The sequence below is a fragment of the Cricetulus griseus genome, chromosome 5, assembly GCF_003668045.3.
Source record: "Cricetulus griseus strain 17A/GY chromosome 5, alternate assembly CriGri-PICRH-1.0, whole genome shotgun sequence".
NCBI lineage: Eukaryota > Metazoa > Chordata > Mammalia > Rodentia > Cricetidae > Cricetulus > Cricetulus griseus.
The window spans coordinates 23,223,119-23,295,207 of NC_048598.1; the positions used below are offsets into that span (position 1 = coordinate 23,223,119).

General features: G+C 40.7%; 1 protein-coding gene across 3 annotated transcripts; it reads left to right on the forward strand.

Moving 5' to 3' along the window:
* Positions 1–16,021: 16,021 nt before the first annotated feature.
* On the forward strand, positions 16,022–41,834 carry Nuf2 (NUF2 component of NDC80 kinetochore complex). Of its 3 annotated transcripts, none has more exons than XM_027417089.2 (15): positions 16,058–16,178; positions 16,274–16,305; positions 20,968–21,105; positions 22,377–22,451; positions 23,395–23,471; positions 23,938–23,999; positions 26,227–26,324; positions 27,865–27,938; positions 29,757–29,853; positions 30,997–31,059; positions 32,400–32,537; positions 35,442–35,582; positions 36,454–36,629; positions 37,526–37,661; positions 41,366–41,834. In XM_027417089.2, the coding sequence occupies exons 3-15, from the start codon at positions 20,983–20,985 to the stop codon at positions 41,516–41,518; spliced, it is 1,413 nt and encodes a 470-aa protein (XP_027272890.1). In that variant the 5' UTR covers positions 16,058–16,178; positions 16,274–16,305; positions 20,968–20,982; the 3' UTR covers positions 41,519–41,834. The 3 variants fall into 3 exon arrangements, with proteins under 3 accessions (XP_027272889.1, XP_027272890.1, XP_027272891.1); XM_027417090.2 differs by having other exon boundaries at positions 16,059–16,178; positions 16,271–16,305; XM_027417088.2 differs by lacking the exon at positions 16,274–16,305 and having other exon boundaries at positions 16,022–16,178.
* The last annotated feature ends 30,255 nt before the right edge of the window (positions 41,835–72,089 follow it).

The following is a 72,089-nucleotide window of genomic DNA, read 5'->3' on the forward strand; positions in this document are numbered from 1 at the left end:
TATGTGAAGTTCAGAGGTCAAAGACACAGACACACTAATGTAATTTTACGTATTTCTCACACCCATGGAAGGATTTTGAGACTTTGAAACAGTTATCATTGGACTCATTTCAGAATGTATTCGTTATTATTCTAGATAAATGGGAATTGTCCTTTAGTTCAACACAGAATAATCACTGGGGACAGGAACAGCAGGAAAGAGAGAGAAAGATGGGAGGTGGGCAGGGCCTGTTTAAAATGGAACATAGTGAATATGCACAGGTGGTGCTCTTAGTGGCTGCAGCTGAGGGCGTATCCTGTCAGAACCCCAAAGACAGGCAAGTACAAATGCCTCAATACTAACAAGGGGAGCAAATATGATCAAAATACAAAATACATATAAAGAGCTAATAAAAGAAGACATTGACCCCTCACCTGGCCCAATCCACAAGGCAGCTGAAAGTAGGCACAAGTTTGACATCTCTTCTCTGCCTTGGATTTCCAGAAAAACAAACAAGGGTCATTACTCATGAAGGCAAGGCTGCACTCTGGAGCAGAATTTCTCTTGTGGGAGCTAAACTGTCCCCTCCAGCACAGAAGGACTTCTTCAGATCACCTTGTGGAAGCAGAGCTAGGACAGTGCTCAAGCTGACCATCCCTTGGCCAGTACTGCTTAGTTATCCAAACCTGTTAACCTCTGCCCCAAGTCTTCCTCTGTTTAAAGCCACCCATTTATGCATTCTTCTCAATGCGACCATATTAAGTCTCCTTTCTCTGCTTTTCACCATTCATGAACTAGGAGTGGCCAAGCTTCACCTACCGATATTGCATTTGCCCTCAAGTTCTTGAGTCTCTCCTTTTATTTGGAGTGGCAGAGTGGTAGGACATGCTTGAACATAAATACAAAGATAACTATACAAAAGAATGGCTAAATTCCAAATTATTGCTTTGCCTGGTTAGGTGGGTAATTACTTGCCTGGCTGCTTGCAGGGAGAAATGAATCTGTGATAGAGACACACAGCTGTGAAGATGGCCAGTTGTTTTCTTATTTCTGCTCTGGAACTCAAGAGTCAGTAAGCCAAGAAACAGTGTTTTCTCTTTTGTTTCTGTGCTAAGCACTGGAAGGGTGCAAAAATGAACTACACGGTGTGGACTTTTGAACCAAACATCTCAGTAGAAATTTAAGTTGAGCAACATCAGAACCATCAGATATAAGGGAAGGGTGAACTTTTATTGAGTGTCAATCCAATGTCTAAAATGCCAGCCTTTTTCTTTAATTGGTAAGACTACAGAGAAGCTATCTCAGAAAAGGCTACCTAAGTGGCCCCATCTTTGCACATCTTTTGTAAATTTGGAGGGCGTGTTCTCTGTTTTCCCCCGGCTAGTACTATGGAACCAGACTAAAAATCACCATGCTATCATTTTAAGTAGAAGCAACTCTTCCTTGCAAGAAAGGTAGGAAAACACAGTTCCTTCCCATTGTTGATATGTTCGGTATTTTAATTGTGGAACTTACTATTGCTATTTTCAGAAATGCTAGAAATTGACCTTTCTAAAAATGACTCATGATTTTTTTTAATATCATAGATTCTTTTATAATATTAGGTTCTACTTCCAAGTTTTTTAGCTTTCAATGTTCTTTGTCTTCCATTACCTTGTTTCAACCAATGAAAATTTCCCTTTTCTATAAGGGCAGAAATGTGCACAAGAGGGAGAGGGTCATTGACTGCCCACTCCCTCCAACAATGCAACTTAAGTTTATTGTTCCATGGCATTCTAAGGCTTTGAGACACATTGAGAGGCATGGCCTTGTCGTTCTCATCTGGTAAGATAAAGTCCTCGTTCATGTAGTAGAGGCCACTCATGAATGACAGCCACATTCTGGTGCAGTCATCTTCTCACTGACTCCAGACCTGGAGCCTTAGGTGTTCCTGATCAGAACTCCAGGTTCTGAGAGTGTGCATCCTTCAGCTGTTCCATTGTACTTGCTGGTCAAAATGTCTCTGGATGCTCAGACCCCAGCCAGATCTTGGTGTTAAAGCCTAAGGCAAACTGCTGGATAAAAATGGCAGGTGTTGTGCTTGAGTGGTCTGTTCCTCCTCTGAGTGACAGTCTTCCTATTCTAGCAGTTGTTGTAAGACTGAAGATGCTTTACTCATTACCAAGTGACAGCCGAGATTGGCCTTAACAGGATTCATGAGCTTCAAACAGATTCATAGTGGCAGAGGGGAAGGCTACCTGTATTTGACTGGTAATCTATTTAGAACCCCTACAGACACAAATACAGAGTTGACAAGATAAAGGAAGAAGCAGTTCAAAAAATGATATGCAAGCAGATGACTGAAGTCTTCTGGGACGGATAGAATCATACATCGGCTTCATAGCACTAAGAAAACTACTGGGTGTGCTCCAACCACGTCTGCTGATCCTGATCCCAAAGTGTAAGGATAAGGCAAGGACACTGCTCAAGTTTCTGTGCATGAGAATAATCAAACTGCAAGCCTGGTGGGAAAGGCAAGGCAAAGGCAACTTCTTCCTTAGCTGCCAACCTGTTCTATACATTCATCAAAACATGCCAAGGAAAAAAGATGAATAAAGAGGGGTACTAGCAATTTATTTTTGAATGAAAAATGCCAAAGTAGGGGAGCATTGTCTATAAACACATAATTTAAGACATGGTGATTTCCAACTTTGACTGGGCACAGAACATTCTGGATAACTAGACAACATTTTTACTTGTTGTAGCTTATTTTGTATAAACGGGGGTGGATGTGGTGGAGTTTGGGACAGGAGTAAAACCAAAAACACTTGCAGTTATCCAGAATGAGTCTTCAAATGATTTAAGATTTATTTTATGTATATGAGTGTTTTGTCTTTGCATATGTATGTGCACCATGTGTGTGCCCAGTGCCTGCAGAGGCCAGAAGAGGGTACCAGATACCCTAGGACTGAAGTTATAGATGCCTGGGAATCACAATGTGGATGCTGGGTACTGAACTTGGCTATTCTGGAAGAGAAACACATTCTCTTCATCACTGAGCCAGCTCTTCAGCTCCCAGAATGAGTCTTTACAAAGAATAATTTACTCTATGACAATGTGCCTATTGTCATTCTGCCTTTCCCAGGTCTCAAGTCTAAGTGTTTCTGCTAAGTTCATGAAATACTCACCATGTGAGACCCTGATTCACGCACTGGCTACTGCATTCAGATGGTTTAGTCAGATGATAGATAACCTAGTTTCAGTTCTAAATTTCCCTTCAGAATGAAGTAAAGGCACAAGATCCTCTTGGGACTTCTAGTCTGACTGTGATGGTTTCCAATTAGGAAGGAAGTCTAGAAGTATTTGGCATTGAGGAAATCAATTTAAGGCAATTATCTGGACCAAATATTTCAAATATTTCCTTCTATTTTCTGGTTTTATTTTGTTTTTAGTCCAACTATGTATGCTATTCTTCACTCAAACTTCCTCTCTCTTCCTCTCTCCACCCACCTCTTTCTTTTTATCTGTTTTTTTGTCATTATGGTATTGAGATTTAACCCAGGCCTGAGGCATGATGAACACACACCCACTACTGAGCTACACCCACCTCCTAAACACCATTTCTTTATAAATATGGAAGTGACTATTTTTGAAACAAAGTTTTCTACCTGTTAAGAGTATGTCATATAAAGTAAGATTCTTCAGTGGTTAAAAGGAACTGAGTAGTAAGTAAAATGGTAAGTCACTTGGTAGTGTAGTGAGTCTCCACCAAATGCCAAGGAAGTTACTCATAGTTTCTAGACATAGCAAGAGCATTCTTAGTCACTTTTATATCTGAGGTTAACTGAGTTGCAGAGGCAGGAAATAACATCATGAAAAGATGGTGGTATGTAATTTGAATTCATGCTCTCTTTACATCTAAGTTTGTGCTTTTCTTACTTCATCCTATTTCCTTTCTATTTAATACATTTCTTAGGATATATATTAAAGACAGCACTAAAGTCTGCGGTTTCCTTAGAAGGGATCTTGATGCTCACCCTTTGTATACTGGTGTGCAGTTACATCATCGATCAAAAAAGCACCAGGCCAACTCCTCCTCCTATCTGGACTTCCACGTCCACCCTTTGTACCTCTGGCCTGGCTCTCTTGGTTAGGGCCCTTCTTAGCTTTCAAATCTAGGTTTCTGTTCCTTTCCCTGACCCACACAGGCCATAGTGAAACTGAACACTAGCTGCCCTCTGACTTTACCTTCCCACCTCCACTCTCACTGAAGACATGCACTGTCCAGAGCCGCCTTCCCTTCCACATTATGTCTTAACCTGGCTATCTTTCTCAGCCCAGGGAGCTGTCCCTCTTCCTTTTGTGGCTGTTAATGGCTTCCTGTGAAGTTACCGAGCATGCTCTCAGTATATTTCTTACAAAGGAATCGCTTTCACCCTGTGAAATCATTATTTGTATGTGAGTTTCATTTGGTTCTGGAGACCTATGGCTAACTCACTGTTTGATTGTTCCAGTACCTACCATCCAAAGGAAACTTGACATGGAAGTAAGGATACCGGACTTACAAAATTTTAGGAATACAAAGTCAAATTTTAATTTAAAACACAAAACACTGAAGTACAATATCTGGATATTTCACAATTCAAATACCACATTGAACATACTCATACTGAAAATCTTCTCACCTTATCTGCAATTGAATTTTACTAGTCCAGTATTTTATCTGGCAACACATCTATAGTATCTTAAATAATGCCTTTCAAGTGTGGACTTCCAATCTGGGACACTAGTATTACAATCTGAAACAATCATTAATTATAGATGGGACAACAAATGGGAATCCATTCCAACTTCTAGTTTTAGGACTGTTTTTTTTCCTTTGGTTTTTCAAGACAGTTTCTCATTAGCTATGGAGCCAGTCTTGGAAATTGCTCTGTAGAGCAGGCTGGCCTCGAACTCACAGAGATCCACCTGCCTCTGTCTCTCGAGTGGTGGGATTAAAGATGTGCATCACCACTGCTGGGCCAGGACTGATTTCTTTTTCTTTCTTTTTTTTTTAATATCTCCAGAGACTTTCTTCAAACCTTACAACTAACCGCTGTTCAACTACACATCTCATCACCACAACAACTGTTAAAAACGTCAGCATGTGGGTAGAGCTCTAGAAGCTGGAATGAAAGAATTTATACATGTTGTACTTCTGTGTGCCCATGTGCTCACCTTGAGGCCAGCATCACCAGTTCTGCCAAACCTTTGCCTACTGACCTGCAGCTCTCTCTACATGATTGCAAATGTTGTTTCAAACGGTAAAGTCTTAAGAGCCAGTGACTGATGTGTTTGGTCCCTGCTGAATGCTTCCCGCTAAGTGCAACACAGACATTAAAAGGCCTGGGCTATGTTGATGAGCAGGGAGGGAAGATTTGTCAAAGGGACATTGATCTCTGTCTTGATTCTCCACTTCCAGCAGTGCTTCTCTCCCAGGATCCTGGCGACTTTCCCAGGATGCTCAGCGAAGGTCTTTTCTCCAAACTTTTCCTTTCATAAGTAACTGTATGAACTGGACTGAACAGAAGTTTGAAGGCTGACATGTTTTCAACAGCCCTCCTTTAAAGACTAGCTTAAATGTCATTTGTGTTTTCTGTGAAGACTCTACTGACTTCCTGAATCAGTCACTTCCTCCTGTGGGAGACCACACTTCGTTGACACTCTAGCATAGTACAATGATGCAGCTGTTTATAATTGCACACATACACAAACTGCCTATTTGTATATGTATACTGCTAACGCCATTGGAAGGTCTGCCTAACAGGATATAAGTATAAATTATAACAAATGTTTCTGTTAGTTTTATTTAAATAGGAGGATTCCTGGATATTTAACAGCTCATGCAGTAGTAGTTTAGGAATTAGAGAGTCAAACATTGGGAATACCAATTAAGAATATTTTAGATAACAAGCAGCTTTCAAGTCTGATAACACTGGGTGTGGTGACTCTAGAGCAGTTCATCCCAGCCATTGGAATGTTGAAGCAGGAGGGATGCTCTGAGTGGAGGCCAGCCTGAGCTACATAGTGAGCTCCAGGCCTGCCTGAGATACAGAGTCAGACTGAGAACTCTGCTTCTGGCATTTCACTCTGCTATCTCTCCTGAGAACTGGACGATCAGTTTTGGGTATGTTCACAATGCACAGAACATTACCAACCTTCCATTTTTGTTTCTTCTAATTAGTCTCCGACTGTGCTACCTTACACCCCTGACTCTCATTTCTGCCCTGATACCGTAAATACCGTGACATTCTAGTCATTTTAATTGTGAAACACAGGCATGTCTATTTTTAAAGAGATGAGGGAAGTAGAGCACAGCACCCATTGCTCTTTTTCAGTCTTCTTATTGTAAAATTGGGGGCAGGGAAGAGAGGCACTCATCAGAGTTTGTCATATGAAAACATCCATGCTGGTCTGAGGTATGAATGACACTTTCATCTTTCAGTACTTCATTCATTTCTGATGGTTCGTTCCTATGCGGTTGGTCTCTATAAAAACAGAGAGCTCAGTTTCTTGGAGAGATGTTCACTTCTCAAAGTGGTCTCACTCCAGCCCTGCCTTCCCCACAGTCCTACTGCAGTGCTTTTCCAGGTGGGGGAATCCCTCTCTTGGCCCTGTGGCTTCATGAACTGCTCTAGAGATTTTGCACCCTGCCCTAAACATTGCATGCATTCCCAGGGAGCCTTAGAAATGATTACTTCTCTTCAAAGTGTTCTCCTTTTTCCCAATAAGCTTCATTGCATATTTAAAGGTAGATAACACAAAGTGTTGATGACTTGAAGCCCTAAAAGGGAGCTATGCTAGTGAGTTCCTGCATTCAGAATATCTAAACCAGGTATCTGAAACCATGCCGACAATCTTGCCTTCTCCTGCATCTGTTGTGAAGCCCTCCTAAGAATCTCTTACTGTGTTCCATCCGGAGCTCTGCAGTGAGCCTGGAGATCTTAAAGATGAACAGTGAGTAAGAAGACAGAGGCACCTTTTGTTGGCATCCCTACCTGCTAAGATTCTCTTGAGTACACTCCTTGACTTGGCTTTCAGCCATATGTGCGTGTCTGTAGACACTGGTTCTCCTTCTATCAGTCCATGATGCTCAAGAACTGAATGACAAGGGGCCCTTCTAGTCATGGCATGTAAGTAACTCCGTAACCTAAGTGATTAAGAGCTGCTTATACATCTCAGATACAGTTAACCATAAGATAACTCTTACATTATCAGCAGTTTGAGACTTGGGCACATATATTTTTTTAACTGTTTCTTAACTTTTATGCTGGTTCCAACCTTATCTTCGTATGTTATCTGTACAGTTTTTGAATTCGCAGGCAGGGCTGATTAAGTAAGTTAGGAAGAGCCTCCATCTCTGTTGAAACCTTTAATGTACAAGGGCTGGAGTGCCACTAATTCAGTTAATTTCTGTTTGTTCTCTTTGAACATATCCAGCCAGTGTTTTCAAAGAGCCATTTCTAAGAAACATAAAATGAATAACATGTACTCAGCATGTCAATAAGTAATTAGTACTTAATTAAAGAAGGAAAGCTTTTGCTCTGAGGGAGGCTGGTACATTTGTCCTGGTTTGAACCATCAGGCTATTTAGTGATTCAGCCCAAGAAGACTTTTGTCTTAGGGTGCTGAGAATCGTCTTTATGGGTTGAACTGTGCCCTCCTTCCAGGGATGTGTGGGAGTTCTAAACTCCAAACTTCAGCATGTGATAATACTTGGAATTTCGGTCTTTCTACATAAAGAAAAATGAGGTCATTAGGATGGTTTATATCTAATATGATGTCTTTATAAACAGAGAAATTTGGACACAGGCACACATAATGAGAGATCACCATATGGAGATGAAGGCAGAAATTGAGGTGGTTATCTACCAACAAAGGGATGTCAAAGATTGCTAGAAAATTACAAAATGAAAAATAGGGGAAAAGATTCATTCATATAGTTCTCAGGAGTGACTGATCTTCTGATACTGTGAGTTGGTACTTCAGCCACACAGAAGATTCTAGGCCAGCCTTGAACTTTCCACAAGCCCCTCTCCATTTCTCAAGTGTTGGGATTGCAGGCATGCATCACCATGCTTGGTCCTGCATATTTTCCAGTTCCCTTGCAAGGAAGAATGAGAGAAACAAACACCTTAAGAAATTTCTAGAATTTAATGGAAGGTGAGATGACTTGGGTAGCATATTCAGTATATATTCAGTATTGAGACCTAGCCAGGAGCTGTGTTTAGCACAGTTTCAGAAGTTCTGTATATGGAACTACAGAAGCAGCTTAGTTGGTAGAACACTCACCACATGAGCATGAAGGCATGGCATCCACACCCAGTACCCACGTAAAAAGCCAGGTGTGGTGACACATGCTTTTAGTTCTGGTGCTGGGGAGGTGAAGACACACAGACCCCCGAGTTTTGTTTTTTTGTTTTTTGTTTTTTTGTCTGGCCAGCCTCACCTAATCAGCCACTAGATTTACCTTGCAAATTCTTTGTGATATCTACCATTTCCGGTTGGCTAGAGTGTGAGTTTGAAGAACTCAGCTTGGCCTTCCCTCTATGTGGTTTGCTATCATGATTTCCACCATTTCTAAAATGACAGCATAAGAGGGGGAAAATATACTCATGCATACATATGCCTGCTGTGGCCAGGTAGGAAAAGTGATTTGAGATAACTAACCCATTGTCAGAGTAGGGACATTTGTAGCATGACAGGCTTATTCCAGTGAAGCTGGATCAACATTACTGTGACTAAGATCCCTCAGGCAGGGACTAGAGGGATGCTTGGCAGTGAAGAGCACATGCTGCTCTTGAAGGCCCCAGCCCCCAGCCCAGTCAGGCAGCTCACAGCTGCTTTTAACTACATCCCTAGGGGATCTGGCATCCTCTTCTGGACACACACATACACACAGAGCAACAGACACATAAAGAAAAGTGGAATAAAACAAGCAAGCATAAAGACAATTTCCTAAAGCTAAAAAAAAAATTAAAGAATTCCTCAGTCAAAGAAAAATGGTTTTCATAAGGACATTAACTTTCAAGGTAGAATAAGTGTGTTATATGTTTTTGTTCACATACTTTCAGAGAAAAGCTTTGGAGGGACTGTTGTCAATGAACAGAGCCAGAAGCAAATACAATCAACAACCAGCTAAAGGTGTAATGAGTTTAAAACGAAAGAAGAAAGTGAGGGAGCCCATAATTTCATCCTGTCCCTCTGGAATGATGGTGTGTCCTAGAATAGGGGATGCTTTATATGACAGTCACGGGGATTTTAGGTCATGCATTGAGGTGGACAATGAATGGCTATTAAGGGCATTTAGGATAAACCAGAAAAATTTGGCTGAGTCTAAAATATCCCAGCCCTGCACAACCAAGAAGTTCTGAGACTGGTGGAGGTCAGGTCTGTCAGCAGCTAAAGGTCAACCTCTGGTGCACAGCATGTTTGAGGCACCCACCCCAGAGAAAACAGAACATGGAAGTTAGTAATAACTAATACAGGAAGTCATACATAAAACACTTCAGAGGGCACAGGAGAGCCTTGTGAGATGGCAGTCACCTGAGAGCCGGTAGAACCTCACCCCAGACTGTAAAGTTCCCAGAATAATCCTCACCTGAGCTCAAGATTCGACGAGGCTGATTTAACTGAATGGACATCTCTTTATCTTTTAATGTATTTTTTAAAGACATAGACTCATGCAGCTCAGAAGGGCCTCAAACCTGCTGGGTACCAGAGGTTGACCATAAGCTGCCAGTCCTCCCGCTGTCTCATCCCAAGCGCTGGAATGATAGGTGTGAGCTCCACATCCACCCTAGAACTTTGTGATTGTGCAGAGATGGAGATGGGTCCTTTGAAATACAATCACCTCCTGAGGGGAAAGCCTTCATTGTTGAGATGGCTGGCAAGACTTCCGTCATGTGAGCACATCCCTACCAAGAGCCAACTATGAATCAGGAAGAAGCCCACTCCACACACTGGATTTCCTGGCATGTTGACCTTAGACTGTCTAGCCTCCAGGAGTAAGAGGCTACACTAACAGTAAGAAATAAATTACTGTTGCTTATGAGTACACAATTTATAGGTATATATTGTACTCTAGCTCTAAAAGTCGAGATAAGGCACACTTGTGAAATTTATGTTATAATTGATTCCTTTATTGTTGTTACTTTGAGACAAGAGCTCCTGGCACTTGATGTTGAGCAGGTTAACCCCAAACTTGTAATGATCCCCCTGCTTCTGCCTTCTGGGTGCTAGGATTGTGGACATGAACAACTACTTCTGACATAAATAATTAACTTTAAAATTATAACATTAAATTTTTATTCTTTTTTTGTTTTGAAAATGAATCTAACTGTATAAGCTCTGGTTGGTTTGGAGCTCACTATGTAGAACAGGCTGGCACTATGCAGACCAGGCTAGCCACAAAGTCACAGAGATTTGCCCGTCTCTCCCTGTGGAGTATTGAAATTAAAGGCAAGCACCACCACAGCTGGAGGAATACATTAATTTTAACATATTTCTCAGAAATCCTTGTCAGCTTCCTTGAAATACTGAAAACCATAGGCTATCATAAAGTCAAAATGGGAAGTTTATCAAAATAGAAAGCTCGAATTAATAATCACATTGAGAAAATATTTCTCACTGTATCAAATCTGTCTGACTGTTGATTCAGAAGGGTTCCTACATTAACTACATTAACAAAATATGACTTCGTGTGAACGTGGAAGCAAGTACTCTAGGGGGTTAGAGCACAGTGCCAGATCTGTGCCTCCTTGCATTTATTTAGAGTTCACCAAAAGCAGCAAAGGTTAAGTATTTTACGGCTACAGACTACATAGTCCTTAAAACAAATATTGCTTAAAGTATTTCCAATGAATAACTGAACTTCCAAAGCCTCCAATATAGACGAACATGGCTGAGGAGGCAAGCAGATCAATAAGCCTGGACTGATTAAAGAGAAATAAAATGCAGGTGACTACTTTGAATTCAATGCTGTTTTACTTCTTGAGCCAGGACTGTAAACATGCACTTTGAAGACCATAAATTTGGAATCTATTTTGCTAAATCCAGAACATGGTGTCCGATGTTTAGCACAGTAGTTCCAGTTGCTTATGTAAAATGAACCGGAATGGAAGTCTCAGTAAGGATAAAATAGGTACAGCAGCGCCACCCAGTGAATATGCTGAACACAATGCTGAACACAAATATGTTACTGGAATTTTCCATGTTAAATTGTACTGTATTTTCAGTGTGGCTATGCTTCAGCTATTTATATGAAATTACGTTATAATACTAGCTCAAGAAGATAACAAAACTTTATATATCTTACCTATTTATTCAAAATCAACTAGGAAATCTACTCAAAGTATATTATGACACGTGTAATGGGAGCACGCCCCAACGTGGGGCTACTACAGATAGATGGCAACTACAGATGTCACTGCAGCGTGGACCTGAGCATGGGGGACAGAAGTGATGGACGCCACAAATGGACACCATGTGTGTAAAGTGTGAAGTGAGCGCTCAGATAAAAGTGAAGCAAAATGAGTCGGCTTAACCTTGGGAGTAAAAATGTACATGATTGTAGAGAGGCAACAGAAAAATCTTAGTCAGATGATTGCATGCTCATTGGGTGTATTTTAATAGCCAGGAGAACTGGAGTAAAACAGAAGCAAGTACAGAAATTTTTAGACTTTACACATCATGTAATTATCCCTTCCCCACACCAAAGTCACGGATGCAGCTGTCTCAGAGCTGTGCTGGGGCTCAATGAAGTAAACTGCACATGCTCTAGGTCATTAGGACCTGCAGGTACCAGGGTCTCCAAGCTGCCAAAATGGTGGCTTGTTGACTTTACAAGCAGCCCCAGCCACTGATGATACACATACACACAGAGCAACAGACACATAAAGAAAAGTGGAATAAAACAAGCAAGCATAAAGACAATTTCCTAAAGCTAAAAAAAAAATTAAAGAATTCCTCAGTCAAAGAAAAATGGTTTTCATAAGGACATTAACTTTCAAGGTAGAATAAGTGTGTTATATGTTTTTGTTCACATACTAAACCCCCTGTGGCAGGCAGGGCCCCCAAGCCCAGAGCGCAAAGGTGAGCAGAGGTGTCCTGGGTCCCCTAGTCCCTGGGAGGACCCAGCCAGGAAGCCTTCGGCCCAGCAGCTGCTGCCTTGGCCCCTGGCAGCCACCAGGCCAAGTGTATGTGAAAATGCTAATTATTGCAGCCTGTCAGAAACTGCTTTAAGGCCTTATAGAAAGAAAGTCAACATCTCTAAATTTATTCTAATTTGTTCAGATATTGGACCCTCATACACTCAGGGGTTAACTATGGCTGCTATATTACAAGGGATTTCAGTTAAGGATGTTTTATTTCAACAAACTAATCATAGCCTAGGGAAAAGAAGGGCCAAATGACCTCCTTGGAATTTCTTTGGATGTAGTCAAAGGGCATCAGGTCAAACAGTTTCTTAATAGATAAATTCATTGAGCTGCACCTCCCACGGCTGGCTCCCAGAGCCGAGTGATAGGGAGTGGCTGAGGCCAACATGGCCTGAGAGCCTAAGGAGTCTGTAATGGGCAGTTCTTAGCCTTTAGCAGAGGAGAGGAAATGGTAAATATCCTATTTAGAATAGACATTCTCCTATTTTCGTGGTTAAAAAGAAATCTCTAGAATGGAGGTTAATACAAGAGAATTTTATGAGACATAGCCTCAAGGGACTGTATGTCACTCAGTTCCATTCAGCAAAGGTCTGTGAAAACGCAAATGAGACCATGTCAGCTAATGAAAGCTTTACAGCTTGGATTAGAAAAGACTACTTACAAACTTTAAATAATTTTTGAGAATATTTACCATTTATTTCTCCTGTCAGAGGCATGTTTTAAAAAGTGGCTCTAGGGCTGACAAGATGGCTTAATGGGTAAAGGCACTTAACTAGGCCATATGACTTCAATTTCTTCCCTGGAACCCACACAGTGGAGAGAACCAACTCTTCAAAACCATCATCTGACCCCCACCCCACACACACACAGCTCAAATGAAAGAAAGAAAGGAAAAAAAGGAAGGAAGAAAGTTTTGCTGTTGTTTTTAAGAGAATTTCAGTTCAACAACAAACACTGGGTATCAGTGTGTAGAAGGTATGGCATTAGGTGCTGGGGAGCCAGGAAAATTAGGAATGAACCTGGAGGAGGAATGGAGACAGACACAAAACAAATCATGATGATATGAAGTGGGTTTTGTTGTTTGTTTAGTATAGAAAAACTCCACCTCTGATGTCCCTTGAATTCCACAACATTTAGCTGATTGTCATTATCTGGATATTATCAGGTGTGTTTCACAGCCATCCAGAGGTAGATCTGTTTACAGAATGAAACCACCAGTCACCTCCCATTTGAAGGAGGTGCTTAGTCAAGAAAACTCATTCACTTATTAGGTATCTATTAAATATCTGTAATGTACAGGGTCTTGAACCAAGCTATGGACAACTGATAGCAAACTGGGCAGTGGGCTCCATCCTTGATTTCTCCAACGTTGAGTTTATGTTCACAATTTAATCATCAAGTTCATCCAAATCCACTCCCTAAGTTTGTCTGGATCTGTTCCTGGCCATGTTGGCAGTGCCTTGTTACTGCAGGCTGCCATCTTCATTTACCCGGGTCACTACAATGATCCCCTAACTGGTTTTCCTCTTGCTATTCTTGCCACATGATTTGGAACTCAATTAGTATTTTCACCTGAATAGTGAAAGTCATGAAGAGGAGGGGAGAAGTCGATCGACTAATTCAGAGTAAAAGCCCAGGAAGGGCTACATGAAGATCTCTCAAGAATAAGCAAGAATGAAGAGGAGCTTGGCAGTCAACAAGAATGAGAAAAAGTCTCAGAGTATATTAAAAACAGGGTCATAAATAGGTGGGCAGAATGGAAAAGAGTGAACAGGTAAACAGTGTCAAGATCATGGAGATCCTATCATATCTGGCTATAGAGTTGGACTTTATGTTGGAGGTGATTTGGGGGTAGGGTGTTGTGTACAAAGGTAATGGCAGGAAAAAAGGCTCAGGTGGAAAATGAATGAGTAGACAGGGTATGTATGTGGACATAGAGGAAGAGAAAAAATGTCATGCCAGTCTCAGATATAAGGCTTTCACTTATGACTTTTCAGTTGTATAATACCAAAAAATCCATTCGATAGAAATGACTTCAAATGTCAAAGGGCACCAATAAGCATGAGAATATTTTCTCTCAGTGCTGGGGTGTGACAGCAAGCCACTGCTCCTGATCATCCATATGATCAAATGGACAACAACTGATGTTGTGTGGATGGTGGGCTCCCAGATTATGATGCTTGGTATGTTATACCGAATCCTTTCTATTTATAATGTGTTTATCGAGATGCAATTCCAACATTTTCTGAGAGTCACCTCGGTGCTGGAATTTAACTCTTCACCATAGTTAGTATCTCTATGGTGAAAACTGAACCCTAGAAAGGTATTATGAGAATTCCTGCTGTTCCATCTTTTGCCTCAAAAAGACAACTTTGGTCTACAGATAGTAAAGTGAATAGGGCTTGCTTCACAAGCATGAGGCCTGCACTAGTTCCCCAGCACTGAGTCATGGTGGTATGCACTTATAATCCCACCAATGGGGAGGAGGAGGAGGAAGGCATCCCTAGAACTCACTGGTGGCTCAGTTTAGTCTGATGGGTGAGCAACAGGCCAATTAGAGAAGCCATCTCCAAGAAAGTAGGTGTTGTTTCCAAGGATGTCACTCAAGGTTTACTTCTGCCCTACATATGCACATGTACACGTGCCTGCACACAGTCATTAGTGCGCGCTCGCACTAACTTTTGAAGAAAATCAGTTTTATCCTTGTAATTAAGAAATTTGAATAAACTATTAGTTTATTTTATAAACAATTCAAATTCTAACACACTTCTAGCTGTTAAATTTATAGCAAAAACCACACCTCAAATAGCTTTGATTACACATTCATCTCAACTTTTCTTCAGAGAAAGACCATATAGTCTCTATACTCTTGGTCTTCATGTAATTCACTTGTTTGGACGCTCAACGTTTTAGTTTTGGTTTTTGTTTTTGTTTTTTAGCACTTACTAGTTGTGATTTAAAAAAAAAACTACAAACCATTTACAAATAAATCAAAATATAGATAATACTTATTGGGGATTCACAATTTTGCCAGTCACTTTATTTAGCACACTATATGAACTAATTCCCCGAATCTTAATGATACTGTATGGAGCAGACAGGACTATTTACCTTAATCTGTAGAAAGCACTTGTGGTGCCTGGCTCCAGGGGAGGGATTTTAGGAGACAGGAAGAGACTAAGATTCAGAGATTTAGTTTTACTCCAGATCATTCCAAATTACTTCTCTCAGAGCAGCATTCTTGAATGTGAGAGAGGCCCTGATCAAATGAACTATTAGGTACCTCCCATCTCTCCAAGTCTTGCTTACAGGGGACTTAGGTCCTCTTTACCCAGATTCTGGCTAGACTACTTTTGAAATGCTACGGGCGGCTTTGGGTCACTCGCGCAATCTCTTTAACGCAGGGCATTCTTTCTAAGGCAAATTAACAATGTCTAGCCATCCGCTCGCGTTCCCGTCCCAAGCGTTCATGAACTTTAAGTGAAATGAAGTGTACAAATATCCACGGCAGAACCTGACCTCATCAATGCTCATCAGACAGCGACACTGTCATTATTACGCCAGGATTCTCTACAATGCTTTTGATTCAGTGGAGAACCCTTTATCCACTGTCACTCTCTGAGCCTAATGGATGGGACCAGCAAACCTTCTGCTCGCTAACTCGGACGCCGGCGACACAGCTCCGGAGAAAGTCACCGACAACCTAGTAAACACCTCCCGGAACTCCGCCCCCTAGCAGCTGCGCTCTCCTGTCCAGTGGATTTGCAGTTCCGAATAGAAGCCGAGGCTCGGAATAATGGTTCCGCCCGCCTGGGGCCAGGCTTGTTGCAATGCACATCAAGCCCCACCCATCGTGGGTCTATTGAGCCCTTCCGGCACCCGTCGCGCCGGAAGAGCACTCTGCGGAAAAGGGCGGGTTCCGCATGAGAAGGCGGCTGATTTGAAAAGTGACAGCGGTTGGTGTTTTTTGGTTGATTGCTTGGCTACTATCTGCTCTTCCCGGAGCTTCTGGGACCGCAGGTGAGTGCGAGCGGGCGCCGGAGGGCGGGGAGGAGGCCTAGGGTTGGGGCGCCTGGGTTCGCTGACTTAAGCTTATGTGTTTTGATTTGAAGCAGGGTCTAAAGAATCCAAGTTGGCCTAGAACCCAGTAAGTACCCGAAGCTAGTCTTGAATTCCTAATCCTATTACTTCCAGCTCCCAAGTGCTAAAATTACAGGTGTGAGCCACAAGGGTGGTGTCAGTGGGATATGTTTCCTTGTGAATGCTTGTCAGTTTTCTACGTATCTCCGTTGTTCCACCATCTCTTTATTACACCCAGAACCACGAATCAAAAGGCGAAAATGTTGTATTTAATTAAAAAATCAGGGACCTGAGCGTATATGGCTCTACTCCTGTACAACACATGACCCTTCTCATGATTTTTTTCTCCTCCTCCTCCTCCTCCTCCTCCTCCTCCTCCTCCTCCTCCTCCTCCTCCTCCTTCTCCTCCTCTTTCTTTTGATTTTCAAGACAGGGTTTCTCTGTGTAACAGTCCTGGCTGCCTTGGAACTAGCTTTGTAGACCAGTCTGGCTTCGAACTCACAGAGATCCTCCTGCCTCTGCCTCTGGAGTGCTAGGATTAAAGGCGTGTGCCACCACTGCCCTGCCCTCATCAAGATTTTGAGGAACTATTTTATTTAATTCTTTAAAATTGGGAATTGCTTGCTTGCTTAATTTTGCATTGCAAAACCACATGTATAAAATTTAACTGTTATGCCAGGACATGCTGTGCTTAGCATTGTAGTGTTACAAATAAAAGAGAAACAGGAGTCATTAGCAAACATGTCAGAGAGTCCTTGTAACTATAAAGTACTTTAGTCTGAGCTAAGAGCTCAAACTAAAGGCCTCTTTCACTGTCTGTAAACGCACACACACACACACACACACACACACACACACACACACACACACACACGTTGGAACTGAAATTGCACTACAAAAGACTGAGAATTTGGATGAGAAGAAGCCATTATACCCACTAATTGCAGGTGTAAGCCTCTTGGTAATTTTAACTTGGGAAACTGATCCTCAGAAATTCCCAAGCAGTTGTAATGAGACATTGGAAGTTTAGGAGAAGTCTTGAAGGGATTAACTTGGACCAGAAAGAGCACTAGATTATTATAGATTTGAGAAACTAAAGTGAAAAAGATTGAAATCTGTGTGGTAGGCAAGCCAACTGTACATTTGTAAGGATTTGATGTTTTATAAGGATTAACCACACAGCAGTGAAACATTGGCAGAGGGTAGTGTGAGATTAAGAGTCATGAAGATATTTTATACCTACTCTGTTGGTAAAATCTCTAATCTAGGTGCAGCTTGCTTTAGCAAGTATCCTCTTTGTAATGTTTTTATGAGCAGTTTCAAAAGCTGAGACTTAGATGAAAAATATTGAATGCTTATTTACCTTTTCTTCCCTCTGAAAGCTTCATCATTTTAATCTACGAAATAACTGACTTCAGAATATTGAAAGAAAAAGCCCAGAATCTGGTATATGCCTAAATGCAAAGAAGGTCTAGACTGGCTGATCATAAAGACATTAGTCAGAGGGTAAAGGCTTAGGCTTCTCTGTAGGGAAAGGAAGTGACTGAGGGTTTGGAATTGTGGCCAGAGGAGATACACAGCAAATGAAAGCTATCTTGTTCTGCTGATGAAGTCTCTCATGTCATTGTCACCTGTAGTGATCTGTACCTGGGCAGGAATCAGAAATACACTCTTTTCTTGTGCAGAGATCTTTTCCTCTGCAGGGAGGGAACTGTCCTGTGGAGAACCCTCTATAAACATCTTTTTACAGAACGACCTGGCTGAACCTTTCTGAGTCTGTAGAGGTCTGTAGTTTCTTGAAATACACCAAACAACCATACTCCGGGTAAGATAGTTTCCTTTCCCATACACTTGTCATTTATACTGAGATAGATGGCTAATGTGTGAAGGGTCCAACCCAGATTTGAGATGATCCTGTCTCTGAAACAAAAGTTTGTACTTATGAAATTCAGTAGTAGAAAATGTCTTAAAAGTTCAAATAATGATGTAAGAAGTGTGTGTGGGGTCTCAGACACCCAGGCTAATGTAAGTGGGCCATGTTGAAGCTCTTAGAGTTTCTTTCACTGGGTCGTAAATGTATTTTATTTTACACAAATGGTACTACAGTTACCCACAATAAGTAGAGGTATTTCCTTGCTGAATTAATCCTCTGCCCTAGACGGACTAGGTCTGGGATGTTGAGTTCATTTGTTATGTTTTACGAAGATACTATCTGGGGAAATAGCTCGATTAGGAAAGGCAGGACCTGAGTTAACCCTAGAAGCTACATTTTTTTCTTTCTTTCTTTCTTTCTTTCTTTCTTTCTTTTTTTTTTTTTAAGTTTTGGCCATGGTCAGATGGTTCTCAGCATTGTAGAAGTGGAGACAGGCAGATGTCTGGTGGTCAGTCAGCCTAGCCTACTTGGTAACTTCTAGGCCTGTGAGACCATATCTTTAAATATATATATATATATATATATATATATATATATATATATCCATATCTAAATAAGTAAGTAAAGGTGGGTGGCACCTGAGAAACAAGATTAGAGACTGCCTCTGATCCCCATAGCCTGCACACACACACAGACTAACACAAGGGAAGATATTGACAAAATAATATTTGGAGGATAATTTAATAGGACAGTTTGATAGTGTGAAATATACATTTTGTCATTGCCCAAAGTTCTTGGTGTACAGACCCCAAAATCCTTTGGGCCATCACAGTGATAAGTGAACTTTTTTTATGTTAATGAGTAATTGTTGCCTAATGGGTAGCTGTTGCCTTGCACCCTAAAGGGCTGATTTAGAGGAAATCTGGGATTGCCAGACACTTGTGGTTCCTAGAGGTTCCATATTCCTCCTTCATATTTGGCCCTGGTTGTTTCTTCATCCGGTGTTCATCCCTCATAATATTATAATATAATATAACATAATATCTCCTTATGCCTGAGCTGCTCTAGAGATGAATCAAATCAAGAAGGGCATGGTAGGAACTCTACTATGTAGTAGGCTATCAGAAGCATAAGAAAAACAGCCTGGGATTGTGACCATCGTGTCAAAGGGAAGCAGTGTGAGGGTTAAGCCCTCAACCTGTGGGTTCTGACATTATTGACCTGGAGGTAATGATGGGATGCCTAATGGTGTCCACCACATAATTACCTGCCTGCTTGATACTTGCCAGAAACCACCTCTACTTTAGGTACAAATCTACTGATTTTTGTTGTAGGAGTAGGAAAAGGTGTATTCATTTGTCTCAAAAGGCAAGATTTGCAAAAATAATGTCATAAAGGAGTGGCCGCATGTAAGGAAGTGATGTTTAATTTTGTAGCAGAAAAGGCTTAGAAAGTACATCATGGCTGACTTCACGTTTTTGAAAGCAGTGTCCTGTAAATAGGGATTAATGCATTCTGTGCAGTTACAGCGTCTAAAACTAGGATCAGTGATGAGGTTACAACAGCATTTCTCAATAGTTGGGGAAGTGTCTTCCAGTTATTAGAGACACACTAGAGTGAAATGAAATAGCCTTTATAGTTCTTGGGGTCTGTGATGTTTTGAAGGGTTTGGAATCAGGAGGTTATTTAACAACCATGTTTTAGGGTGGCATTTTCCATTCATTGGGGAGATAGGCAAGTTGTTAGAGCTTCTTTTTAGCCATAATTGTTCTAAGAAACAATGAAAGCCTAAAGTAGGTTTCAAAACTTGTAAGCCATTTCAGTTTGTTTGCAGAATTGAATATGTTCACTCTGGGTCTCTGCTCACACCTTTTGACAGACAACTTTGCTGTAAGAGATCACCTGAATCATTGTGAGGTATTTGGCAAAGTGCCTGGCCTCTAGCCATTGCATTCTTCTTTTGACAACTAAAAATATCTTCAAACATTGCCAGTCATGTTCTGGGATGTGTAAGGGAAGCAGAATTTTGACAAGTACTATTTTAAGAGGACACCGGTAGGAATAATCTATTATTTGCACATATTAGGGCATTTTTCTATTTTATGTGTTTTAAGTTCTTGCTGTGGCGAAAGGGATCCTTAAAGCCTCTCTTTCCTGCTCTCCCTCTACATCTTCCTTTCCCTCTGCCCCAGCTCTCACCCCTGCTTGCATCTTAAATCTTATTAGTCATCTTACCGGGTGTGTATTGAGTAGGATATCAAATCAGAATGCATTTTTATTTTCTGCCTTGTGTTAGCATTGCTTATGTCTAGCTTCTGCTGCTGCTGCTATCTGTCTGTCTTGTGCTTTGAGAAATAGTTCTCAGCATCTTGTTATATGCCCTGGCCCACATGTGAAAAGAAAACAACATAATTTTCCTACTGTGTCAACTCAAAGCCTCCATTCCTTATGGAATTTAGGATTAGGGTTATGTTAACAGAAAATGACTATAACTTTGTGATAAAAATTATTTAGGATAAAACAGCATCTTTCAGTGTGTGTGAATAAAATTCATCTTGTTTTGTTTTGGGACAGTATACAGTCAGGCTGGTCTTGAATTTTACATGTAATTATTACCTTGAATTTCTGATCCTCCTGCCTCCACCTCCTAAGTGTTGGGGGTCACCGGTATGCATTACCATGCCTGGCTTAAAATTCCTTACCTTGTTCAGATATTTGATGAAAATACTACAATGAGAAGTTCAACCATAGCTTGTTCATTTTTTACCCTAAGAATCAATTTCCAGACTATTTCCAGTTTCCAGGACTATTCATTATACATATTTCTGATCTTTGTTTTTCCTTCTTTCAAACTAGGAGGAGACTCCCACAATGGAAACCTTGTCATTCCCCAGATACAATGTAGCTGAGATTGTGGTTCATATTCGCAATAAATTACTAACAGGAGCCGATGGCAAAAACCTCTCTAAGAATGATCTTTATCCAAACCCAAAGGTAAAATGTGGTTGTTTTCATATGGAGATTCTGATATTTAAGAATAAAGTAAGCTACTAGGTCTGTAGTGTGGGAAGGAAGGCATGTGCCCTCATATTTGTTGTAGGCCAGTCATTTTTAATCTAGAGAAAAATCTCTCACCTGGTGTAATTTTAAAATAACATTAAGTTTATATGTGGGGCAACTTCTACATTCCCATTGGGAACTCTGTTCTTTAATACAGTTGTTTTCCTTAAAGAAAAAAAAAGGCTTTAAAGCATAGATATATTAAAGTATATTAAATTTTTTATATTACTGGAGTGGTGTATGAGGGTATCGTTTATTGGAGAGCTTGACAGGATTTATTCCAAGTGGTTTCCTCCACACGCATGCTTAAAAACAGTCTTCCTTGGAAGCGTGCAGATTAATTTTCTTACATTATGCCCCAGGCGGGAATTGACTTATTTTGACAGGTGTTATTCTTTATGTGTTTGGTTATTAAATGCAAAAATGAGCTATTTATGTGTCACAGCAAAATCCCAAAGTCTCCCTCCAGTTTCCTGTGTTGGCCTTGAAGTTATAATATGGGAAGGCTTCTTTTATCATACAGAATATAAAATTGTGTATCTCAGTGCTCGTCAGTTCTTTAAAGGGGAAAGAATGGCCTCCGAGTAAATGATAGGCCTTGAAGTGAGTGACTAAGCTTTGGGGAAGCACTGGTAGATTTAACCATATTTCAGGCCTTTCTGTTTACCTAATAAACCCGAGTATACAGCAGGCAAGTCCTCAAGCCAGCATTTGGGTCTACTGACTTAGAAGATACAGTTTTTAAATCCTGCTATTTATCCATTAATTTTATAGTCATTATTCCAAGTGTTGCAGCTAAACTGAAATCTAGGTGACCTTCAATCCATAGTAGCAGGCTAGTCTGAGTGATCTTTCTTTGAAAAGTAAAAATAAAATCTTGAGTGTTCAGTATTTCCACATTCCTGACAGAATTCCAAAAGACTCACCTGTCTTCTCTGCCTGGGCTGGGTGTGTTGATTGGATTGGATATGGATAAACTAACTCTCCTTCATAAGTAACTGATTTCCTTGTTTATTCACTACATATCAACAAGTTGGTATGTACCATAAGGTGTTTTAAAATTTGGAGAAATTATGAGGTATTTTGAGGGAAACCGGGTGGTTTTACTCACCTTTTTTGCATTCATTTACTGTAGCATTAGATGGGGATGACCGTAATGACACAGTTCTCTATGTAAGATGTTGACAGGTGTCTTTCTGTTGTAGCCTGAGGTCTTATACATGATCTACATGAGAGCTTTACAAATAGTGTATGGGGTCCGGCTGGAACACTTCTACATGGTGAGTTAAGAGATAGTGTTTTGGTTTTGTTTTTACAGCAGTTCTGCTCACAATGCATTGTACCCCAAAGGATAAGAAGTGTTTGATTTTATTTCCAACAAATCTAAATGCCTTCATAAAATTGACCTCACTTACAAAAGACTTTTAGGCATAATAGTAGTTTACATGAGAACTTTGGTAAGATGAAAACTATAATGGAAGACCAAAGGACACTTGGAAGTTACTGATTCTATACAGTTTGCAGATGTGTAGATCTGGCTTCAGAGACTTTAATAAACAACTGCTAAGTCTTTAGGAAAAAAAAATTGTAGGAAGGACTCTAAGATTAAAATCAAAGATAGTAAGATTGAAGCAATTGAAATGAGGCAAGCCACATAGTTCTAATCAGAATGACCACTTTTCTTGACCATGATTTGTGATCAGATTATCAGGCCATTATCTAAGGATCCATGAAGATATAATGTCTACAGGGTCTCATCAAGGTTCTATGTTTTTTTTTTTTTTTTTTTGATAGCCCAGGCTGTCCTAGAACTCATTGTATTATAGACACATGCTACCACTCTTAGCTTATGATTGGATGTTTTTAATGATCAAAGATTTTGCCCTCTTTTACTATGGAACTTTGCAAAGGTTTGATTTCTTTACAAAACAGGGTATCCCTCTAAAGTAGGATTGTTGTAACAGTTAAAAGAAAACAACAAAGTCAAATGCCTAGCATAAGGCCTGATGTTGTTTCCATGCACTTAAAAATCTTCATTAAGTGCTCACTGGGAACTGAACGTGTATACATTACTGTCAAGTCCAGCTGTGCACTTCAAGGTGTGTTGTTTTCAGATTTAGTGGTAATGAATTTATATCATTTGATCATTTCCTGTGATTAAGGTTTTTATTGTTGAAGATTCTTCTTATTTTCTCTGATTGACTTGTGACTTATTTCATTCAGATGCCAGTGAACGCAGAAGTCATGTACCCACATATAATGGAGGGCTTCTTACCAGTCATCAATTTATTCTTTCATCTGTGAGTAAAGGGTGATTTTTTTTGTCTATATTACGTTAAACTCGTCTGACGGTATGATCTTTGTGAAAGAACAGTTCCTTCTACTTTAATATGTGTTTGGAGTTCTCACATGTATTCTGTCTTCATCTCTGGCACTCTTCAGGATGCTCTCACGTGACAGTCTATGATGCTCTATGTCTGGAATTGTTTGGTAGCTTTGCATTCTTGTAGTCTTAGAATCTCCAAGAATATGTGCTGCTTATTAGTCTGTAAATATCTTGATACTGTATGAATGCTGTTGTAACACCCAGAAAAAATAATACTGATGCAATATTGAAGTAGATTTCAATGCTGCAGCACTGTGCACTGCAGTAGTCTTCTGACTTGACTTGGCCTTTGAACACTGAGAAATATGTTTGAAACTAAGATGTTTGTGTTAATGGTTTAGCACCTAATGCCCCTGCTCTTCACTGTTCTGATCCTCAAGGGAATCCTTTATGCCCATCTGCCGCGTGAATGACTTTGAGATTACTGATATTGTGTATCCAAGTAAGTACATTTCTGATCCAAGTAATTACATTTCTGACCATTTAATTCTCCATTTTCCCTTTCTGCCAGTAAATGTAAAAGAAAATTGTAAGAAAAGTCTTTTTTGTCCTTTATAGATCTATAGAAAGCTGTTTTTTAAATTGATTTTTTTCTTAAAGCTTTTTATTTTTTTAAATGGTCCTAAAATTTTGGAAGACAACTTTATTTCTGTGTTGATATCACTTTGTCAAACATGATGGATGCTCCTAAAGCTCACTAGACTTCCTGTAAGAAGTGTGGCAATCACCAACCCCAATAAGTGGCACAGTGTAAGAAGGACAGAGATTGTCTGCTTGCCTTGGGAAGGTGGGTTATGCTGAGAAACAGAGTGTTTATGGTGGTCAGACCAGACCCTTTTCCCACAGAAGGCTAAAACTACAAAGATGGTTTTGCTGAGGCTTGAGTGTGCTGAGCCTATCTGCAGGTCTGAGAGGATGCTGGCTATGAAGACGTGTGAGCAAAGATAAGAAGAAAAAGGGCAGATGATCCAGTTCTGAGCCTATTTTGTTATGAAGACAATGAAGTCATGAGGTTACATTTAAAAATTGGGAGTCTAGATACAAATGATGTGTGGGTGTGATGTTGCATAGTGAGTTAATCTAGCCAAAGTTATCAAATTAGCAATTACTTTCTTTACCATGAAAAGCTGATATTATAGTACTGATACTATACTGCTGTAACTGTGCGTAACATTTCCATGACCCACAGAGGTTTCTTATGTGCATTTTCAGTCAGTTCCCTGTGGCCACCATTCTCTGACAGCACTGATGCTTCTCCTATCACTTTAGCTTATCATCAGATTTAATATAATAGAAGACATCAATTGTCCACATATCTGGGGTTGCTATTCTCTAAGCTCTTGCTGAATTCTGTCTGGATATCCAGTTTCCTTACACCATTCATCTAGATGTTTATCTTTGCACCACGTAACTGCCTTATGATGAGACTTGAAATCAGGCATGAGTTCCTGCTCCACATTTTCTTCACTCATTCATCTGTAGATGTGCATGTGTGTAGACTGGCTCCTTATTTTGGATGTGTGAGCTGGGCAGCTGGAGCCCTGTGCTGTTTACTGTTTGTTCATTCCCCTTCTGTGCTTCCTTTGTGGTTTCTGATGCTCTTCTCCTGTCTGTGGAATCCTCTGTTCTTTGTTATCCCGACTCTTCTTATTCACTGCAGCACATGCCATACCACAGGGGACACAGTGTCGTAATCTGCCGCTGTCCAGTGAGATCTTGTGATGTATTATTTTAATAGCGTGCACAGATTCCAGGTCTTAGGACCTGAATGTGCACCCACTTGGCCTGCCGTGTTGTGTTACACAGCTTGCATTTGCATTTCCTCACTGGGTACAGCCTCCACCAGTTTGGACCAGTTGGTTATTAATGTCCCTTCAGGGTTTCTTTCAGATGCTGTGTTGAATGATTAATAGAGATATTGAAATCTTTTGTGAATTTCTTCTTTTCATCCCCACTACCTTTTAATTGGAGTGCTTAGCTCATTTGTGTTTAATGTTATTGATATGATGTCTTAAATTTACCTTGAATCCTTTTTGTTTCTCCTTTGTAATATTTATGTATTTCCATGTTCTCCATTTCTTGCCTTACTTTGGCTACTGGATTTTTTTAAAAATAGCTTTTGAAGGATTTATTTATTTATATGTATATCGGTATGTATTTGCCTTCATGTGTGATGTATGCCATGTACATGCCTAGTGCCCGCAGAGTCCAGAAGTTGTTGGATCCCTAGAGCTGGGCTTACAGCAATTCTCCAACTCAAATCTTACCTTCTTGCCTCCATAAGACCTTTGCATTCTGTTGGCATTGTTTGCTAAGGGCAAGTGTGTTCACAGGGATCCCATCTTTCAGCTTTGAAGGTGGTTTCTCTCCTACATTGCATGTGCTCTGCTGTCTAAAGTTTTTGCTTGATTTATTATTTGTTTTTTTCTGTCTTAAGATTCCGGTTGGCCATGGTCTCAGTTCTGCTCTATCACCCAGGCCAGCTTGCTTCCCTTCTTCTCTCCCTCCTTTCTAAACACAGAGCTAACTCCAGTCTAAGTAAAAGCAGGTGTTCTACACCTCCTCAGAGCACACAGTTTTACATGCTGGGAGCCAAGTCATGTGGTAAAAAATGATACATGTTTGCATTTTGTTGTTTCAATGTTTTAGAGTGTTATTTTCTGTTTTAGAAGCAAAACGGACAAGTCGGTTTTTAAGTGGCATTATCAACTTCATTCACTTCAGAGAGTCTTGCCGGGAGACGTATGCAGAATTTCTTTTGCAAAATGTAAGATCCAAGTATATTTGTTAGACACATCAGGTCAGCCATCTCATGTAGGAGTTACAATCCACTTCGAAATTTTGTCACAGGTCCAATTGTTAGATAATGGTTAGAACTGAATTTGATTTCATATTTATTCAAAGCAGACTTTAATTTGATATATTTTTGATAACACAGAAGATAGAATATTGCTTTAACATTGTAGTTGAGACATTACTCCCTACATTAAGAAATAATTTTTTTTTCAGAAGTTTGCAAAGATACATAGTATTCTTCAAATAACAGATATTTGAAATCTGTTTGCCTTTTAAGCAAGGCCAAGTTGGACTGTTTGTGTTATTCTTTCTGCCTAGCCTCACAGTGGAAGGTGCAATTGAACACCATCACATTACAGATGGATTTTTGTTCGTTGTACAGCTGATGGACTATGATTGGGGGATTTATTCCCATTGCTCTTACTGTGCAAGTGCTGGACTCTTAGAGAGTACTAGGGTAACATAAGCCACTTAGATCTGAGATTCAGCGACATGGACCTGGATAAAGACTTCTTAGTTCAAATCAGGCTAAGCTTACACTCATGAACCTGAAGACTCTCCAAAGCTTACATGCACTCGGATGCACGAACATTTACGCTTGTGTATACACACACTCACACACTTTTGTTTGGCTCTTCACTCTCATTTTTAAAGACACACTACACAGACATTTCATTTCTAAGAAACCTGAGTGACTGTCCTTCCTGCCACCACCTGTGTTGGGACGGGTATCATGGTCTCTGTTCCCATTATATTCAGTGCTTTAGTTAGGTGTTTCATAGCTTTTCATTCATGACTGACAGCTCAAAGAGATAGAATTATGTTCAGGACCCAAAAGACTCTTTTCTTGAAAATTATCAGCATCTAACACAGTGTCTAGCCATAGTAAGATGTTAGGTAAAGAAATTTCTGGGAATCTTGCTGAGAGGTTGTACCTAACATGCACATGAACCCTAAGTTTACTCCCCAGCTGTTTTAAAAGGAGGAAAATTGTTCTTAACTCATTTTTCATAAATGCCTAACCACTTAAACGTATTGTTAATATTTTGTGTGTTGGGTGCCAGGTGTAGGTATGTGGCATTTGCTCTTGAGTGTGTGGGTATATGCCCATGCCAGCGGAAGTCAGAGCAGGACATCAGGTGTCTTTCTAAATCATACTGCTATTCTCTCTACGTTATTGCTTTGACACAAGGTCTCTCTATGGGCCAGAAGCTTGCCATTTGGGCTAGTCTGGCTGACTAGAGAGCTCTTTGGATTCCCCTGTGTATGTCCACCAGTTCCGGGGTTATAGGCACTTTTAACATGCCCAGCCTTTTATGTAGGTTCTGGGAATTCACACTCAATCTCTTAATGTTTGCAGACCAAATGCTCCTAGGGGCCTGGCCCTAACTTTTCTTTCTTTCTTTTTTTAATGGTGAATAAATATTTTGCAGTCTGTTTGGAGTTTTTTTTTTTTTAATGCATTCTTTTCTGTTAAGACATGCTAATGCTTGATGAAATTGCATTCACAGAAATCCCCTATGGACAAAATGCAGCAGTTAAACAGTGCGCACCAGGAAGCATTGATGAAACTGGAGAAACTTGAGTAAGTGGGAGCTTTACAAATAAGATGAATTCAAACCAAATAGTTAAGTGGTTGGTTTCAGTACCACTATCCACAGCAAGTCTTGCTGTCTTCCTGAAATAATGGGAGGGTATTTTGGTCCCTGTCTCTATAAACAAATCTATATTTTCCTTCCCTAAGTCTGGGTTATTTATCATTGGTTCTTTCTCGTTAGTGCATTGTCCACCTGCCCCACTGAATATGATAGCACAACAAAGCTTTGTCATGTGGGAAGGGATTGTTCACTCTTCCACCAGGAGCCACAGTGGGGATCCCAGCATCACCCCTATTGCTCACTTTAAAAAAAAAAAAAAAAAAAAAAAAAAAAAAAGACCACAATTTGAAGTACACTTTCTTCCTAGTGTGTACCGTGTTTTGCTATTGTAAAATGAAGTTGTTCTGTGGGGCCATCACAGATGGAGGGCTGTCTGCACTGATGACGAGCAGTCAGATTTGGTTTGTTGATTCTAGTCTGTTGATGTCTTTGAGGTTGTCTGTTTATGGTCTCTGGTAAAATTGTCTTTGTAGACAACAGTAAGCTAAGAGACTGAGAGTGAGAGACACATAGTGCAATTTAGCATGATAAAAATAAATCACAAACTAAATCACGAAAATGACAGCTGGGAGAGGATGTCTGCAGCAGATGATACAAAGCGTTGCTAAGCTGGTGACAGAACTCATGTTGTGTTCCTAGTATATGAAGAATTCTTACAGAAGAGGATAAGTGTTAACTATAGAAACACAAAAACAATCAAAATAAATGGCTAATATCTTTGATAGTCTAAAGTAAACCTGGACTTTTGTGTGAAGAGATTTGGGTATTGTCTTAGTTAGGGTTTTTATTTATTTATTTATTTATTTGTTTGTTTTGGTTTTTCAAGACAGGGTTTCTCTGTGGCTTTGGAGGCCATCCTGGAACCAGCTCTTGTAGACCAGGCTGGTCTCGAACTCACAGAGATCTGCCTGCCTCTGCCTCCCAAGTGCTGGCATCAAAGGCATGCACCACCACCTCCTGGCCTTAGTTAGGGTTTCTAAGGCTGTGACATAACACCATGACCAAAGAGCAAGTTGGGGAGGAAAGAATTTATTTGGCTTATACTTCAGTATTGTGGTTCATCACTGAAGGGAGTCAAGACAGGAACACAGACAGGGCAGGATCCTGGAGGCAGGAGCTGATGCAGAGGCTGTGGAGGGGAGCTGCTTACTGGCTTGCTTCCCATAGCTTGCTCAGCCTGCTTTCTTATAGAACCCAGGACCAGCAGCACAGGGATGCCCTCCGCTCTACTGACTGGGCCCTCTCCCATTGATCACTAAATGAGAAAATGCTGGATCTCAAGGAGCCATTTCCTCAACTGAGGCTCCTTCCTCCAATGACTAGCTTGTGTCAAGTTGACACACAAAACCAGCCAGTACTGATATGTAGGTGCTAATGGAAAGTATGATAGCACAGGAGAGAGGTTGGTCCTGCTCTGGGAAGTGTATGGTGCTGAGAGCCAAGGCCAAGTTAAGGAAATTGGCATTGGACAAGAGAGGAATGCTACGGTCATTCTAGTTGGAGTGACAGTGGATGAGTATGTGTATGTGGAGCTCATTAGATGATAGAAAATTGAAGACTTTTGTCCAATTATTTTGTTTTCAGTAGAAGGTAAAAGTCATCTATAAAATGGTTATCTTGAAAGTATATAATTCAGAAACAAGGAATCAGACCCTTTACTTAGTTATTAAAAGTGCAGGTTTTATTTGTGCCTTTCAAATTTAACAATGCATAAACCCACTTTTGGTCTGTTTTGTTGTGTTTAGTTCGGTTCCAGTTGAAGAGCAAGAAGAGTTCAAGCAGCTTATGGATGACATTCAAGAGCTGCAGCACTTGCTGAACCAGGAGTTTAGGCAGAAAACGGTATCTGTGGGCCCTTTCCCATGTGGCTGTGTGGGTGCACATGGCCGGGCTAAACATGGCATTCAGTTACTGAAGAAGCAATATGCGGCTGTGACTGTTGGTGTTGCCAGTGCTATGTGCATTCTGAATGCATAGAGTTCTTGAATATTCTCTTGTGTTTGGTTCTGCTGTGGTGTCCTGGGCACTGCAGCGAATGCTCAAGCGGCTTTGGGCCAGTCTCTATTTATGGGAAATACAGCAGTGTTCTACATCCAGCCTGCACTAGCTCAAGATACTTAAGTGTTAGCATGTGGTACTTTCCCTGTATTTCTGTGAAGCTGGGGTTTGGAGATTTGTCATGATAAAAAAAAAAAAGAAAAAAAACAAGTGCAAACCAATGAGAGAAAATGATAATTTTCATGTCTTGGCTGACTCCAAGTTGCTTGAAATTTTGTGCTGCTCAGTAGATACCATGGACACCTAATGAGTTGGTAGTTATTGTTTAAGAAGAAAGTTTTCCTTGCAATTTGTGTATTAATTTTTGAAGTGTTACAGTGGTGCTAGAACAGATTATGCAGTTATCTTTTTGTTTTTCTATTATTTTTGCTTTCTCATTATTGTTACTAAAGTGTTATTTAATAAGTAAGGAGAAGGTTGATTTTGGATCACAGTCTCAGAGGGCTCGGTCCATCATGGCAGAGAAGCATGACAGAGCAGCTTATATAACAGAGCAGAAAGCCGAAGGGAGTGCTCCCAAAGTGCTAAGGCAGTGCACATCCTCCCAGGGCCCTGCTTCCTCAGGAAGAAAGCTCTGCAGCCTCCTGACAGACAACCTGTTCAGATTTGATCCATCTGTGGGTTGGCCCATCAGTTAGGCCAGAGTTCTCATGAGCTAGTTAGTTGTCTCTAGAATCACCCTCACTGACTCACCATCGGGCGGGCGTCACCAGTCCACAGGTTTGTTAATCAATTTGTGCTTAAGCGAGACTCACCACCAAGCCTGAGCAAAGGGACTCTTAAGGTCTTTTACTGAATAAAGAAAGCTGGACACCGTCGGATCTTCTCGCTTCCTCTTCTTCTTACCTTTATTGTATGAGGAAGTAGCTAGTGGTTTAATTTTACTGTTTCAAATCATTATAACACAATTTTTTTTTTTTTTTTTAGACAGTGCTGCAGGAAGGAAATGCCCAAAAGAAATCTGATATTTCTGAGAAAACCAAGGGTTTGGTAAGTACCTCCTCGGTTACCTCATATTTAAACTGAGTATACTGGAGCGCGTTAGCTATGTGGTTGTCATCGTTTCCTCTCAAAGGTTTTCCAAGACAGGGTTTCTCTGTAGCCCTGTCTGTTCTGGAACTTGCTCTGTCGACTAGGCTGGCCTTTCACTTAGTTGCAGAGAGGGAGGAGTGATGAGCAAAGGGGTCAATACCAGGCTGGAGAAACCCATAGAAACAGCCTGACCTGAACAAGGGGGAGCTCTTGTCCCCCAGACTGAGAGCTGGGAAACCAGCATAGGACTGATCCAGACCCTCTGAACATGGGTGTCATTTAGGAGGTCTGGGCAATCTATGGGTCCTCTGGTAGTGGATCAGTATTTATCCCTAGTATACGAATGGACTTTGGGAGCCCATTCCACATAAAGGGATACTTTCTCAGCCTAGACACACTGGGGAGGGCCTAAGCCCTGCTCCAAATGATATGACAGACTTTGAAGATCGCCATGGAAGGCCTCCCCTCCCTGGGGAACAGAAAGGGAATGAGATAGGGGTTGATGGGGGGCAGGGGAGAAGGGGAGGGAGAGGGAACTGGGATTGACATGTAAAACAAGCTTGTTTCTAATTTAAATTAAAAAAAAGAGAGAGAGAGAGATCTGCTTGCCTTTGCTGGGATTAAATGCATGTGGCACCAACCGCCTGGCAACTTTTTTCAGCTTAAATACAGAAAACTATTAAAAGAGAGAGAAAAAAAAAAGGAACAACATGAACACATGGTAATGTATAAAGAAAGTAAAAAGGACCCCAAGTTAACCATCTGATCTGATGTGTGTGTGTATGTTATATAGTATATAACATCTATATAGCATATAATAGATTATTTTTCTAATATTTTACACAAATGATATTACCCTCAGTGAGTCTCAACCCCCTCCCACCCACATGCACACACACTCATGTACACACACACCTCTTAGGTGCTATTACTTTGGGTACCAAAGGACAAAAAGGTCATGCGGTTAATATGAAAACCCATCAAATACATAATCTTACTGTTGTGTGTACTTGTGCTGCTTATGGAAGGGATGTAGAGGAAATGGGAGGAGAGTATTCAAGGGTTCATGGATGTTCTTAGCATCAGGATGCTGTGGTATTGATCTCAGAAATGCCACCGAGGGTGTTAAGTGTCACACTAAGGAACTTGGTTTATAGCCAGAGCCATTAAGCAGTTCAGCGTGGTCAGAATTCAGTTTTCCCTGGTTACAGCACACATGAGCCTACAATGTTGTATTATTCAAACAGCAGTAACCAATTTTGTTGTCTGGCCTGATTGGTGAAAATATCTCTCAACAGAATGAACTAAAGTTGTCAGTGGTTTCTCTGAAAGAAGTTCAAGACAGCTTGAAAAGCAAAATTGTGGACTCTCCAGAGAAGGTGAAGAACTATAAAGAGAAGATGAAAAACACTGTCCAGAAGCTCCGGAATTCTCTGGTGAGCTCCCTGTGTTGTGTGTTACTTTCTGAATTATCTGCTATCTATACAGATTTTTCTCTTTGATTTGTTTGGGATAGAGGGGGAAGAAATACATCTGCAAGCTAGCTGTTGACTCACTGCAGCATCTAAGGCATCGCTCTGGTGGATCTAGTGGACATGCTGTGTTCTTGTGAGGAGAAAGGAATTAAGCAATTCTCAAATAACTAGTAACTAAACTCACAGTGTAAACCATGAAATCCTAGAGTGTATATGTTGGTGAGACGGAACATCTGAGAAATCTTTGTTTCTCCTGATCATTTTTGCTTCAAAGAAAACCGCTATAAAAACTTAAAGTAGCATTTTTAAAGTAGCATTAAAAAATAGAGGATGCTTTAAAATAACGAAATGAGAGTTTATATTTGTTTATATTTGTGGGAGTCTGAGAAGAGAAGGGAGTGGGAATTTGTCTGAGTGTCTGCTCATTGAAGGCAGAAGAAATGTGTTCAAGGCCAGGGTTACTCTGAGAGGTGGGGTGAGGTAAGAAGGGACAAAATTAGAGGTGGAGAGACAATTTGACTTCTTTTTTGAATCAAAGTTTTAAAGTTAATTCTAAGTAATTCCTAATAACATAAATTGTCACTAGTAATACAGAAAAAAAAATCATCAGAAGAGAAATGGAGCCCAGAAATAGATTTGAAAATTTATGATGAATGGCTGCCTTATTTTAAAACTCTAGGGGTTTAACTGAGTGGTAGGATGTGCTTGGTCAATTTTCCAGACCCCGGGTCTGACCCCACCCTCCATTAAGAAGGTTTCTGTTTAGTTAGCTGTTTCTCTAGGAGAAAACAGCTGTTTATTTATGAAAAAAATCTTTATGAGAATTAGAAATTTAAAGTTTAACAGATTTAGAATTTTTATATAATGGAACCCACACACTCTACCCCCACAGTCTGACTTTATAGCCTAAACTAATGTAGAACACCTGATTCTCCCACCTCAGCCTCCTAAGGGCTTAGATTATAGGCTAGATGTTTTTAAATTAACTTGAAAACCTAAATCCTAGAGAGAAAAGACCTACTAAAACATTTTCTGTACCTATGAAGTATTGTTAGTTTTTGTCAACTGGACACGATCCTAGAATTGTTAGGAAGAAAGACTCAATTGAGGAATTGTCTCCATCAGATTGGCTTGTAGGCAAGTCTGTGGGACATTTCTTTACTAATGATGGATATAGGAGGGTCAGCCTAGGTAGACAGTTCCTGGGTTTTATCAAAAGCAGGCTGAATAAGTCAGTGAACAATGTTCCATGGCCTTTCCTTCAGTTCCTGCCTCCAGGTTCTTGCCTTGAGTTCCTTTCCTGACTTTCTTAATGATGGATTGTGATGTAAGCTAAAATAAACTCTTCCTGCTCCAGGTTGCACTTAAAATTATTTTTGTTTGTTTTTATTTTGTGTGTGTGGATATATGCCTGCATGTATCTCTGTGGACTGTGAGGGCCTAGTGCCTTTGGAAGCCAAAAGAGGGCATCACATCCCCTGGTTTTAACATTCCAGACAATTTGGAGTCATCATGTGGCTGCTGGGAATTGAATGCCTGTCCTCTGGAATAGCAGCCAGTGCTCTTAACCACTGAGCCATCTCTCTACGCAGCCCCACACTGATTTTGGTCATGGTCTTTATCACAGCAACAGGAAGCAAACTAAGACTTGAAGTCACGATTAGGTCCATTATATGCAAAGAGTGTTTACAAATTCACAAAAAAAAAAAATAGAAATGAAAGGTGAGCAGAATGATTAGATCTTTTCTGAGGAGAAATTTAACTGGTTAATATGGTAAGGCAGGGAGTAGCTTAATGGGGAGAAGGAAAGATGTCTGCAGTGGTACATGGTTTGAGTAAATATACATTCCTTTTGTGTTTTAAAAGAGGGGATTATCTTTTTAAAGAACCAGATGCTAATTATAGTTATGTAAACAAACAGAAAGATTCCTAATAGATAATATGATTTTCTTGTAGTATTCAGAAGTAGTTTGAGAATTAGCAGAACAAACCTTTGGATTGTTTTGGTGGGGCTTAGAATCAGACCACAGAGCTTTGTAGGCACTAGACAAGCATTTGCAAGCTAAGCTGCACCCAACCAGAGTGAGCTCTTTCCCACATACATGATGAATCTTTGGAAAATTAGCAGTGAATGGTCAGGTAGTAAAGTAGTGCCCGTTTTCTTTGTTATAGATTGTGGTGATATCTTGTTTGTACAAACAAAGCATGTCTGAAGGTCAGAGAGATGAAGCAGCAAGCCACGGCCACACCTTACCACACTAACTTCCCAGCTGAAAAGAGAGAAAATTCCTGTTTCCTCCCACCGATATTCCTCTCTCTGGCCAGCCATCTCATTTCATGTCTGTCTATTAGCTGGTGGCAAGCTCCACCCTCTGATCTTCAGATACACTTTATTTGTACAAACAAGATATCACCATAATAGATATTTGGAGTTTTCAAAGCATCTTTACCAGTCTGAAGAGATGGCTCAGTGGTCAAGAGCACTGGCTGCTCTTCCAGAGGAGATAGATGGGTTCGATTCCCAGCACTTGGGTGACAGCTCACAACTGTCTGCAACTCTAGTCCTAGAGGATCCAATGCCCCTGTTTGGTCTCCCGGGCACCAGGCATGCACATGATGCACAGATGAACATGCAGGCAAAACACTCTACACATAAAATAAATAAGTAACATGTTCTAAAAGAAATTTCCTTTTACCAGTTTGACACGCCAGTAGTAGTGCCTTGCTACTGACCTAGGAACTTAATTGCTGTGCATTCTTGAGCTTTCAGTAGCAAATGCAGAGATTATTGAAGATCACATGAATGGACTTTGCAGTTTCAAGAGAGGATCTCAAACTGGTCTCTTTTTTTTCCCCTTCCCAAAGCAAGAAGTGATGGAGAAGTATGAAATCTATAGAGACTCTGTGGATTGCTTACCTTCTTGTCAGCTGGAGGTGCAGTTATATCAAAATAAAATACAAGACCTTGCAGATAACAGGGAGAAGCTAAGCAATATCTTAAAGGAGGTTTGTATCGTACTGTGTTTCTATGGTTATTATGTGATGGGCTGTTACAGCCTTGGATTCACTTTTACCTTTTGTTACTGCCTTCCTAAAGACAAACTAGCTTATTCTGTTCTGTAGTGTAGTACCTGCTGAGGAGTAAGCTATCTTCCCCTAAACATCAGGGTGACAGGACTTGTTTCAACCTTCAGATGAAATGAATAATAAGTTAACATAGCACATGGTGGTATATATTTTGGAATATAGTAATGAGTGCTTTAACTTGTCTTAACAGATATAATCATTTATCATCTGTGGCATAGATGCCCAACTTAGTTCCCATCACTCTACCTGTGTTAGTAGAGATGTCAAACTTACAGTAGTCTCTGCCCTGAGTACTGAGGAGCAGCTCTGCCATCCCAGTTTCTCAGATGCTTGACATCATTTTCACGTCTTCATCCAGGCCACTCCCAGGACCACTAACGTTACAGAAAAAGTTTGTTTTGACAGAGAGAATCCAGGGGTTAGGAGGATTTCTCTGCCTAGCACATAGTCTTACCCACCATCTAGGGTCACAGAACAGATCTGCTTTTGATTCTAAGGTCTGCCACTGCCCTTCTCTCCATACTGCCTCGGTGTGCACACCAGCACTCAGCTGCAGGGTCTGCCTATTATGTGCTTGTCCCCCACGAGACCTGGCAAACCAGCAGGGGCAGCTCCTCTCTGCTCTCTGAACCCTTTCCCCTTGTACAGTTGTGATGGTCACTTAGCTGTCAGAGCCTGAAGACTTACTCCATTTCAAAACTGTTTTACTCTAGCTCACCCTAGAAAACCCTTTTGTTTTGTTTTAAGTCCTGTTTGATTGTATTGACTTTAAATACTCTTCATAAAACAGAACCTGAACTTGGAGGACCAGATTGAAAGTGATTCATCAGAACTAAAGAAACTAAAGACTGAAGAAAATTCCCTCCGAAGACTGATGACTGTAAAGAAGGAGAAGCTTGGCACCACGTGCTTTAAAATGAACAAGAAGCGAGAGGACTGGGGGCAGTACAAGCGGACAGTGATCGAGTAAGAGCCTGATCTCGGGACAGCGGCTAAGGACGCAGTTAGGAAAAGAATTCCGCCTCTAGTGACTAAGATACCTAAGATTCTGTCTATAGAAATAAGACCTCGTCTTGTTTCAGTTGTTTATTTGTTTATTTAATTACTTGGTGTTTCTCTGCTAGTTTGTTGCCCTTTGAGGCACAGAGTTCCAATTCATTTATGTTAATCTTTAAAGGGACTGTGGTACTAGTGTTTATTTGAGCCATAATGGGCTAGAGTTACATTAGAAAAAGAAATTGTAATGTTATTCAAGTAAAAATTAATACTTTGCTAAGTTCTTCTGCTAGTATATTGAGGTATTTCACTGGTAGTTTCCTTATCAATCTAAGGATGTGCCTGTAGAATACATGCCACAGTGTATTTAAGATGTCATTCCTTTAGTCCTTAAGTGTGGCATTGGGACTGATTATTTCCATGCACATGAAAGGAAAAGACATAACCTGGGGTTGTGTATTTGTTGCCAGATGTGCAGAAAAGTTGCACTAGTCCACATTCGCACCGACAGTGTGGGGATGTGCGCCCTGAGGCACATTAAACAACAGGTTGTGAGGGCTGAAGTGTGGCTTAGTGGAGGAGCACTTGCCCAGCATGTCCCAGGCTCTGCCTTTGATCTTCAGCTCTACAAAATAAGGAAACAAAAAGGATGGCTTTTAATGAAGTATTACATACTCCATGGTATGACTGTAGTGCAGCACCCAGTGTGGGCTTTTGTGGCTTTTGCCGGCTTGCTTTTCTATCTGGAAGGGTGCTAGGCTTGTGGAGCAAGTACTGACACACGGTGGCTCAGGGTTCACTGTTAGCATCTTTGTGTTTTTAAATGCTCAAGAGAAGTTATATTAGGCGTCTCTGTTCCCCTTTAGAGGCTGCAATAAAGTTCAAGAAGAAAGAGGTGCTGTCTGTGAGCAAGTGACCACCATTAATCAAGAGATCCAGAAGATTAAATCTGGGATTCAGCAACTAAAAGATGTTGTGAAAAAGGAGAAACTGAAGTCCCAGGTGCGTGCTCCTAGGACATAGGAAGTCTGTGAGTTTGAAACATAGATGATGTCACCCATGACAGAGTTTTGACCCCACCGGCTCTCTGCTTTTATCCGTTTATAGCACCACTCTGGATACCAATTAATAATCTGCAGACACGTGTCTCCTGTGTCTTTTTTCTTACTTACGCCACAGAATACCATTCTTTGGGGTAAAAGTAGTTGCTTATTGAAAGTTCTGACATCCTAGTAGATAGACTTTACTTGTGATTTTTATGTTACACTTCAAAAGACATTTTGCCAAAAGCTACCCAAAATAGCCACAGCTCTTTATTCAGAATCCTTAGGCCTCTTGTTTTCATTCATCTCCATCTTCCTGCTTCTGAAGCAGCCTGGTTTGTGATGGCGGAACTCTCACTGCCACTGACTCTCACTGTCCATACAGCCTGCAAAAGATCCTAGTACAAAGAGGTATTTCATCCTACATTATTAAAATAGAGACTGTGCTGTCACATGCTCTAGTGTAGTTAATGTACTGGTTATTAGCATATTAAAACTAATAACTGACTCGAATTTGATCTCTTTGTTAATCACAAAAGATGCCCAAGCTACTTTATATTCCTGTTGGCTCTGGGCACGTGTGTCTCACTACTAATAGTAGACATTTCCTGGTAATACCGGTTGTTCTTTAAACCTTAGCATGCATGTGAAACCATTCCTAGGATAGCCTTTGGTATAGTCTGCTTTCCATAACGATTTATGAAGTTGAAAAGGCACTGAGCACTGTGTTTTAGAACTAGCTGTGTGCTAGAATTCAGTGGTGGATTTTGAAATGATCCGAGTTCTCTCCCCCAAAATTGAATTAGAATCTCAACAATAGGTCCCATCTCTTAATTGAATTGTCTGTCTCTAGACTAGGATGGCATTTGAGAGCCACTGACGGGCTCTGTGTGATTGTGATTGTTTTCTGTGGATGGCGCTCATAACCACACAAGCTGCTCTGCTACAGCTGTAGTTGTGAACATGTTATTTCTCATGCTGACTTTAAAATCTTCAGTGTCTGTACTCTGGATTAATCTATGCCCTGCTCTAGTGAATAGCCCAAGAGATGGCAGTCCTGTGCCCTTTGGTCTTCTCTCTTTTGGGTGTAGTGGTCTCAGTTGCTCATTCTTTACATGCTTAATTTTCAGATTCACTGTTACCCTGTTTGTTGTTAGTGTTTCTTACCTTTCATTTTCTTTAAAGTGTAGAACCTAGCACTGACTGCAGTCTTCCCAAGTAGTGCTGTGGTCCCAGAAGCAGAGTGCTTCTGTTTACAAAGCCTTGTTTGTGGGGCTGGGTTGTCAGCAGCAGTGTCTAGCCTTCTGTTCATGTTCAAACTATGATCAATTAAAGACTACACCTTCTTCACGTGCAGCCCTGCCAAGTATTCCCCCCCACACTCCATACTGTGATGAAATGATTGCTCTCAATTCAAGATATTATTATATCTTGTAGGCTTAATTGTATTTCTTTCAACCTGGGTTCTCAAAATGCCAAGATCAGTTTAAGTCTCGACCACACCAATTATTTCTCATTGTGTGGTGTCGGCAGCAATTTTGAGCACCATACCTTTTTCTCCAGGATGAAAGAAAGTGTTGAGTGAACTGGACTCTGGCTGCATTGTAACTCTTCCTCCAGGGTGTGCAGCGTTATTATCAAAGCTCCAGGCACAGTCGTTCCGCTTGCTGTGCTGTCCTCCTTATACCCAGTCTGCCCAGGTGCATGTGTTCCTCAGTAGCCCGAGAATGACTGAAAATACGTCTCATGTACACAGTGGATTGTTACTCATCCATGAATAAAATGAAGTTTGTAGGAATATATATGTTACTGGAAAATATCAAGTGAGGTTACCCAGTCCCGCAAAGACCAACATGTTCTAAGTTTTATATATATATGTTTATGTGGAGTGGTTGAGTAATAGATACCAGGAGCTAGAAAAGAGTCCATAAGAAGGGAAAAGGGGGCTTTAAGAGAGAGAGTTATTAGGTAGGCTAATGGGACACATGTGACATGGGAGTGGGGGGGAAATACTAACAGTGGTGGGTTTCAGTAGGGATGAGGGGAGATGGCTGCGGTGGGGAGAGGATCAAGGTTAGCAAAAATGTGTTTGTGGGAATTAATTAAAAATGGTAAGTTTTATCTTCCATGTAACTTCCTCTGAGTCTTTCCATATGTCTGGTTTCTTGCTTCTCCTCTATTGCAGACTTTTAATAGGTAACCCTGGCTCTGTGCTTTCCACATGGTACATGGTGCATTCATTGCACCGCGGGTTAGATGTGTAGTCCTGCGCCTGTATGAGCCTTGTTTCCAGCACTCAGTACTTAGTGTAGTCTATGTGTTATTGTGGAGTGATCTCATCTGCCACGTCCTGTTCACAGGGTACTCACAGAAAAATTCCAACAATATATTTTTGATTGATAGATTAAAATACTTGTGGGATCAATGGTGATGCTGAATACCATTATAATTTAAAAATGTCTCAAATTTCAAAAATGAGATAACCAGACCAACATTGTCACATAAAACGTTGCTAGAGTTACACTCAATCCTGTAGCTACTGGGTAGGTGGGCACTGTGGCCTTGAGCCCTTAATATGTGTCTAGTGCAGCTAAGGGGCTAATGGAATTTTAAATTTAATCTAATTTCTTTTTAAATAGTGGCATATGGCTAGTGCCTCTATATTGAACAGCACTGGGCTAGCCTTAGATTTGATTTTACATCCCCAGGCCAATGCTTTGACTTTAGAAGTATTTGACTTCACAGTAATTCTTTTTTTTTTTTTTTTTTTTAAATGCAAGCTGTCTGACTGGTGTAAATTTCCACTTGTGTATAGACTTTCTTTCTTTTTTTTTTTTTTTTTTTTTTTTTTTTTTTTTTTTTGTTTTTTGGTTTTTTTGAGACTGGGTTTCTCTGTGTAACTTTGGAGCCTATCCTGGCACTCACTCTGGAGGCCAGACTGGCCTCAAACTCACAGAGATCCACCTGCCTCTGCCTCCTGAGTGCTGGGATTAAAGGTGTGCGCCACCAATGCCCATCGTGTATAGACTTTCATTGGCTATTCTAACTTATGCAGCATTTGAGAAGGCTACTGGCCATCCCTGTTAACACCTGACAGTAGGCTCAGGGCGTTGGCTATGTGTTTGCTTCTGGTAGGTGTGCTGATGGATTTTGGGCTTCCTGTTCTCCTTATAGTGGCTCTATCTGTGAGATTTGTTCCTCCTTGGGAGCATATTTAATCTCAGTTAAAAAAAAAAAAAGGCATTGCATTGGTGTATTGAAATGTCTGACTGTGGATTTGCAGCTTGTGTTTGTTTATTTTTTATTTTAGCCACACTTGGTGTTGATGGTCTCTTGAAAGTGTCGTCTTTCCACCTGACTTACTCAGCTTTCTCATTCATGGGAATAAACACACAGCCCAGTGGAGCTGGGACCTTAAGTTGTGGCCGTTGAATGTGCTGGCTTTTAAAATAGCATTCACATAAGCTAGTCTCTAACTCACCTGATTTTTCTGATAAGATTTAAAGCTCTTGGCAACTTGTTTTCTTGGTGGTTCATAGTGTATCACAGCGGTAGTCTCTCCTAGCCTTGTATTAGAACTAACGTGAATGGCCACTGGAATATTTGCAGCTCAGTGTTAGGCCTGGCTGTCCCATGGAGCAATTCTTTGTCATTTGTCCTTAGGAAATCTTTGTAAACTTGAAAAGTGCTCTGGAGAAGTACCATGAGCGCATTGAGAAGACAACAGAGGAGTGCTGCACCAAAATAGAAGAGAAGACTGCAGAGCTCAAGAGGAGGATGTTCCGAGAATGTTCAGCACAGGCTGCCCTCCAGTAAACTGCCTTTCATTCCTGTTTGCTTAGTTACAGTGACGCTAATAGAAGTACCAGTGATGTCAGCTAACTAATGTGGATGCCGTTGTTTCCCATTTGTCTTTGGTGTCCTTTTCTATGTGATGTGCTTCTTGTGTTGTTTTCTTGGTGCTGGGGAGAGAACTCAGGGCCTTGTAGGCTACACTGAACTGCTTCCCCAGGTTCCAACATGCCATGTATTATAGGCTTTTTTTACAATTAAAATAACTTGTACAGCTTTTATGTCCCTAATTATCTCTTTTTGTATGTACTGGTTGGAATAAATAGAAACTGTTATTGTAGTCTGTGTGTGGCTGTTGTTTGTTGGCCTTGGATTTCCACATCCTTGAGTCTGATTGTGCCCTATACATCGACTGCATGCTCATTTGGTTCTCATTCATCCAGCTCTAGCCAGATATTTTTATAGCTACTGTGTAGGTAAAGAATTGTGAAGATGTCTGAAGGCATATATAGCTGAGCAAAAATTTGAACTGTGCTCTTTGGCACCAAAATTGAAATAGTTTTTGATATACCACATTGTCTAATGTAATTATCTGAAAGAATAAGTTTGTAGGGCTTCATTTCTTCATAAGGTAGAAATAAGAGAGTTGTGGACAGAAAATTCACAAGGATGCTTAGCCACACTGTGACCGTGTGCAGTATATCTTGGCTTCCCAAAATGTCCTGGCAGAATGTCATAGAGAACTCTCAGGAACCAAGAATACTGTAAAATTCTGAAAGGAAAACAGTGATCCTTGCTAGCAGGCACCCACAACTGCAAACTTCTTGCACAGAATAGTTCAAACTGTCAGTGTTCAGCTACTCCACCTTCGTTCCAGTGGCTTGTCCTTACCAAGCTGGGCCTTTGATGCTTGCTATTTTAAAACCACATATCATCTAGGAATGGTGGCACACACCTATCATTCCAGCACTCAGGGAGCTGAGACAGGAAAATCACAAATTTGGGGACACACTCAGCTATGTGACAAGATACTGCCTTAGAAAATATATACTGAAAATAGGATAGAAAATCAAGGTGGAAATACTTAATCTGATACAATTTTGAGAAATTGTACAGTTTTCAGTAGGCAAGATGTCTAATAAGATATTCCAAAGTAAAATGAAGGGATTCTTTTGGTTGGTGTTATTTCTTTAGACACACATTGCTAAATGACTACTAAGGATTTAGGATCAAGCTATGTCATAAGCAGAATTATTAAATAATTTTTTATCCTTTCACTTTTAGCACGATATAAACTTGAAGGAGTTTCAAGACCTTTTGAAGTCAAGTCTCTGATTCCTATTTGAACTGTCCTCATGCAGTGCTGGACCTCGAAGCCCACCAAGCCCACTGCCCTTCCCGGGCTTGCATGCTCCTCCCCATGGTTTGTTGCAGCTTTACTTGCTTCTGTTGGGAAGTACTCATCTTCCAGCCTTAGTCCAAACTCTGACGTAACACTTCTAACAAATTAGAGAATTTACTTTTATTATTTTTGATTATGTACATAAGTGCATTTGAGTTGGAGGTGTCAGATACTCTGGAACTGTCAATGCAGGTGCTGGGAAACTAAACTCGGTTCCTTCACAAGAGCAGTAAGGGCTCTTCTCCACTGAGCGTCCTCCCCCCCAGTACCTAAAATTTTAATTACATTTATTTATTTGTATATGTGGGGGGTGGCCATGCATGCGCCACAGTGCACATGTAAAAGAGGACAACTTGCTGGAGGTGATTCTTTCCTCCCACCATGTGAGAACAAGGAAGCGAACACAGGTCATCAGGCTTGGTGGCAAGCAAGCTCTATGCTGAGCCGTCTCACTGGCCCGCTTTGGTTTTTGTAGCTTTCAATCTTTTTATTTTCTCTAACATTTATATTCTTTTGTGTAGTGTCATATACACATTTCACAAAGCCTGTTCTGTAGGCTTGTGACTTCTGTTTTAGCATTTCAAATTCAGCATTATACCATTTATGTACTTGGTCATCACTTGAGTGTTTACTTGAGAAATATATATATATATATTATATATATATATATATATATATATATACTTATCCAAGTACTACAGCCACAGAAGCAGGCTCATCAGTGTAACTGGAAGCACTCTGGCATTTCTGCCTACCAAATACATTTTCTAGTGACTACCTTTAATCATCCCCTTTTTGTCCCCAAACAATTAAAATTTAAACAAAGCCCCTCATCAGAATCTACTCAAATTCATTCGGCTCTTCCGATTGAAGAGTAAACTCTAAAATTTAGAGATTTTTTTCCTGGAGTTGTCTTAAAAATGGCATTGTTGGTGTCCAACTGGTTTTGTAATACGGGGAGTCGCATACCCTGAAGAAGCAGGTGAAATCACGTGTCTGTGGCACATGCTGCCCTGATGGCAAAGGAAAGACTGCGCTGCAGGACTGCAGAACTCTGAGCTCAGCTCCTTAGCTGGATGGAGAGCAAATATTTAATTTCACGTTGAACTGACATATTTCAAGAAGCTAATCCATTTTGTGACAAAGCCAAGGGAGTTGAAATATGCACCTCGCAGGCTGAAGTTAATACATCGGATTTTAGTTTAACGGGATGTTTCCTATTTTTAGAAAGGACAGAAAAGTTTGATATGAAATTCCATTTCAAATTCAGGCCTGCCACCTTTTTCAATTAAGTCGGCCCTCGCTCGTCCTCTGATTGAAATCCGCTTCTCATCTTCCAATCCAGATTGCCACCAGGGGGCACAACACGGCTTGCATAACCAAGGCAAAAATAGCTGTGAATTTCCAGGTTGGAAATGCAAAAGCTGGAAGTTTTAAAGTGACAGTGACAACTCGCACACTAAAAGTGGCAGAGAGAACTTAGAGAGAGTGTACCTAGGTACTAATACCTAAAGTGTTTGAAGGTGTTAATTCTGACCCCGTGTTTATCTCCAAAATTACTTAAGCAATTATAACTGGTTGACTATTTCTAGCTCAGAGTCCATTTGACTATAAAAACTGAATTTCCCTGAGAGAAGAACTTGAGACTCTGCAATGAGCAAGGCACTTAGGGACTGACTATAGACCACCACCTGGCGTCTGTAGCTCAGCGTGGTTTCTTTGTTGTTGTTTTATTTCTGGTAATACCATCAACCTTTACCACCAAGAGCTTGTTCAAATCCATTCTTTCTGCCAACACACATACACACACACACACACACACACACACACACACACACACACACACACACAATGTCTCAAATACTACTCGATCCTGTCCATATAGCTCTCTACACAAATCTTTGATGCTAAGCTGTTTCAGGACAAGAGCTATAATCATTTAAGTAGCAGTAGTTTGTGGATGTAGAGTATGGTAGCACCATAGTTCCCAAACTGTGAAATCTAAGTTTTGGTTAAACATGCCACTCACTTAGGTGCAGATCTCTGGGATTCTATCGTGCTTAGCTTCCCCCATTGAAAGCATCTTTATTCTATACATAAAAGTGATTATATTTTTAGAGTGTATGTGGGGGCATGTCCATCTATGGGCATGAACATGTTCATGGGGGTGGGTGTTCACATATGTGCATGTGGAAGCCAGGGGTCATTCTGGTGTGTCATTCCTCAGGAGCTGGGTAGCACATGCACCTAGCTTTGTAAAAAATCAAACGAACAAACAAAAAATAGGCTCTGGAGATCCAAATCCAGGTCCACACTGTGGGCACTTTACTGATTAAGTCATGCCCCCAGCCCCAGAGTGGCTTTAGTTATTATCCTTGGGGATTGTTTTAAGTTCCTATAGGGTTAGGAGCACATACTACAGTCTTTATCCTCCTTTTTAATAAAACTGTAACAGCAAGTCTGTCCTAAGCAACATTAGGTTTGAAGGGCTTTAGGGAAATAACTGTCACATAGCTAACATCCGACAGCAAACAGTTCTGTTACAATCAAACTTGCTAGGTATCTCTGGGAGCCAGTTTCATCTTTGTATCCATGGCACCACCTTCCTGTCCTCGATGAATGTATAAATGTATGCTGACTTCAAGAATCTAGTCTGCATGATCCACATTGACACAGACCTCAAAGCAGCTAATTCTTGGGGCCCATGTTGGGAGGTAGCTTTGTATTTTGAATACAAAGAACTGACGGGACATGTTTTATTACACCAGGGTAGGTAAGCTCACAGAATAGCAAACTTTATTTGGGTCCCCAGGATTTTGACTCCTCTTTCTTGGGTAAGCTGAAGTGTGAGGCTTGCAAGGCCTTTCAATCAGATTCTTCAAACCTTCATTAGCATCACCTGAAGATAGACCCAGAGGGTCTGAGTCAATAGGTTAGGAGGAGGCTCCAGAGTTTGCATTGCCATCAAGTTGATCCCAGGTGAATCGGCTGGCTGAGAGCTCCCCCATTAGAGCGGCACCATGCTGAGAAGCTCGATGGCTGTGTTGCAAATATCCTCAGATTTACGGTGGGAATCCTCAAACTCTGATGTGCTTTCAAGCCACCTGGCGATCTTATCCACCTGGAAATCTAGGATCCTCCATTTCTAAAATGTTCCTGATATTACTGGAAGACAGCTAGGTCTTATCTCCTGTCATTGATCCTACCTTTTCATCTCCAGGTTCTTTGCCCAGTAAGATCAAGGATGCCTGTAAAATGTCACAGGAATGATGATGATGAGGTGTTTTGTACAGCAGTGGAGAGTGGGCTTCTCAGAGGCATTCCTGCATTACATTGCAACTGATTAGCTTAAAGAACTGAGGCCCAAACAGACCACCACTCAGGTCCTCTTTTCCCAGTTGTAGAGTTCAGTAGTCTTTCCACCGAAAGGCTGTTGGAGAGGTTAAGTTAGATGATAGAAAAGTAACCAGCACTCTATAAATGACTGTTATTGCTAGTAAAACCCAAGAAATCAAGTGATGAAAATAGCTGTGGCAGCTGTTACATGAGCTTTAGCATCTGAAAGATATGGAATCTAAAAAAAATGGTGCCAAGTACCACAAGAGTAACAGAACTGCGCTGTTTTCCGGGATTTTGTTTTTTACTTTGTTGTTGTTGTTGTTGTTTGCATGCTTTTTTTGTTTTTGTTTTTGTTTTTTGTTGTTTTTTTTAAAATGGAGTGTGCTGGATGTCTCTACAATTTTGTTCAAATGACTGCAGAACCTGGAAAAGCTGTTGCTGCTATTGATGCATAACATATTGCCATTATTGCGCTCTCTCTCTCTCTCTCTCTCTCTCTATATATATATATATATATATATATATGCTAATTGAAACTCAAATATGTGATGAATCCAAGGTGTTTCAGTGAGTGCTCACCTGTGCATGCAAATTTGATTTCATCTTTAGTAAGTAGTAAAGTTATATGCTTGCCAAAAAAAAAAAAAATAAGTGACACACTGGAAGACAAATGTCACACAATTTCAATTTTATGTGTAACCTAGAAATGATGAACTTATGGGAACAGAGAGCAGAATTGTGGCTATTAGGCTTCAATGTGTGTCTTTTAACAATGGGGAAACGATTGGTTTAAGGATATAAAACTGCAGTTGGACAAGAGGCATGGACTCTGTGAAGTCTTGAGGTCTACTGAGAGCATGATAAATATGGTTGATAACAATAGGCTATATTTTAAAAGTTGTGAGATAGTATACTTTAAGTGTTCTCAAAACAAAAATGATGAATATGTGTGACATAACATGTTAACTGGTTTAATTTAGCCATGCCATTGTGAAAATACTGTATTGTGTATCATAATTGTGCATGACTTTATTTATGAGCTAAAAAATGAATGGAAAAAACTTTAAAAAAAAAACAGAAAAAAATCATACAGCATACATGATCATGACCTATCTGTAAGATCACAAATGCTTATTCACTGATGTCTGGGGTATCACCAGGGCAAAGGAGGAAGGGCTTGGGAGATGCTCCAATGCTGTTTAAGGCTACTGCTCTAGGGAAAGCTACAGAGGCATTGTCTTTACAAAAGCTCCCAGGGAACAGTTGAATTTTATCAGGAGGTCAAATTCCTCCTTCTGTCATCAAGGCAACTTTAGATCACTGCTCTCCAGGAGGTGGGACTCAGCATGTAATAAAAACAAAACTCAAATGAGATAATAAGTGAAGAAAGCTTCCATATTGAAGATGTAGTAGGTCTCTCTCCCTGGGTTCTCCCATTCTTTTCTGTTTTTCTTAAAAGGGTTCTTTTCTTCAGTGCCCCGACTGTAGCTCTGAATTTTCCCTCTTTCGGGCACCTTTACCTTCCATCAGTGCGAACCACAACAGTGGTTCCTTTTAGACAGATGTATACCCGGTACTAGACTCCCTTTTGCTCCATTCTTTTTACACCCGTGGTTGGACTTCCTTTACCTCTGTAGGATTTAGGCCTGCCCTTCTCCACTCAACAACTCAGTGGAAATTCTGCTATCTGTTGTTGTGTTTTATTACTCTTTGGCTCTTTGGACTTCTTTGTTCTTTGCTCTTTGGGGTGGAGGACCTGCTCCACAAATGAATCATACAAAAGCCTATCATTTCTTATAAATGTCCCATCTTAGCTTGGCTTATTTCTAGCCAGCTTTTCTTAACTTACTTATCCCCATCTACTTTTTGCCTCTGGGCTTTTTCTGTTTCTTACTTCTGTATATCTTACTTTCACTCTTACTCTGCGGCTGTCTCTGTGGCTGGGTGTTTAGGTGGTTGCTGGCCCCTGATGTCCTCCCCTTCATGTTCTATCGTGTTCCTTTTCTTTTTCCAGATTTCTCCTATTTATCCCTCTGCCTGCCAGCCTACCCTTTCTCCTGTCTCTCTATTGGCTGTTCAGCTCTTTATTAGAGCATCAGGTGTTTTAGACAGGCAAAGAATCACAGCTTCACCGAGTTAAACAAGCACAGCATAAACAAAAGTAACACGTCTTTACATCATTTACCAAATGTTCCAGAGCACAAACAAATGTAACACACCTTAAAATAATGTTCTCCAACAGTTTTCCACAGGGCCAGCCCTAATATATTAGAAATTGAAGCCAAAACCTGGCACTGGAGAGATGACTCAGCCATTAAGAGTGCAGTTTGAATCTCAACATCTGTGCAAGATCCAAATGTACTTGTATAAGACCCCCCGCCCCCCCTCCCCCGGAAGCTCAGGTCTCCAGAATCTTTTCCCAGGACTTCGGCCACCCCAATCACCATGAGGAGGTGGAAACTTGATGCAAACAGCAAGACGCTTTAATGAAAGGTGGACGTTTGTACAAATGGGCTCTCTCAGCATGCAGGCTAGAGAGCAGCCCCGTCCCCCAGGCACCGGCGTTTTTAAAGGCAAAAACCATAAGCTTAGGGAGGGGCCTGGACTCTCTGTCCGTTGAACCCATGAGTCATGGGTTCCTAGGAGGCCTTTTGTCTTGAGGGGAGGCCTGGGAATCAGATAGCCTCCTGACCCCACCAGTTGTAAAACCTGCAGACCTCAGGATATGCTAACTAATGGTAGCTATCTCTTTGTTTCACGGGGACCCTTAATTGTTTTTTATTTTTTATTTATTTATTTATTTATTTATTTATTTATTTATTTATTATGTATACACTGTTCTGCCTCCATTCCAGAAGAGAGCACAAAGATTTCATTACAGATGGTTGTGAGCCACCATGTGGTTGCTGGGAATTGAACTCAGGACCGACCTCTGGAAGAGCAGTCAGTGCTCTTAACCGCTGAGCCATCTCTCCAGCCCCTTAATTGTTAATTATTGACACATTGGCCAGTGTTTCCTTCATGAGCCCCTCGGGGAGGGTGGCCATCTGGGAATTCTTGGTACCCAGTTATCTTATGGCCTTGTAAGGAAGTAATTGCTTGTGGCTGGTAAATTCCAGGCACTAAGTCATGGTAGTAGCCTTGGTCAGTTTCTGAGCTATATTTCTTTGCTAATTTTTAAGTCTTTCACTTGTAAGCCAAACACTGAGCAAGGTAAAGATAGGAGGATTGCTGGAGCTTGCTGGTTACCAGCTTAAAAAACATTCAAGCTCTGTATTTGGGGACAGACATTTCATCAAAGGAATAAAGAGGAAAGTGACAAAAAGACACCTATGTCCCTCTTCTGGCCTCAGATCATGCACAGTGTGTGCCCACAGGCACACATGGTCATATGCCACACATACATGTATTCCGCATGAATACACACATGCATAATAAATTGGTAGATATATTGATATGCATATATATATGTAGATGACTGATAGATATAATCCCTTCTGTTAAAAAATATCTACAGACACTGTCAACACTTCAAAAACTCTATGAATCCAAATATAGCTGGTCTTTATTTCTGCCCAAATCCCTGTGTTAGTAATCCATTTCTATATAACAAACCATTCCCATTCTTATTTGCTTAAAATAAAAATATGTTTATTATTGCACAGAATTCTTGAGGAAAAAAGAATCCAGGAGCAGTTTAGCGGGGTAGGTGCTGGCCTAGGGGCTTTCATGAGATAGCAGCCAGTCTGTGTGTCACAGATTCAAGTCCCTCACAGCTTGCTGAGAGCTGGGGGCTCTGCTTCTGAGATGACTCAATCAGTGGCTTTTGGCAAAAGGTCTCCATTCCTGTGTGTGCTACTGGGAAGCCTTGGTTACTTACCACCCAAGCTTCCTATGGGGACTGGATGTGGCAAGCTGTCTGCTCCTAGGGAAAATGAATATCCAATCTCTCTCTCTCTCTCTCTCTCTCTCTCTCTCTCTCTCTCTCTCTCTCTCTCTCTTTCCACACACACACACACACACACACACACACACACGTGCACACGTGCACACTAGAGAGATACAAAAAAGAATAAAAGAGCAGGAGAGAGAGTGGTGGGGGTTGCAAGATGAAGCTGTCTCTTTTGTCATCTGATCTTGGAAGTGATATGCTACTACTTCCAGAGGTTCTTGTGCAATATGGAAGGGAACCACACAGAGGCATGGGTTTCTTCACTGGTCTCCTTGCTGTTGCTGTAACAAAATATTTGAGGGTAGGTAAATTATAAACAAAAGAGGTTTAATTTTGCACACAGTCCTGGGAGTTCTAATAGCATAGCACTGGCCCTTGCTTGGCTTCCAGTGAGGGCCTTATTGTAGATGACATCACGGTGGCAGAAGCATGTGCATAGGAAACCGTGTGGTAAGTTAGAAAACCCATCAGTGGAGAGAGACCAGTTGAACAGTTTTCTGTTTTGTAACAACACTGTCAGGAACTGACTAGGATCCCCCCAAACTGCATTTATCCCTTCCAAAAGCTGGCACCCAAAAAACCCCCAATCACCTCCCACCTATCAACATTGCTCTACTGGGGTCCACACTACCAGTATGACTCATAAGGGGCACAATCAAGGCATTTCTCAACCATAGAAATTACTAACAGGTTAAATCCTTTAGGAGCTGCCTGTGGGGTTGGCTACCATCATCCCAATCTCTGTATTGGAGATTCAGATGAATCCAATTTGGCCATGGTAAGTCAGTGGGGTTTGCTCCTTTGATTGGCTCTTATACTGATGAGCACCCTAAGACACTGTGTAGCCTGCTCATCTCAAGGCACCATGTATCCCTTGCAAACTGCCTCCTTGATTGGAATGTTATACCTGTGTGTCACAATGCCAGCAAGTGTTGAAGGAGAATCATTATCTCATGTGGAACAGATGGGAAACTTTGGCTCCAAGAAGATCTTAGTGGTAACCAGTTGATTTACTTGCCTGAAAAACTAAGACGACTGCCAGTGCCCTCGTTAGTTCTGCTCTGAACTACGTAGCTGGCATTTAAGCCTTCATAAAACCGGACCTTACAGTCTTGGATGAGATAGTTTTAGCATCCGTTCAAGTATTTCTAGGATCCTATGAGTTGCTTGCAAACAGGGTCTTTCTCTTGATTTTTAGTACAAAGCAAGCAGACATTTGCTAACTGCATTTTCAGAATTTAGGAGCCCATTGCTTGAACACTGAACCTAGTGCAATTCCAAAGATATAAATGTTGATCTTTGGCTCCTGTATGAGAACAAATGCAGGTCTTTCCCACTTTCATTTCTATCGTGCTTTCTGGGAATCACTACCAATCTCCGTGCCCGATATACCTTGGCTCTCTGCAATTTTTCTTCAAGGATTTAAGACTAATACATAGTAGTTCCCGTGATTTAATATCTGTGGACCATATCCACAACAGTTGACCTTCCTCCGGAAGGTGACCACAGTCATAGAAAAGTTGGCCTCCAAGATAGTCCTGCTCCCATCCACACAGGGGACACACAGCCTTAGAATCTTTGTAACAGGTAATTGTCTGTGAGACTGGATGTTGTTGAATTGTGGTTGTAGAGGAAGAGGATTGGATATCATAGCCCCAGTTTCTATGCATTTAGTGCGAGGTTTTTCCAAGTTCTCCTAGTTATAATAATTCCATGATTTCTACTTTTCAGAGCATACCATCTTTTTATATTTTTCCAGTTAAAAGGTGAACTTCAAGAGAATTTGAACATGGAGCATAACAGCCTTGCCTAGAAACCCTGACAATCTGACTAAAAGCTGCACTTGAATTGGTATTCTAGAACACCATTGCCAGCAGCAGTAGTTTGAGTGCAATAAACACTGTATCATCTATTTAACTCGAGATTGACTAGTTGAACAATTCTCCTGGAAGTAAATATTCAGAACGTCAAACAGACTCTTTAGTTTGATTTTCTTAAATTTGGTTGACACAGTGATCAAAATCTTTTCATAATGATTCAATTAAAAGACTTTCTTTCTATTTTCATTTACAAATAGAATTGTATTTCAGAAATATACAAGACTATGACATTGTGGATGATAATGACTTATTCACAACCTATTACTTAACTTAAGAAAGAAAACATGGGGCCATCAAGATGGCTCAGTGGATAAAGGCACTTGGAGTAAAACCTAACAACTTCCATGGTGGAAGGGAAGAACCAACCCCTAAAAGAAGTAGTCCTACAAAAACACATAATGCAACACACATGTGCCTGCACACACACACACACACACACACACACACACACACACACACACACCACACACGGCAGAGTGGGAGATACATCGCTAAAAACACTATAATCCACTGAACTGTGAGCTTCATCAGGCAAGCTATTTGTCATTAGCAGCTGAAGGTCTCAGGCCATGTGTTGCACTTCCTGACCCTGGAACTCCTCTTTTTACTTTGTCCTTCACCTTCTGAGTTTCTATTCTGCAGGCAACGTAAAAGCTGATAAAAAAAAAAAAAGTACAGAAGATGACAAACTACATCCCATGGCCAAACAGCCTGGCATCTGCTCTACAAATAAAGTTTTACTTGAACACAGCCACACTCATTTGCTTATGTTTTCCTCTGTGGCAATGAATGTGCTACAGTGGCATAGTTGAGTAGCTGTGACAGAACCATGTGTCCCATAAGTTGAGAAGTATTTACTGCTCTGTCCTTTACAGAGGGAGCCTATGATCCATGATTTAGGAGACAAGAAAAGGCTAGTTGGGGGGGGGGGTGGCTGGAGAGATGGCTCAGCGGTTAGGAGCACTGCCTGCTCTTCCAAAGGTCCTGAGTTCAATTCCCAGCACCCACATGGTGGCTCACAATCATCTGTAATGAGATCTGGTGCCCTCTTCCAGACTGCAGTTATACAGAACACTGTACACATAATAAATAAATAAATAAATAAATAAATAAATAAGAAAAGACTAGTCGGAAGCATACCATGCACACATATCCATTACGTAAAAAGAAAAAAAAATCCACCAAATTTCTCTCCTTCCATTTTCGTAAGATTTGGAAGATCTTGTTGTAGCCACTCATGTTGTAGCCACCTTGCCTAATTCTATCTGAGGAGAATAACTTACAAAATATACAGGACGATTAAAAGCAACTTGAATTAATTTAAGCTACACGCAATATCATCAGTTCCTAAACACTGTCATCATTCTGTCTTTAATCCACAAATACAGAAATGGTTCTAACTTTATAAAGCCTCTACCCAGCATAGCCCCCTGGATCTTCAAAAACTTGAACTGTCCCTGAATTCCTTTGTGATCTCTCCCCCACATTTCTTACTCAGTGTTGTCCTTCTGTAAGTTTTGACTTAGGGCTTTGGGTAACGCAGTATGTTATTTACCTGGTTGTACTTGGTAGGAAATAATCGGGGCAGATAGAGAGGGACTAGGTGTGGGAAGGGACGGTGGTGTAGGCAATGAAAGAGTGGGGGGTAAGAAGATGCCCCTGTGCGCACTGGCTAATTTATAACTTCTGGGGGTGCTGAAATGGCTTCCCAGTTTCACACTCTGACATTTTTGCAATTTTTCTGTGTTCTGCTGCTGTCCCAGCACCATAGATAAGAAACCCTCAAATCTTGCTCTGTTCTGGAATAATGAGATTGGAAAAGAAAAGATCTTTTCCATCTTTTTAACATTAAGAGGAGAGGGAAAAAAAAAGCACCAGCTAGTCAGAAAGCCTAGCGGTTCAACAAATATTACTCATGTCGCTGGCAAAAAGAAAAGGAGAGTTGAATAGAAAAATGGAAAAGATGAACACAAGAGGCATTGTTTGCATATCGGAAAAATTAATCTACACAGGAAAGTGTAAGAGCCTGCAATTCAGAAAGCAAAGAATTAGGACAGCCCAGCTGAGAATAATTTTCCTAGCCAGTTAATTTAATTGCATAAATCATTCCTTTGTTAGCAATAAAGAGATATAATTAAAATGAGATTGCCTCTAGTTTCTATTCTCTGGAAGCTAAAGGAATTGATTTTGGGCAAAGCATTCTTCCAAATACCAGATCGGCAAATTACATTTACCGTTTTTAGAAAAAGCTAAATTATTTTGTGATAATATCATGGTGAGTTTAATTAATTATAGATCTGCCATATGATCTTAAAGAAATAATTTATTTAGTGTCCTTAGAACAGAAGTTTGCAATCATGTGAAGCACCCCCTTTGGTAGATGGTTGTGGGGATTTTCACAAACAGGTCAGAAGTTTAACAGGCGGCTGTCAGGAGGAATTGGAGGCAGCTTAACTATTGTTTGGGGGTTTTGGTTAGCTGTCCTTATTTAAAATAATAATAAAAAAGTGCTACTATTTGGTGTTGAATAATTTAACTGAACTCATTTAGATTGGCTTTATCCTAAAATTGCTACTAGTAATTATTTGCCGTCTCTGAACCCTTGGGATTTAAAGAGCCTATAATTGTCTATTAAATAGGGGGAAATCAGATCAAAGAGGAATGCAAACGTTCTCCTGCTATGAAGCACAGGTCTGCTGATCCATCAGTTGAGTGTCAGGGAGAATTGCAGGCTGTGAAAGAGGAAAGGCTCATTTTTATGGTAATGAATTTGAATTTTTAAAAAATGTACTAGACTTTACTGGCTTGCTCCAGATTTTTGAAGTTTGTTGCTAGTATTACACTGTAACAGGGGTTTGTTCAAGGAGGGATTGTGCCCGCTTTCAAAGGGCCTGGGCTGGGAGAAAATCCTGTTCCCTAGTGTGTATGGCTGCAGCACTTGTACAATGTGTTGAACCTCAGAGGGACCAGAGGAACCCACCCCCACCCTCATTTCATGAAGGAAACTGTGACGTGTTCTGAGTCATGTTTGTAGCAGATAAAATGTGCAGTTGTGCTGTTGCTTAGCAGTTACGTAGAACAAGAAGTATATGCCACCAGTTATGTGTGTTCTTGTGTTTCATCACAGGGCCCTGAAAGAATTAGCCTAGGGTTTGTGAGGAACTGGAGTGATTTCCATTTCTCAGTTAGGTCTCTTACCAAATGATCTGGGCACTGATCCTCCATAGGGAGGGCAGATGGCTCTGAGCTTCGTAGGAGAAACCAGTGGCTCTAGACTCTTCTGGGCAATAGCTACAGGACTGTCCTGGTGGGTGCTGTCATGGCAAGGTTCAGGTCTTCAACCAGTGTCCAGCAGAATACTTGCTGCTTTCCCCTAGGGACAACAACCCAGCCACTGCTCAGAGGACTGAAACTGGAGCCAGAAGAGATCTTTCTTCCTCTTAAATGATTTCTCCCAAGCATTTGTCAAGGGACAAAAAGTCTAAAGCAGTCTTCAGTCTCCCCAATCTCCTTAAATATTTGCCCATATATCAGTGTTTCATTATTATTTTCCTTATGACATCATCATCAGCCATGAACCTTTTGAGGGGGGGTGGGACAGATTAATTCCCTCTATGGAAACAGTAGAATTTAACAAGGTCTTGTCTTTAGTTAAATGAAGAACCACATGTGATATATATATATATATAATATATATATATATATATATATATCACACACTTATAAAATAGATTTTTTAAGAGAAAGATATGGATGGGGTTGTGCAGTACATATCTTCTGAGGGAAGTTTGCCATGACAATATCAAAGGTGTATGGGGCATTCTTTAAAGACAAAACAATGGGCCAGGTGGTGGTGGTGCACACCTTTGATCCCAGCACTTGGGAGGCAGAGGCACAGGCAGGCAGATCTGTGAGTTTGAGGCCAGTCTGGTCTACAGATCAGAGTTCCAGGAAAGCCATGAACACACAGAGAAACCCTATTTGGAAAAACAAACAAACAAACAAAATACAAAACAGTGGAAACAAAGGGAAAGATTCAGAACAATACAGATCCAACATTCACGAAGGCAGGTCACAAGGAGGAAGCAGGAAGACTTAGACCAAAACAAAGTCTGGGAATGTTTTATCCAAGACAGTGAAGAATCCTAGGATTAACGACCCCAATAGAAGGGGCCCTGTGCCCTGTGTACACTGGCCTTTATAGATTAGCACTCTCATCGTGTTCAGACACAGCAAGAAAACCATCTACAAGAAGAGTGACTGTAATAAAATGAGAAAGAAGGTCCTAGGGTCAATCATGCTCCCTGCAGTGGAATATCTGAGGGGACAGGTGTGTGGCCCAAACACTAGATTGGCAGACATAAGTAATAGGTTTGCAGATTAATGGTACTACATTTGTAGTAAAATTCATCTTTAATGAGGAATTTAATTAGTTCTCCATGATGGTTTCTTAAGTAACTGGAAGGCTGTGATGTTCTATACAATGACATAACTTAAATTCAGGTTATTATACCTTGTTGTAAGTAAAATGAGCAACCGAGCCAAAGTCACCAAGTACAAAATGGATGGAACCATGAGCATCTCAGACTCAGGAAAGAAAGCCCATTCACAGTTTGCTCCCAATGTCTGGCCAATACCTATCACATCGACACTATCATTTAAGAGGGAAACATCCCTGTCTTTGGCTTCTCTGACATCTTCACACCTTTAGTTCTTAAACAGAACACATCAGAAAGTATATGCGTGCTTTTTACTCTGCCTAACAGAGAGCATGTTCATGCTGTGGTCAATAGCTTTTGCAGGATGGAAGTCAGCATGCATGACAGGAGAGCTTAGAGGGTGTCTAGGGGGCACAATCCGGCATGGGAAACCGTCATTGCCTCAGTAACCACAGCCTGCTGTATCCAAGGCTCTGTTTATACCAGTCACACTTTCCCTGGGGCTTTAGTTACCGGAATGGAGAACTCCCCAGTGCTAATGCCCAAACCTGACCTCCCTCCTGAGATTCAGACTTCCATCTGTGCCTTTTTTCTAGCAGCACGACATGATAAACTGTTGACACCTCCAACCCAACATATCCAAGAAAGCGCTCACCGGTTTGACAGTCAGTGATACCTCCTGCCACCTAGTGTACAAGGCAGGAAAGAACAGGCCTTCTTTCTGTCCCCGCTATTTCTCATCCCCCCAATATTTCAACCAACAATTCCGTGGACACTGCTTTCCAAGTGTTTCCAGAACCATTCTCTTTCCTGTGACTTAGATGCACCCAGGACACTCTATCTTGTAGCAAAATGGGAACACTCACTTTTACAACCAAACGAACCACGACACACCTACCTCAAGTCTCCACTGAGGCTGCAGCCTGAACTCCCAAGCACTTTTGCTGACATCTTTGTACCATATCCATGCTCCCCCAAACATCCACACAGCTGTTGCTCCTCAATCCGTAGACCTCAGAACAAATGCCACCTCAGAAACAAGCTCCTTGTCAAGATGGGCTGAGCAGCTCTGCTCAGACTCCACACTCAGTTTCCCTTCCATTGCTGTGTTGTCCCAACACACCCATCAACACCTTAGATTATCTTAGTGCCCTGTCTCCTGTCACGTTTCTCCATTACAACTAAGGTCCCCTCATGTGTGACATATTCCCATCTCTGTGCCCAGACTCCAGAGAAGTCTTGGCATAAAGCAGGCACCCCACTGATTTGTGAGTCATTTGAAGGTGCCTTTACACTTTGGACATTTCCACAAATGTATTATGTTCTTTCTTATTTAGGTTCTTGGTATATGTTGTTTCAGGTCTACACACACACACACACACACACACACACACACACACACACACATATATTTACATACACACATACACACATACATATATACTACATGAGTGCATATATAATATACACAAGCACACAACACACAACACATGCATACATGCCATATGCAGACATTATCCTCACGTATACATGCACATACATATACACCCCACACATATGCATGTATAAACATATATGTACACATGCATACATGCCACACACTACACACACACGTATGTATATACACATATACACATACATATACCACACACACACACACAGACACACACACACACACACATTGTTTTAGGATTTTCTTGCTGTGAAGAGACACCATTACCACAGCAAATCTTATAAAGGAAAACATTTAATTGGGGGATGGCTTACAGTTCAGAGGTTTGATCCATTATCATCATGGCAGGACACAGAGGTGTGTAGGCAGACATGGTACACACCTCATGAAGCTGAGAGTTCTGCATCTTGATCCATAGGTAACAGAAGGAGACTGTGTATCACACTGTGTATAGCTTGAGCATATAAGACCACAAAGCCCACCCCCACAGTGACACACTTCCTCCAACAAAGCCATACCTCCTAGTAGTGCTGCCCTCTACGGGTCAAACATTCAAACACATGACTCTATGGGATCATTCTTATTCAAGCCACCACACACATATATAGTTACATACTCACATACACATACATGAAAACACACACATATGTACATACAGAATATACAAATGCACACACAAATATATGCATACTTTCACATACTATACATACATAACATACACATCAAATGCATATACATGTATGTTTACATACATACACATACCATTTACACATTTATATATCACAACCACATATACAAACATACACACATATACTCTCACATACATAACCACACCACACACATACACAAAATATGCATATATAAACATACATATTAGCACACAACACACACACACAACCACCACCCACTTTTCTTTTAAGCTTGCTCACCACTCTGTAGCTTAAGTATAATTTCTCCAGAAGCTCTCTCTATGCTAATTTATGCTGATCACCTGTGACGTCATCATATGCCATTTTCTATACTTCCTATATCCTACACTATTGGATATATTGCTGAATGAGTAAGAAATTTCTACAGGAGCCAAACCTTTGGTTCAGTCTTTTATTCCTGGAGCCAAATCTGGTGCCTGGCACATAATAGGCACTTGGGAATTATTTGTGGAAGAAAGAAAAATGGAGAGAGGGAGTGGATGTTTCAATGCTGTGTGAGGAATTTATTTTCCAATCCAATTCCAATAAGCACATCCCCCTCAGAGAATGGCTAAACGCCCTGCTGTCTCCTGAGCATGGAAGCAATCCAGCAAGGCAGAGCTGTGGCATCAAACAGACAAACAGTGAGGCTCTTCCTAGGGTGAGAAGTAATTAGCACACATTTGGCGGAATGAACTGGAAGAAAGAGATGTCCTGAGGGGTGCTCTTGGAACGCACTCAGGGAGGAAAGCTATCACACAATGAACAGCTTTTGATGGGTTCTCAGGAAGATCTTCACATAGTAACAGAGACCCTGGTCTGGTCCACAGAAGCATCATCGGAAGCAGATAATAGGGGCACATGTGATGTGTGAGCAGGCAGCTGTGGTTAGAGAGGACTAGACAGGAGAATTGAAACCCATCTGCCTCTACCAGAGAGACATTGCTCTCTTGGCCTCTCCAAGTTTACTGACTCCTTAATGAAAAGGTGTTGAAGGTGAGTTTCTAAATTCTATTTTTTATGGTCACTTTAGTAGATATATATCTGGTGTTCTTTCTTAGTCATGTCCTTGACAGTAAGCTTTAATTTTTGTAAGCCATTTTTTATACTTCCTATTTTTTAAAGAAGCTCTGACACATTTGGACTGGGTAGCTGCTGACAGCCCAAGTGTGTTAATTAGCAAATTAAGTCATCTTTTTCCTCTCTGGGTATACTACATACAACTCCATGGAACCACTGAGAAGATAATGACATCCATCTAGTGACTTTCCAACCCTAAGCATGCTGGGGCTTGTGAGGAACGAGACTCCAGCTGGGGCTCAGGAGAGCTCAGATTCTGTCTTTTTTTTTCTGACATAATTCTGTCTGCTGCAGGCAAATCCCTTCACCTTCTCCTTTGCCTAGTCACCATTCTACTCTGTTTCTAAAGACGAGCTTCGTACACTGGCCATGTGGCACACACCTGCAATCCCTGCACCTGGGAAGTGGAGGCAGGAAGATCAGGAGTTCAAAGCCAACCAACCTTGGCTATATACTAAGTTTGAGTCCAGCTACATTAGGCTTTGTCTCAAACAACAATAATATACAAATATAACAGAAGGAATGAAGGAAGGAAGGAAGAAAAAGATTCTATAATCCCTGATAAGACTTAAAATGATGCTTACCAGATGAAACACAGACATCCAGTGGAATTTGATTTTGGGATGACACATACATCTTTCATTCTATTTCAGTTTTCTCTGCTCATAATTATATAAAGCCACAGACAGTTGGGGAAGGAGGGAAGTACAGGTTCACACAGCTCTTTCTGAGTGTCAATTGCTTTCCCACTCAACATAAATATGAAGGGGCAGAAGTTTCTTAAGGAAGAACACTAAGAAACTGGTGAGACAGAGGGCAACCCCACCCCTAAGCTGTGACTGGATTCCCACCCTCCATCTTTATCCTTCCCATCTCCATCAACAAGGCAGATGGCTGTGACTGGGTGCATCTTTAACTTTTTGACATAGTCTCGTCCAGATGAAGCTGTGAACTCAATTCAGAGTTGGTTACCTTCTTTAGGTTAGAATCCGCAAACTACATTCAACACCATAATAGTCTTAGGACAAAGTGGACCTTTGATAAGTTAGAAACAACCAGCTGATTGATACAATCTAGGAATTTACCTAGGCATTCAGTTTAATTAAGCACCTCACTGGAAAACACATAGCACAGGCAAGAGTCTCTGCAACTGTGACAGCTATATTGCTATTTTATAACCCCAAATTTAATCAGCAGGAGCTGTCCAATCCCATTCTGAAAGTCTCCCATAGCAAAACACTTGCCTGGCTTCTCTAGGCTTTGAAACAGCAAGGAGAATACTGGGGTAGCAGAGAAACCAGACTGCCAGTCTTTTATTATGGTGCCTTAATTTTCTGTGAGTTTTTTCCCTCTGGTACCAGTGTCCATATGATCCTAACAGTACTTTAGAACCATATGAAGAGAGTCCCTTTAAAATTATCCAGCTCTGAGTTACAGAGAGAGAGAGAGAGAGAGAGAGAGAGAGAGAGAGAGAGAGATTGCATGTGAGCATGGAAGGGATGCACTTGAGTGTACTTGAGTGTATGTTACACATGGAAGTCAGAAATGGAAGTCATGACAGCCAAAGCCTTTATTAGCCATCCTAGCTAACCAGGGTCCCTTGCAAGCCTGTATGGATGCAATCAAATGAGAAACCTTGTCCAGTTAAGCTAAACCTAGCTTTGTCTGTAGAATTATGAGACTAATAAATGGTTGCTTTAATCTAGTAAGTTTTGAGCAATTCTTGGTTATATGAAACTAACTTACTGTAAATATGTATTTTCACATAGTAGCGATTCTGTCAATCATAAGTTTGTTTCCTGTTTCTTCCTCAATGGTTTGATCATAGCCAAAGTACTTACAGAATTATTGATGAACATTCTTTATAACTTTATGATATGTCAAACTATTGAGATAACACCAGTCTACCTTTTTTTTCAACATATGCATTATTTATAAAGATTTTTTGTAAGTTCTTTACAGAGAACTAAAGCTTAATGAGCTTCTTAAAACTTTAAGTATAATTACTGGGTCAAAGTCCACATCAACATTTTGGAGGCCTTTGATAAATGTTGACATTTTCTTTTTGCAGAAAGACTACATGTCGTCTACGATGCTTCATCTCCCCACCGTCTTTCCATGGTTAATTAATTATTAACTATGAATAAATCATAAAGTTGGTAATCAAGAAATGAGTCTCATTCTGTTTTTTAAGGCAATTTTAAACACTTTAATAAGAAAACAAAAATTCCTCTTTTTACACAAGTCTAGTAACAAAGTCATTGTCACAAAAGACAGTAATTATATAAACTATCTTATATTTCTGGGAGCACTAAAATGGTTACACACACACACACATACACACACACACTACAGAGCTGATTGTCAATATGGTTGCCACAATATGGCTACCATTTGGTTTTTTAATTTATTTTATTTTAATTAGAAAGAAGATTATTTTACATGTCAATCCCAGGTCCCTCTCCTTCCCCTCCTTCCCTGCCCTCCCAACTAACACCCTACCTATCCCATAGTCTTTCTGCTCCCCGGGGAGGGTGAGGACTTCTGTAGGGGGTCTTTAGAGTCTGTCATATCCTTTGGTATAGGGACTAGGCCCACCCCTTGTGTCTAGGCTCAGGGAGTATCCCTCCATGTGGGATGGGCTCCCAAAGTCCATTCCTATGCTAGGGATAAGTACTGATCCACTACAAGAGGCCCCATAGATTTCCGAGGTCTCCTCACTGACATGGGGTCTGGATCAGTCCCATGCTGGTCTCCCAGGTACCAGTTTGGGGACCAAGAGCTCTCCCTTGTTCAGGTCAGCTGTTTCTGTGGGTTTCACCAGCCTGGTATGGACCCCTTTGCTCATCAGTCCTCCTTCTCTGCAACTGGATTTGTTTTTATTTATGTAAGTGAAGTCGGGATGATTTTTTGGCATTTACTCTTGAGTCAATGGTCTCTATGTATAATATTAATTTTTCTTTCTTTTTGTTTAAAAGTGCATTAGTGTATTCTATATATTAGCAATATGTGCCACCAATGACTTCTATTTTCTTAATGACAATGTTTAGAAAATCTCATTAAAGCACCTCCTGTAAATTGTCACAACAGTTTTTCATGGAGGTGTTATATTGTTGGAGGATTGGAGGACTTAGATATCTTGCTCATGGCTACACATGGAAAACCCAGGCTCCAGAATCTGGCTTTTGTGTTTGGATTACCATGTTGCAAAGTTTTCAATTATTTTAATGATGTGATTTTATTTTGGTTTAACATATCTGCACTCAAAGAGCTTACTTTAATAGAAGATCATCTATGTGTCCCATGAAACTGCAAACCTCTTCTGATTTTCACCTAGTATGTATAATAATTACATCATCTCCCCTTTCTCTCTTCTCTTGCTCTCTTTCAAATTCAGGATTTCTTTTTCTTTAATTGTTGTTGTTGTTTGTTGTTGTTGTTGTTGGTGGTGGTGGTGTGTGTGTGTGTGTGTGTGTGTGTGTGTGTGTGTGTGTACAGGGACAACACAAATAGATATGCTAATGTGGACAGAGAAAAAAGCTCATGAGGCCTCAACCCTAGACAAAGAACTGTAGACAACCAAGGAATGCTAACAGTGGGAAAATAGTCTCCCGGGGGTAGCATGCCAGGGAGGAGCATGCCAATTGCTTATCTAATATCAAAGGGTCATTGCTGAAAACATACACAAACTGAATTCTTTACTGTCATGTTCACACCAATATATGACTGTAATGTGTAATAGAATTCACCCTCCCCTAATTAGATATTATAAAGAACCAGGATGAATACATTCGATCATTTTACTTTGCCAAATTATTTTTCTCTGAATCAGCTGAGATTCTGAAGAACTGGTGCCAAGAACAGTGTGCATAGCAATGATTTAAAACAAGCATTGGTTTCTATCACTTCTCAAATGACTAAGCTTCCCGATTACCTGAGACAGAAGAGTAGAACCCTCTATAATCATACCCTTTGTACACTGCCAATTCCTTTCCCACTGCCACTAAAAATTGTTGGCAGCTAATCTAACTCTTCCTTCGAGATATATCCCCAAAGGTGTGTGAAGTGGACATGAAATGACCTAATAGAATGAACCAGGTATATATTTTCCAGTGCCAACCACGAAAGATGTGCAATGTTCTCTGCTTTTCGATTGCTCTGGGATGGGTGTGTGGCTTGGTAGTAGAGTACTTGCCTACTTCACTCAAGACACCGGGTTGGGTTTCCAGTCCTGACAAAAAGCAAATCCTCTCTAACTTGGTCCACTTTTAAACTTTTTAAATTTTCTGAATACCAAATTTCACCTGTCCTCTTTTGGAAGAGACTCAGAATATTGGTCAAAACAGAAATGGTTCTAATTGTATTTATAAATGGGAGTCTTTCTTATATACATGCATTTTATCTGTGTGGGGTACACCTCTATCTCCTAGGAAACAGGAAAAAATGATGTCCAAATATATTTGCATGATGAAATAGTTACTAGGTTAACAGCCGAGTTCTCACGGGTGCTTACTAAAATGTGTGTATATGCACTCTAAAGCAAATTGAAATTAAATTAACAAGACTCTTCCCTTTCCTGGTGGGATTTCTAGCTACCTTGGGGACAGACTGACAGAACTGCTAGCTTCAGCCTGGGGAAGGGCTGGAATAGCCTGGAAATGCTGAGCTGTGCCTTTGCTGGGATGCAGCACCTGGCACCAGTATTTTAAAACCCTCTTGAGTCACCAGGTTTTTTTTTTTTTTTTTTTTTTTTGAAGCTGAGCAACAACTTGCTGGGCTCCAAACTAGGTCAGTGAACACGGAAGACTGGAGCTTTCTGTGAAGATCAACTGCTCCTTGCCCTTAATAACAGTTTCAAAAACAAGGCAGGTGGTGGGCATACTAACAGTGAAGGAATCTGCTTTCTTACAGGCATCTACACAGGATTTCTCTGGTGGAGAAGACCATCTGGCTTCAAAAAACTAAAGTGTGTTTAACGATATCAATAACCAATTATCTATCCTCCGTGTTTCATAAGATCCATCAGCCAGTAGGTTGTAATCTTTTTGAAAATATTTTCTCAAAAATGAATGTTTTTGTCAGCTCATAAATAAGCAAACAGAACAGTGGCGGCAGAGTATAAACAATTTCATAAAATATTCAGATTCACCGTATGATAAACCTGGTATTTCAAATGGATAAGAAGTGGCTGGAGAGATGGCTCAGCAGCTGAGAGTGCTTGCTGCTCTTTCCAAGCACAGGAATTTGGTTACCAGCACCCATGTCGAGCAGCTCACAACTGCTTGTAGCTCCTGCTCCAAGGGGTCCGGTATCCTCTTCTAGCCTGTTTAGGCACACACACGCACGCACGCACGCACGCACGCACGCACACGCACACACGCACGCACGCACGCACGCACGCACGCGCACACACACACACACACACACACACACACACACACTCACACACACACTCACACTAAAAACAAAATAAAATAAAAAAATCTGACATGGAATAGATAATGTGGATACTGGGGTCTACTTACCTATTTTGAGAAGACAAAAGATTCTTATATAAAACCTTGCACAATAATAAATGTCAAAGGCAGGAAGTATAAGTGTCAAAATGACAAGGATATAATATGCATAATATGCGACCTTGTGCTTTTCCTTGGTCTCACACATTTCCTACACTTTTTCCTGGATACTTCTGTTGATGTGCATCAGTTGGGTATCTTTGTTTTTTTTTGTTTTCTTTTTTGCTAGAGGTTTTTGAATCTTACTTGCTTTTTTTTTTCCCCCAAAGAACCAGCTTTTATTTATTTCTTTAGTTCAAATTAGGAACAAGCTTGTTTCACATGTCAATCCCTTCTCCCTCTCCCTCCCCTCACCCTCACCCCTCCTACCCCACCCCGACCTACCCCCCACCCCATCCACCCTCCACTCCCCAGGCAGGGTAGGGCCCTCAACCAGGGCTCCACAAAGTCCACCCCATCATCCTGGGCTGGGCCTAGGCCCTCCCCCATGTGTCCAGGCTGAGAGTGCATCCCTTCCCGTGGGATGGGCTCTCAAAGTCTCTTCTTACACAAGGGAAAAATACTAATCCACTACCAGTGGCCTCCTAGAGTGCAGAGGCCTCCTCATTGACATCCATAAGAACCAGCTTTTAGTTTGATTCTGTATACTGTTCTTTTCATCTCTAGATAGCCAGCATCACTAAATGGAGTAAATCCTCAACATATTTTTCCTAAAATCAGGAATAAGACCAGGATACCAACTCCCCCCACTCCTTTTCATCATAGAGCTTGAAGTCTAAGTTAGAATATAAGACAAGGAAATGAAAGAAATACAAACAGGAAAATATGGAGATGTCTGTATGTCAGATCCATGTATGCCAGTGATGGAGAGGACCTTCTATGTGTGCTAGTGATGGAGATGGATTTCTATGAATGGAGTCAGTGCTGGTAATGGAAAGGTACTTCCAGGTATGGAGGTAGTATTGGTAATGGGAATGAGATAGTAATGTCTATCCCAATAGGACAATAGAACACCTATCATCCACTTCAGCTTCAAAGGCTGGTGCTCTTTAACCTGAGATGCCATGTGCTATAGTAGCTTCCCAGGTGCTGTTGGTGTCTGTTCTCTTTTTACTTACCAAACCTCCTCTTTTCATCCAGGAATTCAACTCATCTGCCTGTCATTGAGTGTATTTTTCTTGTAATCACTTTTTGTAGGGATAGTCTTGCTATGTAGCTCAGGCTGGTTTGGAACTTACTATATAGTACAAGCCCTCAAAGACAAGGCACTACAATTTCAGTTTCCTGAGCATGGGGCCTATTTTTTTTTCTTAAATTTCCAGTACTACTTTCCCTAATTCCCTTCTGCTCAGGTACCCAGAAAATTTACTCTTCCATATCCATATCGCAAAGAAGTTTCTGCAATTTCCTTGCTTATCTTTTAAACTAGTGACACTTACCATCATTCATCTCCAACTTCATGACACCAGATAGTGTGGATTTTCAACCCAAAGCCTATTTTCAAGACCCAGGTATCATAGGGATTTCTCTAAACTGATTAGGCAAAGTCACCCGATTGTAATAAATTATGTCACACATTTAGATGTTTGGGGTTTTGACATGCTGTTTCAGAAGAGCAATTCCTCATGGTGATTTTTGTCTGGAGACATGCTTCTGTTGGGATTTTCAAGATTAAGAGCCCATAAAACATTGCTGGTACTGGGCTTTAAGGAGAACACAAGTTAACTGCAATGACAGATGAATGGTGAAGGCTTTCTCCTCTTCCCTATCTAGGGCGGTAGATGGAAGAATATAAATGTTTCTTTTCGGTTTTTCAACAGAAATCTATATTGGCACCTTGATAGGACATTAATGGTCAGAATGATTTTAGTATGAAAAACTATCCTCATCATCTGGGAAACTGATGGATTTGTTGAAGTGCTTGGTCTTGTATGGATTACATGAGCACCTATTGAGGATCCCTTGGGGTCAGCCTCAATGATAACAATTAGGCCTTCCTGCTCATGTTCATTTCTGGGTCTATTTCCTTAATGTGAACAGTCAGGGATGTCATAATTTTTGCTCTTATCATCCAGACTTCATAATTCTTTCTGTTTTGTCACTGTTAATATTTATATGACACCTAGTGAGTTACTGATCTTCTATAGGGCCCTATGGTCACTCACACTTGCTTATCATCTGCACATAGGGGCTGATTCTCAGATTTATGGTGGCCGTAAATATTGTTACCAAATGTACAGCTTCTCTTTTTTTTCCTGTGGGCTAATTTCTAATAACTCTTGTGCATGAGAGCAATTACTGACAAAAGTCAGCCTGTGTTAATAGAGTTTATCACACTTCATCATATATCCTTTGTCGTTGGAAGCATTTTGACAAGCCCAGGGTTAATTAAAACCAAGAAGACAATAAAATACACCTAATCAAACATAGCAGGTACAGAAATCAATTAGCAGATTTATAGCACTTTGGAGGTTTCCATAATGTATAAAATTCAAAGAAACTGTCGTTTCCATTTCCTCAAGACAGTGTAATTAAATTTCTAATTGAAACTATTTTTCAGTAGGTAATGTACAATCTACTCAAGTTTCATTTGCATTAAAGTAGGGTCTATAGAGGTTGAAAGTGCTTAGGGAATTAAAAAAGATCATTGAGTCATATCCACTATTGGTATTTCATCTAACTGAAAGTTGGGGGAAAGTTACACCATATAAAGCAGGGGAGAAGGGAAAGGTGATAATTTGTATGATAAAGAGAACAGGAAGGGTTTTCCTACATGTCAACGAACTATGCCCTCACAATACAAGGATTACCAAAGGAAAGTGTGCCAAATAATTCTATAGTTTTGTAAACATCCATCAATCACTTATTTGGCTTATTTGCTTTCTTGGGTAATTCTTTTGACTGGACTGATCTCAATGGTCCCTTATTTTGGTATCCTGTAATGTGGCTTTGAGTAAATCACTCCTTTTGCTATGCTGTGCACCTGCCAGCATGCGATGATTCATTTTACTTTCGTGTGCACGTGGTGTGTATGTGTTGTACACACTTGAGAGTATGAGTATACCACCTCTGTATGCACATGTGGTGGCCAGAACGGGGCGTGGGATGTTTTCCTTTACCACTGACCTTGTATTGTCTTGTTACAGAATCTCTCGATGAACCGGAAGCTAGGCTGGTTGGTCACCAAACTCTAAGGATTTGCCTCTGCCTCTCAATGTGAGGTTTCAAGTATATTCATCCCTGCATGGCTTTTATGTGAGGAATGGGGATTTGAACCCAGGTCCTCATGCTTTCAGAGCAAGCAGTCTTTCCCTCTAAGTCATCTCTCTGGGTACTGATGGTTAGCAATATGACAGAGTTTAGGATCACCTAGGAAGCAAACCTCCAGGCGTGCCTGTGAGAGTATTTTCAGAGTTTTAACCACAGTGGGAAGACACTAGCCTAATGAGCACCACCATTATGTAGCCTGGGGGCTCAAATGAATGAGGTAGAGGAAGTGTGCAGAGTGCCAGAATTCCCTTCCCTGCTTGCCGACAGCAGCTGCCATCTGGTTCAAGTTCTCATCCCCATGCTTTCTTTGCCATGGTAACCTGGAGCATCAAAGCAAACCCAAATAACCTTTCCTCCCTTCTATTGCTTTTGTTACTTTGTTACAACAATTGAAAAATAACAAAATACCACCTAGGTGTAATAGGATGCTAAACTCCTGGAGCAGGTTCTGATGGGACAGGAGCTGGAGAATCAAGCAAGCTCAGCATGCACTGCTAATGTGCAGACCAGGTTCCCTCCTCATTGCCCAGGGGACTCTAATTCCTGCTCCCCCTCTAGACTCTGGATGTCCTTGATATTTTCTGAACTATGAACAACATCTCCTATTATTTATATATAAAAATGATCATATTCTTTATTCTTCTCCCAAAATTATGCTTTAAAAAAATCTGTGCTATTGACATTGAGTTTAAAGATAATTTTGGTTTTGTATCTTCTTATCTCCCCTTCAGGTAAGTACTACCCCAACATAACTACCAACAACAGCAAAATCACAGGTCTGTAATGAGTCAATTACCAATACTGAGTCAGGTAAAGATATTAGGGAATTTATTAGGGAGATGCCTTACTTACGGAGCAACCTAGCCAGCTGGCAGGGAACGGAGTAAGTAGAGCAAGCCGATGATGAAAGGGAAGAAGGGGTTCCCTCCCATGTGCATGCCCCTCACTCTTAAATCTCCCTCATGTCACTCTGACCACGCCCTAGGGAGCATGGCCAGGCACACTGGTAGCCAGCCCCGAGGAGGCGTGGTTAGGATGTTCTCTACAGGTCTGTTTCCTGAACTCAGAACTAAACCATACCTGTTATCGAGCTGCTTCTTTAAAACTATGAGCAAAGCGCATGCTATTGCTATAGAATGGTCATGGTGTCTCTTCACAACAATAAAACAGTAAGTAGACACTTGGTCAACAGTTAGTGGAACAGTTTGGAAAGGCTAAGGAAGTTTGTCCTTGTTGAAGGAGGTGTGTCACTTGGGGAAGGTTTTAAGGGTTCAAAAGACTCCTAATGTTTCCAGGGTGCTTTCTCTATCTTCTGTTTATAGATCAAGATGTGAGCTCTTAGTTTCTCTTGCAGCCATGCCTTTTCTCTGCCACCATAAACTCTAACCCCTGGAACTGTAAGTCCAATTAAATGCTTTCTTTTATGTATCCTTGGTTGTGCTGTTTTAGCCCAGTAACAGAAAAGTAACTAATACTATACTAATGAGATGACTATGCTTAGCTAGTTTTACACAAAACATTAAATCGTGGCTGAAGAGTTGCTATTGCAGGATACAGTGTCTCTTCCACATTTTTCAGAGTTCATCAAATTTTGATTTTTATAATTATTATTGTTGCATCACATAAATCCATATTACACAATGGCAGAAATCTAAAGCAATTTCAGAAATTGTTGGATTTCTGTCCTGCTCCCTAACCAAAATCCATTTAATGACTTTGATGAAACTCAAGTCAGTAACCCAAACAGAGATATTTTAAAATCAAACTTTCTAACATGATGCAATCCAAAGCTATAGTAATTTGTTCCTTACATGCTGAGGAATGACAGTAGGGGAATATTAAAAAATCTTTGTTTTCTGTAATTAAGTCACTCTGTTTCTTAAAAAGCAGAAAACTTTGTATGGAGAGTTAAAACAAAACACTGCAGTTCTTAACATATAATTGTCTCATATCTGAGCCAATGAATTTCAGGAAGCTTAGGTTGCTGTTCTGTGATGGCACATCAATGCAAAGCACACATGCATATTTGGACCCAAGTCTTCAGTGAAATCTCAGGATGTAACATGGATGAATGCTATAAGAAAGACCGTGGAGTCATTATGCACTTTAATTTCAACTAATTTATGGTTACTGTGCATCCATAAACCTTTTACTATTGCCATTTTTTGGCATTATGTGGTCCCATCCATACAGGGTCATGGCACGAAGGTTGGAAGCTAGGCACTAGGTCCCAGTGTCTTGGCTACATGCAGTTTCTACTAAAGCAGAGAAATAATCTTCCAGCTGCTTCTCCAGAAAGGAAATGGTATTGAATTTTGAAGTGTAGCTATCAATCTCTACCACCACCCCCTAAATTGCAAACTATAGATTTCAACTTTGCTAAAAATGTATGGATTTCAGCTCTGCTTCTATCCCCTTATTAGGTCAAACCCTGGATCAGTTCCTATCACTATTTAATGTGGGTCTTAGTGAGTCTTCATTCTATTCCTAATACTGGCGTGTGCTCCAAGCCTTCATCATCTCAGCTTTCTAGATGATCTCCATCACCATCTCCATCTACCTGGCAGCTACTCTTCACATTCAGGCTCCCCTGTCACAGATCAAAGCCTTTTAGATCTCTTTTCTAACAGATGAAGTTTAATCTCCTCTAACTCACTGTTAAGAGTGAGCACACTGTCACACTTTCAGAGCCAGCCCGACTCCTGTTCTTACTTCAGCCAATCTTCATCTCTAGCTCCCAAGTCTCTGCACTGTATTTCTGCATCACTCAGGTTAGCCGAAGACTATCCTGTCTTTTTTATAATAATCTTTTGTGTGTTTTATAGCTTTCTCCAACACTATGTCATGAGCTTCTTGAATAAAAAGATGATGTCTAGCTTTGTACTTCATAAAAATCTCAGAGGTGGTTCAGTTCACAGAAGGGTTGTTAACCCATAAATACTTGGTGGATAGGCTATCTTGGAGACCGAATTAGTCATTATACTGGCTTTATATAATTTCCCTTCCTAAAAGTGTCAGCCATATTGACAAATCATTGTTACAAACTATCTTTCCTTTATGGAGATCTATGCTTAATTACAGTTTGTGCCAGCGTGTCTCAATATAAACTGATGTAAACTAGAGACACTTAAAGTAGAGAAAATTCATTCCAATCAGTTGTTTCATTAATTTAGTTCTGATCCATGACCTGGAAAATCTTAGGGATTTGAAGGGAAGCTAAGATACATATGCATTGTGATAGGCAGAATTTGAAGGAGGGACCAAAGAATTCTGTCCTGTTGTATACATGCTCTGTATGACATCTTTCCTACGTATGAGTGGAACCTGTAAATAAGGTGGACAGTCTCTCCCACAAAGGTTATCTTATATGACAAAAGGAATTGAGCTGATGTAGCCACGCTCCCAATCTAGGAACTGAGTTAATCATGTGGAAGACTACCTTTGCTGGTCTCCTAACCTGAGTTCTGAGGAGAGTAAAGTAAGAAGCTTCTGGAATAAGAATGGAGATAGGTAAAAGCTGTAATCTGAAGCAACTGTAGAGGGGGATACCTGGCTACACTCTGAAGACATTCTTT

Bases quoted from the DNA above. Each gene is read 5' to 3' on its own strand.
- Nuf2 (XM_027417088.2), top strand. From the start codon at position 20,983: ATGGAAACCTTGTCATTCCCCAGATACAATGTAGCTGAGATTGTGGTT. The intron at 26,325-27,864 runs GTAAGATCCAAG...TTGCATTCACAG, and splicing joins CAGAATTTCTTTTGCAAAAT to AAATCCCCTATGGACAAAAT. The intron at 35,583-36,453 runs GTTTGTATCGTA...TTCATAAAACAG, and splicing joins TAAGCAATATCTTAAAGGAG to AACCTGAACTTGGAGGACCA.